This window comes from Apaloderma vittatum, unplaced genomic scaffold (genome assembly GCF_000703405.1).
Source record: "Apaloderma vittatum isolate BGI_N311 unplaced genomic scaffold, ASM70340v1 scaffold5573, whole genome shotgun sequence".
Taxonomy (NCBI): domain Eukaryota; kingdom Metazoa; phylum Chordata; class Aves; order Trogoniformes; family Trogonidae; genus Apaloderma; species Apaloderma vittatum.
Window position 1 is genome coordinate 1,047 of NW_009709707.1, and position 56,182 is coordinate 57,228.

General features: G+C 39.5%; 2 protein-coding genes across 3 annotated transcripts; one reads left to right on the forward strand and one right to left on the reverse strand.

Annotated features, from left to right (window-relative positions):
* Positions 1–2,462: 2,462 nt before the first annotated feature.
* Positions 2,463–7,731, forward strand: CSRP2 (cysteine and glycine-rich protein 2). Of its 2 annotated transcripts, none has more exons than XM_009867020.1 (5): positions 2,463–2,593; positions 4,831–4,999; positions 5,987–6,119; positions 6,755–6,848; positions 7,409–7,731. In XM_009867020.1, exons 1-5 carry the CDS (start codon positions 2,482–2,484, stop codon positions 7,483–7,485), a joined length of 585 nt encoding a protein of 194 aa, XP_009865322.1. In that variant the 5' UTR covers positions 2,463–2,481; the 3' UTR covers positions 7,486–7,731. The 2 variants fall into 2 exon arrangements, with proteins under 2 accessions (XP_009865322.1, XP_009865323.1); XM_009867021.1 differs by having other exon boundaries at positions 5,987–6,101; positions 7,409–7,485.
* A 4,001-nt stretch (positions 7,732–11,732) lies between these two features.
* ZDHHC17 (zinc finger, DHHC-type containing 17) lies at positions 11,733–54,055 on the reverse strand. The gene is made up of 15 exons (XM_009867022.1): positions 53,931–54,055; positions 50,443–50,520; positions 48,311–48,455; positions 42,182–42,246; positions 40,657–40,819; positions 35,648–35,773; positions 34,249–34,391; positions 31,746–31,846; positions 26,094–26,218; positions 22,707–22,769; positions 21,389–21,482; positions 19,661–19,744; positions 19,111–19,268; positions 16,862–16,956; positions 11,733–14,865 (listed from the first exon to the last, which is right to left on the reverse strand). Exons 3-15 carry the CDS (start codon positions 48,437–48,439, stop codon positions 14,727–14,729), a joined length of 1,485 nt encoding a protein of 494 aa, XP_009865324.1. The 5' UTR covers positions 48,440–48,455; positions 50,443–50,520; positions 53,931–54,055; the 3' UTR covers positions 11,733–14,726.
* Between the last annotated feature and the right edge of the window lie 2,127 nt (positions 54,056–56,182).

Genomic DNA, 56,182 nt, shown 5'->3' on the forward strand with positions numbered 1-56,182 from the left:
TGCACTCCTTTTCCAAAGCTTTGTGTAGCCTATATTCCCTTTAACTAAGGACACTCTTTGCCATGATTGATGTCAGCTGCTGTGCGGTAGCACAGCCAAGCACTTGAATAAAAGCAATGGAATCTTAATTTTTAGACTCTACAGTTGTGCCAAGAATGACAAAGGCAAAGTGGGAAATGTCATAAAACTAATTTTATGAGATCGGTCAGGGTATTAGTGCTAAACCATGGAGCAGTAATGGTGCTAATCCTGTGGAAGTATGAAACAAAGGGATATTTCAGTAATTAGTGTCAGTGTGCAAATGGCACTGCTCTCAGCCACTCCAAGGAAGTTTCCTAAGCCTTTGCTTAGGAATGTTCCTAAGATGCCCCGATTTGGGTTAATAAACTAATCTTATTTTCCCACATGCCATGAATGGCTGTCTGCTTGTCTTGGACAAAGGTCTTGTAGCAGCTACTTGGCATCATGTCTTACTTGGGAACCACACAATCTTCCCTGCATCCCTAAAACTGCTGAACTGCCAGTCAGGCTGCTTGGGCAGGAGGCTTCTTTTAGCAGCACTAACAAGATGGGTCACTTAACTCAGGCTTAGCCGAAACTGCTTCTCTGAGATGTGGTTTGCAAGTCTGCTCTGCCTTGCCTGGGGAGCACGAGGCAGCAGCCAGGCACCCACAAGACCCCTTGCTCTGCACCAAGGTCTCTCCCACATGTTGGTAAGAGTCTCTTAGACAGCCCTTGGAATAAAGTGCTCCTCCTCTCTGGCTCCCTGTGCCATGATGGCACTTGCAGTTCCTCTCTGTTGGCCAGGGGGACAACTGGAGACTGGTGGTCCTCTGGCTCAGAGGGATGAGTGGCAAAGCTGTCTGAAGGCAGCAGGGTGTGGGCTCTGTGTGGGGATGCTGTTGTGTGTCTCTTCTCCCTGCGTGGATGAGACAGGAGAGGTAACTGAAGGTGAGTTGTGCCAAGAGAAGTCAGAAGTTCCTGACAAATTCATCTGTGGGGAGCCTGCTGGGAGAGAATGGTGCTGCTCATGTGGTAGGGTGGCAGGAGATGCCCTTAGGACTTCCAGTGGGCAAAAACATAGTCCTATCCCAGAAACCCTGTCTGAAACAAAGGTCAGAAAGGAGCAGGGGGAGGATGATGAGGCCTGAGCAGATCCCCTGCGTTAGACTTGTTGAATCGATAACCCTCTCTCTGGCTGCTGTTGGCCTCTGTGCTTATGAGAGGTGTTCCTCTGGTGGGGACCTGCAGGGGAGCAAACCAGCATTAACCAACAGTTGCAAGTCAAGGGCAGTTCAGCGATAACTGGGAGATGGACCTTCAACAAACACCACTGTGTGAACTCCTGGTGGTGGTGAAGGTGAGAGGAGGAAAGCCCCAGAGAAGCTGAGGGTAGCAGGCAGTGCTCTTATTTGATGCTTTAACCCAGGATGGTTAATGGAAGGAACAGGAGGAACTCCCAGTCGAGCTGTGTGGGAAATGCTGGTGGTGATGGCAGGAGTGCAGGAGAGCTGGGGAGGGGGCCTGCTTAGCTTGAGATGGGGCAGTTGCTGCTTCTGGTTTAATGTAGGAGCCTGTTCCCAAAGCTGTAGTTTGAGGTGATGGGTGGTGGTACCTGTCCCTCCCTGGCAGCCCATCAAGTGTCCCTTGCAAATAATGCATGAAAAGGAGTTTTATTTTAAAGCAGCTGTGCCTCGAGCAATTGGGTTTGTTTCATATACCTGTCTGTTAAAGGAGTAATTCATGTAATAGCGGTGGAGTCCCCAGGGAATAATCCCCCTTACACTTCTTTGAAGTGCAGGCGTGATCTCAAAGAAGTTCATCATGTCCCTACAGCTCTAATAAGTGGTTCTCCGGTGAGGTGAACTTTGGCTTGTACCGCATTCCAAATGACAGGCCCTGCAGTAAAACAAAACGCCGTTGTTGGCACAATTGGTTTGCTTCCACCAGACGAGAGGCCCAGCGTTAATGAAGCATAGAAACTGAAATTATATCCATCTGGGGCAGGGGGGAAGGGGGGCATTCACTCAAGGTACAGTAAAGCCCTTGTACATGAAACTGTAATTTGTGCATATCCAATTTGTGTAACTTTCAAAACCCTGGGCAGGGATGGGAGGACACGTCTTGTGAAGACCGTGTCTCTGTTTTTCTTGCTGTTCAGCAGCAGTCTCTGTTCCCCTTCCCAGTCCATCTGCTTTTACAAATAGCCGTAGAGAGCCTGCCTAAGCCTTTAAGTCTAGTCTGGAATCTGAAGGGCTGAGAAGTTGGTCTGATCCCAAAAACTTCTCACATGGTGGAAAGTCACGTTTTTAAACACTTGGCAAAATCGCAAGCTTGTGCTCTGACACACAAAATTGACAGATCTGGTTTAAAGGAGCCCGTAACCACAACTGTCCTTGAGCCAGAGTCGTGGAGGGCACTGTGGTTCACAAAAATCTCTCCTCTTCTCTCCTCCTGCCCGGCTGGGCGCGCAGAGCCACCATGCCGAACTGGGGAGGAGGCAACAAATGTGGTGCCTGTGGCCGCACCGTCTACCACGCTGAGGAGGTGCAGTGCGATGGGAGGAGCTTCCACAGGTGCTGCTTCCTCTGCAGTAAGTATTCCCCTCCTGCTCTCCTGCAAAACCTCTCCTGGCATAGCTGCAGGGGGTCACAACAGCAATGTGCTGGTCTACAGGAGATCATAGAATCATAGAACAATTCAGGTTGGAAAAGACCCTTGGGATCATCAAGTCCAACCATTAACCCTACACTACAAGTTCACCCCTAAACCATATCACCCAACACCACATCTAAGCGACACTTGAACACATCCAGGGATGACGACTCAACCACCTCCCTAGGCAGTCTGTTCCAGTGTCTGACCACTCTTTCTGTGAAGAATTTCTTCCTAATATCCAGCCTAAACTTGCCCTGTTGCAACTTGCACAAGGGATGGCAGCCACCAGAGATGGCTTTGACCATCTTGAGCTTGATTTCTGCTTCGCCATGTCTTTCCTGGACCTGGTGGTGCCAAAGGGAAAGTGTGTCTCCTGGAGAGATGTTATCCTGCCTGTCCAGCGTGGGAGATCTGGGTTGCACCTCCTAAAGCAGAGCACATCATGGTTTTCTCCTCCATTTGCGCCCCTCACAGCCTTCTCCTCAGGAGTCTAAGGGATCTTCAGGATGGAAACCTGGCTTAAGTGTTGCCCATGCAGAGGAGAAAGCCAAGTGGCAGAGCCCCCTTTGCACTGATGGGAGCTCAGCTGGACTTTTCCTGGTGGTCCCAGGGCTGGCAGCAGCAGGTGAAGGAGCAGTTCTCGGACTCCTGCCCGAAGTCCCGCACAGACCGGGGACATCAGCGTGCCTGAGCGCAGCTGAGTTGTTGATGCTTTACACGGCCAAAAGCCTAGACTTTCCTGGCACAGGGGGCTGTGGTTTATTTCAGATGAAAGGAGTCCAAAGCATTATTTTCCAGTCCAACCAACAAGCCCAGTGAGGCATTGAAAATCGCTTTCTCTGCTGAAAAGACCTCTGCTTAGATGAAGGGAACAAAGGGTTGCTGTGAATTGGAGGCTCCTACTTTTTGCAAACAGACAGCCTGTCTGTCTGAAGTGGAGAATTTTACCTTATTACAAACATGAGGTACTGTTTCATCCCGCTTGCTGGTGTTTAATACCTATGAGCAGAGCGAGGGTTTATCCCTCTCCATGTGAGCCACAGCCACAGCTGATCCTCTCGGACTGATTTGCTCTTAGTCTGAGGCGTCACAACAGCGCTCTGTGCTGGCATGTGAGCCTTGGCACACCTACACACCTTCCCCTTAGCTCTACAGCAGTCACACAAAAAAAAATTAAAAAAAAAAAAAGAAGAAAAAGATTAGATGTCTCAGCTGCCTCATTTTCAGCCTTTTATGGGAGTTGCTATTAAAAGAAACCTGGACCTTGCAGTCAAACAATGGCTCTAGTGTGTCTGAGTATTTGCTTTTCCTTAGTGCATAGTTCTGTTGGGGTTAAAGTCTGTAGACTTTACAGACATGCATTAGTTGATTTACTTATTGGATATTTGTCTTATAAAAAGAACCTGGGAGCTAACGAATGCAATATAAGTGAAGGTCACCCTTATTTTAAAGACCTTAAAATTCTTTTTAAACAAAAAATTTCATTTATCAAATTCTTTATCATGGGCAGAATACTGTTGCAGGCAGGAAGAGTGTGCCAGTTGGGATACAAAAGAAGGTTTAAGAAGGAAATGGTTCTGCTTTCTACTGTAACCTTGAGCAGAGTGCTTGCATTGTGCTGAAGGACAATGTAGGAATGCCAGAAAAACACAGCCCCTCCGGTGACAGCTGTGAAAGAGTCCCAGCTCTGTCCAAACCAGTACCCAGGCAGGGGGAAAGCCATGAAGGTCTTCTTGTTTTGGTTTGGTTTTTCTCCCAGCCCCACCCTGGCCAAAAGGTCAGGACAGGACCACTTTTGCACCGGCAGACTTTTGCTACATGCTGTATGGCATCTGTCGAGGGAAACTGCTGACTGCGCTATCTGGGTTTCTGAGCAGCCTCATTCATCAAACCACAGCAAGTTTCCAGGCTTTAAATGTCACGGTCATGAAGAGGTGGGAAGGAATAGAGCCCTTTATAGGGCTAAGCATAAATCAGTAATTCAAACAACAGCCTACTCCCTCTAATCTCTGGTGGTCCCACAGCCTAATAGGAAGAATTGTGGACAAGGAAACCCATAACATCACTTCTCACTTGATTTTTTTTTTTTTTTTGGCTTCCCACATGTGCTGATGGAAACATCCTTGAAGTCCCTTAAAGCAGTTTAATTTTTTTTATTTTTTTTTCCTCCAGTGGTCTGCCGGAAAAACTTGGACAGCACAACTGTAGCGATTCACGATGCTGAGGTTTACTGCAAATCTTGCTATGGAAAAAAGTATGGCCCAAAAGGTTACGGATACGGCCAAGGGGCAGGCACGCTGAACATGGACAGGGGAGAGCGACTAGGCATCAAGCCTGAGAGGTGAGCGAGTTGAGCTGGGGAGGGGTGTGATCCTTCAGAACTGTTTTCAGAGGGGTCTTTCAGGCTAGGTTTTGTTTGGTTCACACTGCCTGGAATGGAGATGCTGCAGAATACCCCGGTATAACCGAGCACAGAGCATTTGACCACATAAACACGAAGCTTCTGCTGGTGACTGTGAGCGGGCACTGTATGAGCAGGGGTTAGTGCAGCTCGAGATGGGCTAATCCCGTGCACGAGCCCCAGGGGACTGGGTTAGGGAGCTGCTGATGGCTTTGCATGAGCCTGCAGAGGTGACCGCGGGTCTCGAGTCATTCGCCCAAATAAGCTGCAAGTGTAGCAGGTTCTGGCAGGGATGGATTGGGAGAGCTGAGAATCTGGGGCTACAAGACAAATGAATTTTTAAGTGGCTCATGAAGAACCATTTGTGCCTAATTATAGCCAAAACCAAAAGGTCTATTAAAGAGTAAACATTCCTAGTCTGAAGTTCTTGCTGTAAAGCAAATTGTGTGAAAAAGCTGAGATGTGCCTCATGACTTGCTCTGTGCAAGTTCCCAAATTATTATTTGACATTTATGTGATGTATGCTCTCCAGACAGGTTCAGTGGTCAATTCAGATCCCTGATTATGATCAGAGGACAGGAATTTGACAGAACTGTTTGTTGTTTACTGTCTGATAAATCCATGTTAAGATACAGAATTCAGCACTTCTAGAGAAGTGGAAAGGTGAAGGCTCCTCAGAAAACTGGCTTTTACAGTAGCTTCTTTTAAATCCTTTGAAGCATGGCCTTTCTCTTCTTGCTTTTAAATTTATTTATTTATTTTATCTCTACCAAGTATAATTGGATAGCCTTGCAGGTAGTTTCTCCATTTCTGCAAAAGTACTGTATTCTGTGCTGCGTGTTGGGTGCTGCTCTCTTAATGTTGCTGAGAAGAACAAGAAATCATTTACTAAAAGAGTAATGACAACAAATGTCCCGTTTCTTTCAGCACACCCTCTCCCCACCGACCCACAACAAATCCAAACACTTCAAAATTCGCTCAGAAGTTCGGAGGGGCAGAGAAGTGCTCGAGGTGTGGTGATTCTGTTTATGCGGCAGAGAAAGTAATAGGAGCTGGAAAGGTAAGGAACCACATGGGCTGTTTTGTACCTGAGCGAGGTAGGAGACGTGGGTTCCAGCAGAAAACCAACTGCAGGGCGGAGTTTAAAATTGCATTTCTTAGCACTGGGAATAGTCAAATCAATCACCTTGATTGAGCAAAAAGCACTTGAAGTGGAGGGCGATGAGTGCTCATGTTGGATTTTGGGGTTGAAGCTTTAGTATCGTCTCATGCCACAAACTTCAAGCAGACCACAGGAGCTGTCTCCCTGCAGAAGAAGGAACAGTCGTGCAGCCAGTGGTGGAGGCCAAATGTTTCGGCAGAAAGGGGATGTTCTCTGAAAATACCACATAAAACTGTGTGTCAGTCTGCCAGCTGCCTGACTCGCTACACAGAGCCAAATTATGCTCTAAACTGATTAGAACAAGCCTAAACCTTTCAAAATGCTGCCCTGCGCAGGACGCTGTGTGGAATTTGAGGTTTTGGGCCGCTTGCAGAAATGCAGATGCTCTCATCTGCTGCTGGTGCACTGGAACTGTTTTTTATCGCACCAGTCTCATCTACAAACAATACTGATGCAGGCATCTCCAGTTAATGCACTTTTTTACCATCTCAGGCATTCTGTGTATTTAAACTATTTTATTTTTTTTTCCCTAGCCATGGCACAAAAACTGCTTCCGATGTGCCAAGTGTGGAAAAAGCCTAGAATCCACAACCCTAACTGAAAAAGAGGGGGAAATCTATTGTAAAGGTGAGGAAAGAATGGTTCAAGGTAACATGTTACAAAGACAGATGCTGAATTTATTCCTTGTATAAGAAACTGTGAGGCACCTGTCAGGATAGAAGTGCTCTAGAAATCATAGGAGTAGAGCTGAGGAACTAAATATTGCTGCTGTTGCTGTAGGTTACGTCTGCATCCAGCAAAACATGATGTAGTGAGAAATGCAGCAGCAGCCTGTGCCCTCCACCTGGGCCAGTGAGCATCCCGCCATCCCTTCTTGCATGGTGTCACGGATATAAAATTAATCCACAGTGTGGTTTGAGGACGACACGTCTTAACAGATAGCTGGCCACAGAACTGATGTACGATTTGCTCTCAAGGGGTGGGTTGGGAGCGACACAGACCCAGCAGCCATGGCTGTTGAGTTCAGTCATGGCAGTTTCACAGATAAACAGAATGTTTTTAAGCGTTGCTTTCAGTGGGGATGTTCTGGTGGCTAATGGGAAGTGCTGAAGGGCTTAGCCTGGGCAGTGCTGTTCTGAATTAATGATCCAGAAGCCTCATCTACTCCATGTTCTTCTTTCTTGCAGGTTGCTACGCAAAGAACTTTGGCCCCAAGGGATTTGGATATGGCCAGGGAGCGGGTGCCCTCGTTCATGCCCAGTGAGAGGGCACAGCTCAAAACCCCTCACGGCTCTGCTGAGATCCTGCTACAACAAACAAGAGAGTTTCCTAAACGTTACTAACTACTGTGAAACAGATACTAGTTACTGTAGTGCTTGGGCATACCTTCAGCAGATGATTTTTTTTTTTTTAAAAAAAAGCACGCTGCTTTTTTTTCTTGCTTTGTGTATCACACTGTAACAATACTGAGTATCAATTCAATAAAGCTTTGCTTGTTGATATATCCTAAGCCACGTGTTATGCGCTTTGTCAGCGGTAAAAGATAGGTAAGGGGAGTGTTGTTGGGGTGCTTCAAGGGTGGAGATAAGATGCTACAAGGCTTAGTGCAGACCTTCACTGAAAGCCCAAGGTGACTGAAAGCTGGACAGAAAGAGCACTTGGTCAGAGCCTTCAGAGGCAAATGACCGTCCTCCAGTATCACACCATCTATGTATGAGTGCAAGGCAACTGGCTGCTTACTGGACAGAAGTAGTAAATCTCAATATACCACTCCGTGCAGTGATGCAGCTCTGCAAGTGGTAGATGAATAGCTGTGTACCCAAAGGGCTGGCTGGCTCTGCCATAGAGGCTCTACTGAACAGAAAATAAAGCTTTTTCACTCTAATATTTTAGTGGGATTGCACCTGCTTTTGTATCAAGGTGGTGTTCTGCACCGGATTTACTGTGCAGGAGGAGCACTCTACCCAGACAGCTGCAGATTAATAGCAGCTCCACTCAACAGTTGACCAAGCTCTGGACTGTTAACATCAAGCTTAGGTTTTAAAAGCAGATTTTGACCTTTTCTTGCTAGTGCCAGGACCCTTAGTTCTCTGAAGATGGTGGAGGGTTTCAGCCTCTTGAGGACAGCAGCTGACAAGGCAGCTACAGCGCAACAACAGAACAGAATAAAATTCTGTCTTTAAAGGCTCTAGTAGAGAATGTGACTTTTAACCCAAGATGATGGACAAGGAGCGGTAGCAAATGATCTACACATCGAATGCTGTGTAGATCATCTCTGTGCAAACACATCAGTTGGGTGAAAGCCATAATAGTCAGGGGCCTTGACTCTGCTAAGACAACTCTTTAGGGACTGCTCCTAATAAAGGTCTACAATTAGGAGACAACTACTTCTGCCTTAGCCAGATATTGAGTGGAAAGCTCACAGAAGAGCTTGGCTTCTTTTAGAGGCTGGAGCAGCCCTCAACACAAGCCTGCAAGGCCTGAGCTCACAGCACCTGCAATTGCACTTCTTGGGAAGCAAATTAAGAGTTGTCTCCTCAACAGGAGACCCAGGACCCACCTGCCACAAAGGCCTGAGGTGAGAGTGAGGAACTTAAGCCTAAAACAGTTATGCAGATATCATCCAGTTTAAGGCAACTTGCCTTAGTTTTCTGCCAGTAATCAGCATGTAGGATGAGCAGCTTTGTAATTTTTATAGTCTATTTTTTAAAATCTAGTCCTTAAGCTTCTTGAGCACCTGAAGCAGATCTTCACTGGTGTGCTCAGGCTCCTCTGCCAAGCGCCTTTTGCAAAGCTAATGACTTCTGTTGCCTCCTAAAGAGGAAGCACATGAGATCTGGGCATTGAGGCCTCTCAAAAGCACAACCGTTCCGCAGAGGAGCACACCTGAGTTCCAGCAGGTAATGGGGTGGTTGCAGGAGTGTCCTTCCATCCCTTCTAGCAAAGGACATGCTATTGCATGGCAAGAGCTTTATTAGAGGCTGATCACATCTGTGGGGAGGCACAACCTCCATCCTGGTGGCTACAACCCACATGACCTTCTGGAGTGGAGGGGGAGGTTTGGTTTCAATTCTCACCATGACCAACAGAAGTTAAAGATGAAATTTGCAACTCTGTCTGGTTTGGGAAGCAGGCTGCTACTTTTTTTTTTTTTTTTTTTTTGGAAAAAAAGCTTTCACAGAGTGATTTTATGAAAACACATTCAAGACTGGGAATGCTGCAACAAAATAGTAAACAAGCGTGTCAGCACAGTCTAAGACAGCAACATCTACCGCTGCGGTCTGAGGCAGTGAGGCAGTGCAGGCCAAAAGCCTAATTAGAAAAATACGAACTAGTCAAAATAATACACAAAGAGCATTTTGTATGGGTTACAAAGAAATAATGTGGATGTGAAGAACAGCCAGCCAGCTCAACGTGTGAGAGCCAAGAGCTTGTACAGTTCACAGAGAGGGAAAGATTACAACCGAAAGAGACAATAAGGCAGGAGCAGCACATGCTCCAGGTGGGAGACAGCAAGCGGCAGCATAGTTGGGAAACCTGGGCAGAAACCTTTGGTTCTGTAACTCATACTGGCAACCCTAATACTTTTCCCCTAAAAAACCAAACCCCACCCTTTTCTCCTTTGCTAATTTGACAGTTGGCAAGGAAGGGCTGATCCCCTCCAACTCTTCAACCTGAGCAAGGACAGCTCTAACTTAGAAGTGGTATCCAGGCCCCAGCAGCCAAGGGACAGGAAGACAAGGACAGTATTCCCTTTCCATAGCCTTGTTACCTGGTGGAAGCGCTTCTTCTTCTCAGGAGAGGCATTATAAAATGCCCAGTGGCACTGTTTAATAGACAGAAACCAAAAAGCCTGTTCTTGACACATGACTGAGCAGCTGAAACCACTCCCCATTAGTTCATGTAGCTAGTGTGGGGGATCTAAACCCATGGCATTAGCAGAGTTGGCAGGTGCAATTTATGCTGACAAAAGCAGGCATCTCTACACATTGTTCATTTACCTATAAAAAAAAAAAGCTTTCAATTCTTAGAAAAGTGAAATGTAGAAGTGTTTGGAAGTGATTTAAACTACTAAAAATCAAGGGCTTTCCTTTCATTTCCTGGAGGGAGTCAGTGGTAACTCACAGCTCTGTATTGTTCTACATCCCAACAACTTCATTGAATGAGACAGAAAAACAAAGAAATAAAGGAAAAAAAGAAAACTTGTAACCATAAAGGCAATATAACTGTCAAGAGAAATGAGTGCCCTACATTGAATTGTTTTCACATAGTTACTGTCAACTTTTTAGCTGCAACAGAGCGCTGACGAATAAAAGCTCAGCCCAGGCTGGAGTAATGCTTTGGAGCCTCAATTGCAGGAGCGAGTGGTTCTCAAAAGTACATTGACTTCATGACCTGGAAATCTGAAGCAGTATGTAGGATTTAAGGTAACATGAATATGGCACTAAGTTCGTAAGATATCGCAAATAAATTCAAACCGGAATTATCAGGTGCATTTATTACTGATCTCCATTCAGCACTCTAAGGTGGATAAAATCCAAATGCAAGAGTTCACAAGCTGACATTGCTTTTGTAGAAAAAAAAAGTCTGCTTTTACTTAAAGGCAGCTCCTGGGAGGTGCAAGGGAGTGAACTCTAACCAAGCCACAATGAGGGTGTAGAGGGCAGGCTTTTTCCCAAATAAAACAAACCCAGTAACCAACTTTCAAGTCGTCAGGAGCCCACTCGTACCTCCCAAGAGCAGCGACTGCTCTGATGGGGCACTGCAAACCTCCAGCACAGAATGTCTTTTTTTTAAAAAAAAATGAAAGTACCTCCCCGGATCTTTTCCAGACAAGTCAAAGAAAGGGTGGTCAGCAGGGGCAAGCTTGGGCCCAGCCTCACCAGAACCATCACCTGGGGAAGGAGAAAACAGCGCCAACAATTCCCAGTGTCCCCTGAACCAGCATCCAGTAGAAAACATAGAGAAATTTTTCTCCCCATAAGGCATGCTCTTAAGTCCCAGCCTTATACGTGGTAACACCCTGACTAAATTCGTTTGGGTGGTTACCCTTTGTCTACTCAAAATTTAGCACAGACCAGAAGAGTCAAGTGTCACCTAAAAGCACACATTCGGTCACTACCTCTTAGCCCTATGTGGATGTCTTGTCTATCCTTACGATACCTCAAATGTCATTAATAATGTACATCTGGTCACCTGAAATGCTCCCTAAAAGGAATTCTCCCCTAAGAAACATTACCTTGCCAGCGTGCTTCACTTCTAATTAGCGAATGGTAACAAGAACAGGACAACGGTGTATTTTACCAAAAACCCAGTGTGGTATTTCACAGAATTTGACATCGGCACGAACGGGGTGCATGGTATCTTTAAGGCACCCGGAAATCTTTCCAGAAAGACTTTTACTAAACTAAGATGCAAAACGACAGCTGTTTTCTCATTCTGCGGCTTCTGAAATTGGACAGAAACAACACTGGGTGAAATCACATCCCAAGTCAAGACAAACACTGCATCTAAGAGTCAATATTTATTTGATTAATAACTTACAAAATTTAACAGATTTAATTTATGTAAGGAGAGCTAATTTATTAAACATTTTACAGATTTTTTTTTGTTCACAATGTAATACATCAAGATCTCGACAGTATTAAAATAATACTTGGCACAGTTATAAATAAAGAATATACAAAAAAATCCATAGCTTAAATTGTAGTGATGCTGTATTACACATTAATTGAAAAAAAAAAACAAACTCAAACAAAAAAAACCCCAACTCTGGTGGACATCAAAGAATAATACAGAAATCTGCAAAGAAACAGCACATGTTTAGGGCCAAGACAAAATTCCCATTTATTCTACCTATGTCAGATTAAGTCGGCCTGATCTGCTGTTGGTCTGGAGCAGCTTTGTTAAGTTTCAGAAGCAATGCAGTTTTGGTTCAAGTGACTTGTAAGTTTGATAACTCGACAGAAAAAGGCTGCGTAGGTGGCTCCCTCCTGCTTGATTTTACGGTTTCACATCAAACAATTCAGTGTTACTCAAGACAAGTTACATTTTGTACTGGAAACTTCATACATCCCAAGTTAATTTTCACAACTACCTACTATTGCTCAGATTCCGCAGGTCCCAACAAAACTGTCACCAGAGAGCTATTAAGAAGTAAATAGTGCAGAACTCACGACGTACTACCACCAACGATCACCTCTTCTTTTGCAAATGTTTCTGACAGGACTGCGTGACACAACTCACGGCAGTTAACGCTACTGGGCAACTAAACCCAAAACCTGGTACTGAACTGCTCTTCTGGTGCCACGAGATACTGAGTAAAGTGGACTGAAGTTCTTCAAGTCAACCGACCCTCCAAAGAAATGTGAACAAAAATATGAACAAATATGTAGAACATCACCAATGATTAAAATAAACACTGTAAAGTCTTCATGCTTTATTCTGATTAGAAAAAAATATGAATAACCAATGTCAACTGTTTTCACTGAAACAGAACGTGTCTTTGTTAGGATTACAAATTTTGTCTGACAAAAATAGCTAAAGCTTCTTGCCACCCCCCCTACACCCAAACCTCTCCCGTTAAAACTGTGTCCAAGACGATGTTGATTTTTCCAGTATTAAACATTCAAGTACTCTAATGCTGCAACTTCTGTAAATCCTGATATCTGGTACTTGCAGACTAAGTGTGTGTCTTGAGATCAATGAACAACTACAGAAAAAATGTTTACTTGCAAATACTGAACATCAACTATTTACAGTTTCACTGCTCCTCTTACTAAGGCAAGGGCCGGGAATACCACTAGATTGCTTTAGTACCTGTAATCTGCGTATTACAGAAAACGCTACTTTTGCCAAGCATCAAACATGCGGTGAATTTGCAGGGCATTAATGCCTATTAACAGCAATATTGAACATCACTAAAAGCTCATTAGATATCTTCCTACACTTTTTTTGGTTGAATAAAATGAAAATGAGCAGCTTTAAATACACTAAACACACACTCACAGAGAGAAAAGTATTTGATAAATTATTTATATACAGATACACATTCTTTACACTGGTCTCGGACATCTGCTTTCAGGTCCCTCCCCAAACTCCCCTCACAGGTTTCTTGAACCACTGGGTTGCTACAGCACTTAGAAGAGAACTAACCTGATTCTCAGTCTCTCTGTAAACAATAGTTAAGGAAGCAGTGAACAATTCACTATGAGTATATGAAAACCCCATAACAAAAATCAGTGCATCACATTCAAGAAAAGCCCCATTTGGAATGCAATTTCAGATCATTCCTTACCTTCCAAACATATTGGTAGCATGAGAACTTAAAAAAAAAGAAATTAAGGGTGATTTCTATGTGCCATTACACCATCTTCTCCAGAACATTGAGTACATTTTCTGTGTGTGTGTGCGCGCACTATTGTGGGGATTTAAAAAAAAATACTTTTTTTAAAGTTTGGTTTCTGTTATTTTACATCCAAATAAAATAAGCATTTCAGAAAACTCTGGGTTCTTCTTCTGCAGTTGCATTCAATTTAAAATTTTCTTGCCTCTTTATAACTGGGATTTTTGCTTTCACATCTGTGATTTCCTCTATGCAATTTCTCTTCCAGCCTGTACTGCATGAGGACCAAAACCTAGTATCAACACATTGCTCGTAAGTTGCTTATACAATTAATTCAGATATAATGATTACTTTCCCCACATTTTTTCCTGAACATTATATACTGTAATCGTGCATTTAAGCAGGGCTTGAACTTGGACAGAAGAGCCTTCCTTACTCACTCAACTGTTCATTTCAGACTAAATAATCTCAGAAGAGGGTTACTACCAGTATCTCCTTGTACCACTAACTGGTGGCAAAAACAATCATCAAAAACGTGGGCAACATATTTTTTCCTCAACTTTATCTAACGTGCCCTACTGCTATAATTTAACACGTTACTGGGGATTCGCACCACATGATGTTTATAACAGTATTGAAAAGTACATTTTTCAATGTACATAATACTACAGAAAATCTGTATTAAAAAATCACATTACAGGAACTACAACATAGCGATCAGTGAACTCTGCATCATAAAGTTTGGTTTTATATTCTAGATTCTTGTTTCAGTGGAATTATTCATATTGGGAAATAATTTTTTCTGCTCAGCACAACATAACTACTTATGTCAAGACTTCAATAATCTCATGCTCCATTGTGAAAGACCTTAAATAAAAAACCCAACAACAAATACTGTGAATATGCTGTCGCGAATAATTCTCATGTTAAGAACTGTTAAAATCCCTTTTTGATCTTCCTCCTCTTCCTTATCAGGTTTGGCAGTTTGTTCTGTCCATTTTTACTCTTGTTAATAAAATTCTGGTGAAGAGAAGGTACCTTACGATTCATCATCAGCCCTACACATAGCATGCTACTCTTCAAGGGATGCGGATTCGAGAGAGAGAGAAAATTCTTCAGGCACCACTCAGATACGATATGCTCAAAGGACGAAGGTGGTGCTACACTAGCTGGTAGCCTGATCCTGAAGTCTGGTCGTATTCTATTGTGTACTGCCTTGTCCAGTCCACGATAACAGGCCGAAAAAGACCACAGCATCTGAATTCAAAGAAGTCTATAACGTTCCTTATACATCCATGGCTAGAAAAGACAAAACAAAAACACATGTTAGAAAGCAACATCGTAGCTCACAGAATGAATCGTAGAATGTGAGGGGTTGGAAGGGACCTCCACAAATCAACCAGTCCAACCTCACTGCCAAAGCAGGATGAGGTAGGGCAGCCCACACAGCAACTCCTCTAACAAAGTACAAGGTTTTTGGTCTAGGCTACAAATTCGATTCTTCACTCTTTAAGTTCATGACTGCAGAAAACTAGTTTGGTTAAGAGTTATTTTAGTGCTTGCTGATGAGCAAGTTCTGAAATAAGAAGTACGAGACCAGACTGGCGAACGTTTGATCCTTGGACACAACCCAGACACTAAATTCCTTCTACTATCTATCAAAATTGCCCGGAGCAGTGACCTGTTATTGGGAGCGCACCGTCACGCAGCACAGCGTGGTAATTCAGGCCTCTGCCTAAGAGCAATGTTGCACTGTATAGAGGGATGCAAGACAAAACAACATGAAGTGATATAGTCCTAGAATAATTTCCATTTTTATTACTGTCTATTTCAGTCATACACACTGGTTCACCAGCTGCAGGTCTAAGATCAATTAAGTCCCCAGACAACACAAAATTAAGTAAGCATCATCTGGATTAAATGAACTATTCAAGTGCTTTCTGCTGCTGAATCAATTAGTTGTCAAATATTTAAGACACCTACATCAAAATTCCAACGTGCTGGATTTTTTTTTAAATTTAATTGCGCGCAGGATGAATAGATCACATTTTTCTGGAAAAGAAGCTCATGTTATGATATATGCAAGAGCAAGCCTAAGCAATAAGGAGCTAACAACTACTTGATGTCAATGCTTCATCTGACAGGTGATGCCAAGTCAGTTACTTCACACATCTGGTGTTATTTTCAGGAGTCATTCTTATAATAGCAGCTTCTTCAGTGAAAATGGCTTGTGAATGTGACATGAATTTGGGGAAAAAATCAGTATTTTTTTCCTATGCTGTGCACCACCCTGTGTTCTTCAGGCAAGATAATTATCTGGTTTTTACAATTGTAGGAAGACTGCAGCCATAGACATGCTTGTCTGCTTCTCACTAGAAGTTTTGTATGGAGAGATATTAGAGAAAACACACAAATTTCTCTTCTAGAACAAAAATCAAACTGCAACAGTAACTCCCATCTTCTGCTCCCTTCAGTATCACCTGAAAGAACAGCAGCTCCCAGAGGAGACAGCAAATGCAGCAGGATGAGTCCTGCTTGCGTCCTTTCACAGCTGCTTTTGTAATGTGCCCTAAGCCCACCCTACACTAGCCTTCACTTATTTCCAGCTTTGGCTCCAAAGTGGCTCCACGCTGCCGTACTCCCACCTCAGCGCCGTTTCATCCCCAGGCCCCCCTCTTCCAGTACTACAGAAACCAGAATCCCAACCTACCCTCTACACATCAATACCCAAAAGCCTGTGTGCGTGTGTCACCCACTGCAGTTCCTGGGACAACCTACTCCCTTCCCCACAAAAAGCTCTGCCTGTGCTCCTCCTCCCAGGCAGGAGGAAAGCCCTGCCTCTTTTCTCACAGCAAAGAGGGCAAGGGGAGGCACTTCACAGAGCAAATTCAACAGCACTTTAAATATCAATCAGGAGAAAGTGCCTGATGTGGAAGTGAACATCCATGTCAACACTGACACTATGCAATAAGCAACTACTTCTGGTTTGGGCATCTGATTTATAAAGAGGATATTTTATTTTTTTTCCCCCATAAATGCTACAGTAAAATATGACCACTGCTGGAAAGCATTCCTTTCTGTGTCTATGCACCCCGGTCTAGAGTCACTACAAAATGTTTATCACTTCCTTTAACTGGACAGAATGTGTTAATGTAAAAATAGCTGACAGATACAGCGTTCCAAGTAGTGGAAATACTTTAAAAGTATTTAGCAATGTTCTGTTTCAACAAGCTGCACAATTCAAATATGTGTGAGGCTGCACAACTAAGAAATGTGTTTACAATTTAGAGCTTACTTGAATGGGCTTTCAATAGACGTGGTTGTAACTTTAAAGTGCTTGTATCTTCTTGCATTCATTCTTTCATTTGTTGTGATACCCAAGCAAGATATCTGAAGACGAAAAAGAGAATAAGCAATTTAGCTCATGTAAAACCATGCAAACAAGCTCTGCATGAGCCAGATTGAAAAAGGAGGACCAAATTTACTGTTTTATACTCCTTGCTTTGAAGAAGAAATTTCTGTCTGGGGAAATTCTGGGGTCCCAACATAAAACACTATGCAACAGCTGTACCAGACCGTGCCAAAGGTTGAACTTGGAAAGCAATCAGAAATAAATCATGATCACTGAACAAACTGCAGCTTCTAGTCCATAAGAAAAAAGATGCTTTACTATATTTTCAGCTGAAGTGTACTGTAAATAACAGATTCAAGAGTTGCTTTACAAAGCATTAGAATGATTTTTGTTTCCTCCAGAGACTCTGGCTATAGCTCCAGTAATATATATTCCCTCATTTTTAAATTGCAGTAACATAACTTTTCTGTCTGAAAGACAAAAAGATCCCCAGAAAAAAAGTGGGTTTTTTGTTGTTACTGCTTGCTTTCTTTCCTTTTTACAGAATTGCTTGGCCCAAAGGCTACGACTTTCTCTAACGGCTTTCTAACTACACTTGCCTAGAATGGTATCTTACATAAAACTAGAGTGTACTGTAAGGTGATGTAATTGGGGGATAAAAATGAGAGAATTCCTTTAGCAGCCTTATACTACAGGAAGATAAATCCTTGTAATTCCTGGTGAAATATAAAGTCAACTCTGCTGCATGTTATAAAAGCAAGAACATTTAAAAAGTTACATTTGGGCTGGCTTGCCTCATTTAGGTGTAGTTAATATTTCAAACATTTTCTCTGCTTCAATGAAATCCAAAGAATTTTCATGTCTATGTAGAGAAAGGGGCTCTCAACGGCCAACTTCTGAAGTAAGAAGTAAAGGTTTTTAATTATTTTTCTAAGATAGCAGGTAGCGTTTTGGCAATAACTATGGCCAGTTCAATAAGTAAGATAAGTCTAAACTTTATGATGCTTTCTGAAAAAAAAAGAAAAAGTAGCAAGAGGAGGGGCTGTGCAGCTGCAAATTAAAAGATGCAATTTAGAGAATATCTTTATCAATTTCATCACTATGGCAATCTCCAAAGAGATTTGCCACACACAATCCTAAGTTTTCTATGCGTGAAGCTCTTACGAAATCTAGTAATGCGATTGTGTGTTCGGCTGCCATTTTTCCAGAATTATTTAAGGAGCCAAATGTCGGAATTATTTTGCTTAATTACACTTATGACACAAAATATTAGATGTATTTTTCCAAGTGATGTAACTCAAAGATTTGTCTGTACGCAGACTGCACTAACAGAAATCCTCAATGGGGAACTTAATGGATCATGAGAAAACTATGATGGAAGACTCTCTGGTAAGCTACGTGCTCGTTCTGCTGTAAGTCTGGTGGGTTAAACTGCTTTGAAAGCCACCTGAAATACATGTAGTTACATCTGCTCATTTGTCTCAGGCAGGAAAGAGCTCTAAAAGACTGAACTCACTCACACATGTATGATTTTTAAATTGATATGGGTTGTAAAAGATTAATATTGTGGAGAAAGAAGGGCAAAACTTCAATTTCCTGAGAAGTTCTATCCTAGAGCATTACTTTTACTTCCAGGATCTGTGGAAAGAATCAATCACTGTCTCATCGTTTGTTAATGACAAGTCATAGTGAAAGATTTTGAAGTCATACTTAAAGGCTTTCAGTATGAGTTGTCTTTCCTTAGAAAGAATAAAAGAAAAACTTAGCTTTAGTCAGATCTCAAATCACACCGAAGCAGTGCAAGAAATCATTGCACCTCCTTTGAAGTCACCACCCTCTTTCTGCTAATAACATAGCGAATTATTCCAAGTTCAACCAACAGATCTTATCCTCCATTAGTCTTTATTGTCTTTTCCTGGTCTATTTTGCTTTTTTAGCTTTTGGAAAGCAGGAGGTAGGTATTTTAACCTCTTGCAAAAAAAAAAGAAAAAAAAAAAAGAAAAAAAAAAAAGAAAAAAGCACAAGTTCAAGAAAAGTGAGTGATGCCTAATATCCAGAGACAGCTGCCTCCAGTGTGGCTGAGAGCCTAAATATTTGCTCTTGCATAATGAACATAAAAATACAAATGACAGAACCATTTGATATTCTTACGTCACTCTCAAGACTCAGCATTACAAAATACTCTTGCGTACCTGATACATCTGACACATGAGTAACACAGCCACCCACATGAAGTGAAAAACACTGTTCAGAAACATCCAGAACATCCATGGAGAACAGGTAGCAATCTGTGTAATATAGGTCCAAAATCCATCCTTTGCATAACTTGTCTCACAGTGGAAACCCCAGTCTAGAGAAAAAACAAGTATCAAAGCCGTACAGAAGATATGAGGTATATTTACTGTACATCAACATAATGCCCACATTAGAATGTAATACATTAAATAAGAAAACAACAATGTGCCAAAATAAGTTTTTACTTGCTGCCTCTTCCTTTCCCAACTCCTTGAATACATGACATATGTACATACTTGGCTGTGATGAAGAAAAAAAAAATCTAAGGCAAGAAAAACATCGTATTCTAACCTAGAATACCCAATATGGTCAATTATTAAAATGCAGTTCAATTCCAGAATAAAAATATCCAAAACTCTAATAAGGCAGAAATCTTTAAAAATCCATACCAGGAGATAAAATATTTATTAACAATTAAATAAAAGCCAAAAAACCACATTTACTCACAAGAGATACATCCATAAATCATCCAGCAGATCATAAAAAGCAGGAAGAACAGGTATCCCATAAAATAGCGGTGGTTCCCTGCTCCTAAAGTTGCACAACAACAGGGTCCAAATTACTCGACTTTCAGGAGAAAGACAACACTACAGCAGAGGGACTGTTAGTATTTTATTTATATGGTATTCAAAGAAGGTTCAATTGCTTCCTTAGAAGCACTACTTCTAATTGCATACAGAAACATTACTCTCAAGTATCAAGCAGATATGACTTGAAGACAGTGAAATTAACTGGTTTACTTCTGATTTGTTTTTTCAGCTCCCAGACAACAAAGCAATGCTTTTTCTTCAACTTCTGTCACATTACAGTTGCAATTCACACAAATGCATCTCGTTTACTTTCAAGCATCCTCATGTTTTCTTTTACCTCCACTTATCACAGTCTGTACAAAACCACTAGTATGAGAATGCTTTTACACCACTATTATTTTTTTTTAAAAAATATTTTCTCCACCTAACTTAATCTCACTAGTCACATACTCTCGTTACACACAAACTATCGTCTTTCTTCTCCCATCTGTTTTATATGCTTTTCCAGTTACTGATCAAAATACTGGATCTTTCTGTCTCATTAATGAGCACTCCTCAGCACTATTGCAAAACAAACAGTCACTGAATCCTCTCTGAAACCTGAGCCCATGCTCCTCTGTCTTTTTAATTAAAATGTTTTAATTAAAAATGTCTTAGCTCTTCACTGCCAAATATATAAAAAATCCAAAGTAGCTCGGGTACAAACATTGGTAGGAAATATAAAACAGAAGAGAGTGATAAAAGTCCATCTCAGTGAGACTTCAGTGATATTCTATTAAAATTCAAATCCCAGCATTGACCATTTTACTCCAGATCATAAGACTGAACTACTGTGTGACTATCCATCTATATATCTATATATAGAGATATATTTGGAAGGACTACAATGAAATTTCTACCGCCTGTCAGCTGCCCAGGAATCCAGGTCCTAATTCCTCCCCAAGATTAAAGTTACCTCTGCTTGTGTCCTAAAAAATAAACCAGTGAAGTAAGCTGCACTCATTTCCTAGCTGTGAAGTCTCCAGTGCTCCCTGCATAATAACGGCTCTCAAATAAGATTTTCAAAAAAAAGTATGACAGGGAAGAGTAGCGTTTAGAGACTTTATTCCTGTTCTGCATCTGTTCCTTTCATCCTAACTGGGGAGAATAAATGACTACCTGGGGGGTCAAAAAGAGGAGAATACCTCAATAGGAAGTAATTCTGTAGCTAACTGCTATAAGAATGACATTTTTGAGTATGTCTATTTTCCCATTAAATTACTGAAAAGTAGTGGTAGTGATGACAATTTTTATCTTATGCAATGGCTAACAGTCAGATGCAGAATTGGTATGTGCTTTTTCTGCAGACATTAAAAAGCAGTTAAGCTTTGAAACTATATACATAGAAAACAGAACAATTCTGAGGATGGCAATGCCAGTAAGAATAATGCAGAGAATTGCATGTAGGAAAAAAAATTATGCTCAATATTGAATACATTTTTTCCTTCTACCAAAAGTCCTCAACGTTTTCTTCTCAGACTTTGGCAGAAGCCAAGTGACTTTCACTGTGAAATGAGGACAAATCCCTGCACAAAACCCAGTATCGATTTCAGAAGCTCTTCCCTTCTTCACCTGTTAAGACATTGTATTTTAGCAAAGTACTCACCTACACAGTTACCCACCCATGGGCAGTGGTGATCGAACTTCGCTATACATCGATTGCAAACACCACAGTGTTTGGACCTCACTGGCTTTCGTATCTGTAACGGTTATTAATATTTATTTAGGAAAGCAAAATCTCTGACCTATTTTAAATGGAAAAAAACCCTCTCAATTTAAATGTAAGTTGATTTTTCTATTGTTAACCACTTAGACAACTTTGAATTTGATGCTCATTTTCAAAGCACTCAGCTATTAAGCTTAATCTCTACATTATTTAACCTAAACATCTAAACAATCACACTGAAATGATTTTCACAGTATTTTTTTATATAAAGGATGGGTTTTTTCATACAAAGTTCTCCTAGCCCCTCCAGCTATCGAGCTTTGCATAACAACCAGTTACATTTCAGCTTTTTAACAATGAAGATAAAGAATAAGTTTGAGTTCCACGATTCTGTCAGTATCATTTGTGACTGAGCTCTACTGGCTTATTTTCTAAAGAATACAACTCAACAAGTGGAACTTATTTCCAATAGCTTTGTAAAATGTTTTGAAAGAAATATAAAAATGGCAATAAATAATGAACTGATATTAAAATGTTCTGAGATATGTATGTATATACATATACACAATTTTTAAGGTGGCACAACTGTACATTATTTTCCAGATTCAATTTTGGGAACATGAAGATCATTCATGCTCTGCATAGGTCACAGCATTATAATGTAACACTGATAACCTTGATAATTTTATATTTAGTAGTTAACTTTCTAGAAAAAAAACTAACTGCATTACATTTTACTACGGTTAATTTTTTTTTCCTTAAGAAGTTATTTCCTTGTAATGTTTCTGTGGTTAAACTAAGTATTGACTAGTCAGAGAAATGTATTGCTTGCAATTTGTCAAAGTTCACAAAAATCAGTGCCAGACTGAGAAATATAGTTTAAAAAATATTTTACTAGAAGCATCAATTAATTTTCCTGTGAGTTACAGAGGTGGCAGTGTCACCTGTGATTTTCACAACTGCTTAGGTATACAGCCAAGCATTTTGACAGATATATCATACTTGGAAGTTCAACACCATCAAGTTATTTCCCCAACTATTGTTTTTTTTCCTGTTATTGTTGCAGGTTGTTTCATGTACAGATATATTATTTATTGAAAATACTGCCTAAATTAAAGACTTCAAATAAGACTTGCACTTAAAATTGCGTTATTAAGGCCAAAAATGCATTTAGTATAGAAACATCTAACTTTGGCCTGGCATTTAAAAACAAAACAAAACAGAAATCAGTGCTGCAATTGATTAAAAAAGACACTACCAAGCAGGTACTGCAGAATATACTGAGGTCCAGACTTCCTGTCTCTGCAAGTTCTACTATTGTCTGCAGAAAAAAAGAGGAAAAAAAATAATCAGAATTTAGCATATAAACAAATGCTGACAACCATTTGAATTGCTATTACAGTTTTCAGGCCCAGGGTTGTGAACTCTATTATATTTTCAAGTGCTTTCTACAGATGTGAACAAATGAAATTCAGCTGAAACTGATTTAAAACTTAGGTTATTAAACTACCACGCACATTTACTTCCAAATTAATTCTAGGTTACACTTATTCCTAGCATATATAGGTTTAATTAGAGAAAAAGCAAGCTTATATTAACTTTGATATATCCACACAGTGATTAACACCAGTTTCACTAACCTGTTGTTAAACCTATTAAAATGAATGCAGCTGAATTTCCAAACTGGAATATGAACAGAACTAGCTAGCAGGATCAGCCAGTGCAAAACCCAGACTTTCTTTCTAGAGATAGCCCAACAAAACCTTTTTAAATCTATATTCGCCTCCTTCCTGAGATGCTGAAGCATCAAGAAAGAAAAGAAATAATGCAATCCAAACCTTCTCTTACAGGTACTACTACACTTTTGGGTCAAGTGATACCCATAAGTAAATTAAGGTCTGCCTATCCCTTCCCATTACATGATAGCTTCTTTTTCATTTTGTACCCTCCTTCAGTACTCACTTCATTGTTGGAATAGAAGGAATCTATTATTCCATTTAACGGTTTCCAATGATTTTTAAAACCCAGCAGTTGAATTCATGCCATGTGAGACTTCAATGATATTTGCAATGTGTGGAAAATACTCTGGAAATATTTTGCCAGAATTGTCTTACTTGAACCAGAAGGAATTCGCTCAGCATAAACAGTCTAATGGCAAGTAGGGTCCCTTTCAAACCACACCTATCATACACATCAAGGTGGTTTCTAACTGCAGAAGCAATAAAACAGTCCTTACAACTACATTCTCATCACAGCAATAAAAACACAACTTTCTTATTCACATGATAACTACTACGGTGGGTACCTTGCCTGAAGCCACAGAAGTTCTCCTCCAAAATACGATATTCAATAACTGGTTAGGAAAAATTTATGGAAGCTTTTCCTCAAAGTAACCAGTAAAAGCTACAGTCAACAGTCAGGGAGTAAATCAGTGTCTTAACGCTTTCCCTGCTGATCTCAGGCAAATGAGGAACAATCCTTACAGTTTTCTAACACCTGTAAGCTCCGAAAGTTGGACTATATTTCTCTTCACTTGTTGTACTTCCATCTGCCCAGTATTCTTGCCTCCACCAGTGGTGCCTTTGAGATCCCTTCTCCAACCAAGCCCTGCCACTCACAAGCCCTTCCACATCCCTCCTGCAGTTTGCCAGCGTTGGGACTCTGCAGCCCTTCCTCTTCCACCGCCACCATCCCTCGCTGCTCTAACTTTTCCCACTACCAGACCTGAAACGAGGGGCCTCCCTTCACAGTAACTTCGTAAATAGACCAGATGAACAGAAGTAAAAAAAAACAAAAAACAATCAGATGTATCTAGCATGATTTCAACGTTGCTGGTGTGCTATTTGATACCTTGGACAATTTCCTGCAATACATTTTTGACAATTACATAAATAGTTCTGCTGATCTGAGTGGGAATATACACCACACTACAGACTAATGAAAGAACGCTCAAAGGAACGTACACGGGGCGGTGCGTAAGTCAGTTCAGTCAACAAGCAAGACCCCAAAGCTCAGGAGAACCGAACTGAAGAAGAGCAGATAAAGCACTTACATGTAACTCTCCTTAGAGATTACAGGACAGAGACCCAGGAGTACTCAAGTCAGAGACACATCATTTTTGTTTTTAAGCACTAGGTCTATTTTTTGTGCTTTTGAACTATTAATATTTGATTTTGAAAACTTGGAACTGTTTATTTATTATTCATTTACTTATTTTAAGAATCACTTGGGCTATTTTGTAACACAGAAGGAAGGACATGACATATCAATAGAACAAACATTTGAAGTTGTTGCTTACTACACATTTCCAAACATACTTAACTTGGTCATTTGCAATTAAAAGAATTTTTTGGTTGCTTATTCCAAGGCTAAAGGCTAACTCAGCATAAAACATCTGGAAACAAATTACAAGAACATGAGAAAGCAGTACACTACACAAAGGTAAGACAAGTACCCTACAGTAGTTAATGTCCCTGATAATAGATCATTTTGCAACTTGCTTAACTGCAATGTAAGACATCCAAAACATTACTAGCCATCTGCATCTGATAGAAGAAGTTGAATTTTACAATTTCTATCCATTTCAGCAAAGCTTTTGCAACCACACTTAACTACTTAAACAAGTAGATCAAATGAATTGCTTATTTGTGCAATTTGCTGAATCCAAACCAAAGTGCAGTTGCTGACTCTTCTATTTAATTTAGCCCAGCTGAAGGAAAAGAAATTAGTTTGGACCTTACGTCAGCAAAGCTGCAATAACGGGAAGGGGATTTGCAAAAGTAAATCAACCCAGTAATAATCTATCAGAGAAACCAAACATCACTTAGTTATTACAACCATCTTTTACAGGCTAATATGTTTATCCCTACATAAGGCCATAATTCCAATGTCAATCCACAGAGGTGTTTTTGCAAAAGAGCATGAAGTAGAAGTACAACACCTCTGCTGGTGAGATGTGAGCTTCTAGAAAACTTGCCCCAAATGAAACAAACAAAATGTTTTTGCTGCTTGTATGATTTTGCAATATTCAGCACTGAGTTTGGCTGCTGGGGACACAGTACTTCAACAACAACAAAAAAAATCAGAAATGCTAAAAACAGTGTTTTAATATCTTAGAAAGATATTGTTGGACTATGCATATTTTCTCAAATACTTAAACCAAAAGAAAAAAAAATTCACCACAGACTGCCTGGGGTTTTGATTATTTTTATCCACAGTCAGTCTAATACTTTTAGACACAAAGTTAAAGAAAAGTAGAGGTGCTTATAGTCTGGAAACTTTTTTATAATCAAATTAACTAACACTTATCCCATAATGGGTCATTTGTTTCAGTAAGGCAAAACTCTGAAACTTCTTGTTTTCATTTTCACTCAACTGCTTTATAACTTTTTTACCTTGGAAATCTAAGTTGTGATTCTGTTACTCAAAATGACCTAGAAGTAACTTTGGAGCAGTAAGCACTTGAATATATATTCCAAATGTAAAAAAAAGAAACCTGGATAACAAGTGTAAGAAAAACTTTTAACATTTTAGACCTTTTGTTATACATCAATTTATTGCAATTTCATGTACAGAGCAGCGAACTACACTGATCAACTGGTGGCAGGCTGCTGAAGCTCAGGTTTCACGTAGCTCACAGCTTTACCTTTTTCTTTTGCTCTTCCGTGGCTTTGATGATTCCTGGATCAGATTTCCAGGATTTCCCAAAATTGTAGAAAAGTGCAACACTATTAGCGAGGAATGGAAGATGTATAAAGAAAAAATTGAGATGTGTTTGAAGTCAAGGAATCTAAAGTTTAAAACTAATTTTCCTCTCAAAAATATATAAAAAAAATAAAAAACCCTTAACTTTTTACAAATACCCTTGAGTCACTCACCGTCTTCCAAATCAACAAAATTCAGTGCTGCTCTAAGAACTAGTTCCGTACTCAGTATTTTCTATTGCTCAAACTTGAAAACTTAAGTTTTTAAAATGCTCTTCTCCATGAGGCATTTCTAAAGCACTTACCCTTTTAAAGAATGAGTAACGATGGTTCAGTTTTTGTAATTATTTTCCCTTTCAAATAAACTGAATTCCGTTAAATTTATCTTCTCAAAAGAATTTCCTGTTTTCACAACAAACATTGCAGAGCTCTATTTATAAGATAGCCATTTGACTGACTATGTTTTCAGTGGCTTTAAATTCCCGTTGGCTCACAGAAAGGACTGCTCCGAGCCACAGAAGGAGCTCTGCTGAAATGACCACTGTTGCACGGCGGCCGCATCCCAACACCACCCACCTCCAAGAAAGGTACTGTCTGAAACCACGTCCTGGTGTAAAGGGACAGTCATACTTTACATCAACAAAAGCTATTTTTAACATACTAATACAGCTAATACTTACAAAACCACAAGATTCAGCGTTGTCTGGAAGTGTTCATATAAATCAATTACCATATAAAGACAGAAAGTAACGGCTAGTTCTACAACGTATTTCCTGTGCTGAATGACTTGCTGTATACCATGCCCAGTCTTACAACACTTGACATTTCTTCACAGAATTAAAACATTTCTTAGCCATGATGCTGAAAAGCCAAATGCTTTAGACGTGCCACTTCCACAAAAGGTGGAAAATTACTTGTTCTGATAGACGTACAAAAGACCTGACCAGCCTGAGTAAAGATAACGGCCAGTTATCAGTCATAACTGCAAGGAGATGCCATATTTAACAAAGCTGTGGGGGTAGGAGCCTCTACAGCACTATCCAGGCAAAAAGGACATTTATTACTCAGGCACAAATCACAGCACATCCAAATTACACTACATTCTGAGTAACCTAGGTGAGTTATTTCCCTATACTGCAGTAGTCAGTAGAACTTCTACTGTAATTAAAGGTTAATATATTGTGTGTTTGCATTATAACACAGGCATGTGGCAATCTGTCCTGAACTGGTATGTAACACTTTAAAGACGATAATGAAAAAAAATTTTTGCATGCTTTCAAAAAAAATCAGATTATGAAGTTAGAATAGATACTCAAATATATTCTACCATATACTTACAAGTGTATTCTATTCTGTTTGATTATTCTTGGAAAACCATGTTTATTGAAGGCATTAAGCAGTATGAAGAAAAAAAATTACATAAACCATTAATAAACAAATCTACATGGTAAATATAAGCAAATATTAAACAAAAAAACCCCAGAATTTCTATAGGATACCAGTAAGTATCTCAAATTTTTCTACACTGCTCTTGTGTATGAAAGAATCTTGAAATATGAAGGTCTCTTTTCAACTTGTGAAACACTAACAAAGTCACATTGTTCATGTGAAGAGTATCCCAAATAACTTTTGTTTTCCTTTCGCTGGGTGGAAGAACTGGCTGTGAATTCCTAATAATAAAACAGTGGCAAGTGAAGTTAAAACTTTAATCATGTACCTTATATAGTAGAGATAGCCCAAGCAAGCTTGGGTTTTGCACTTTTGAGGTCTTTGGCTCCTCTAGAAACGTGGCTCCCGGCTTCTTTCATTCTGAAAGCAAGGTGCTTTTTTGCCATCTTCCTGAAGCTAATTTTGGTGGTATGAATGGGTTGGGGTTTATCTTTGTTTTAACTGCTTAACTGCATCAGTTGGCTTGTTACAGCTTTTAAAACATTATGCTATCATAAAAGCTTTGCGAAAGCATGGAAGTCATCATGAATCCTCTAACAGTCAGTTTTCAAAATCATCCCTAATTGAAAGTGTGCAGTGCTTGTTTTCTTTCACCTAAAACTCAACAACACATGATGCATATCTGAAATAAGATAATCAATACCGTATTAGTCAATCATAAATTATTTTTAAAATTACAAACTGGCTTATATCATCTCATTATCTCAGCACTGCACATAGCACGCCCTACCAAAAAGGCTTACTTAATGAAAAGTGCACACTCCCATTTGCATCAACTGGAAGGGGTAGAACCAAAGAAAATATTGTCAGGATTCTGGGTTACAGCAAACCCTGATATCTTAGAAAAACAGAGCAATATAAGAATCTTCTGACATAATAGACACTATTTTTTCAGCTGGAAGCAAAAAGACTGCACGAACAACTGAGATATGAACCAGTACATGTGCCCTGAACTTCTACAGGACACGACTGAAGAGTCTCACTATAAATGAAATGAAAAAGAACAAAACGTGAAATTCTAATTTCACATTATTAAAATTATACACTTACATGCTTTTTTTTTTTTTCCTTTAAAAATTCAACTAAATTATAGTGATTTAGTGTGAAGGATTTTTGAGGGTATTTTCCTTCTACTCTGCAAACAGTAGGAAATTGGAAGACACAAACAGAGAAAGACGTAACTATCCTTTGCTATGGACAAAATACAGTTAAAGGGAAGCAGCAAAACAGCAACACAAAGCAGGGGACCATAGACTCATATATCCATAAATACACAAATTGTAACTTCCTCATTCCCGGCAAGAATAGGATTTCTATTCTAACTGATATACCAGACTCAGAAGCTGCTGAGACAAATCCAGTGGAATGGAAACATTTACAAAAATTCAGTACACTACATTAATTTGTTTGAAGTTATGTTCAAGATTGGTCTTTCAGAAGATGTATCATTAAGCCTTAGAATTTACCGTCTTGTCGTTCAAGATTGGTCTTTTAGAAGACGTATCATTAAGCCTTAGAATTTACCGTCTTGTTTTTCATGTATCCAACCCTGAAATTCAAGAAAATTAACTGCTAATCTTTGGGTTGGTTTGTTCTTTACGATCCATTGTTTTGACTGCCCTTTTCTGTCTCATTACAATCAAATCAAGAAGACCAGATGATCTTCCAGACACCTCGGACATATCTACAACAAAACAAAAATTCTACCAAGCATCTGAATATTAATGTAACACTTGCAGCAATTAAGACCTTTATTTTACTTATAATACAAAGTTCTGGTAATGAAATTTGTCATAGCTGTTTAAGGTTACAATTTCTTTTTTTCCTGAGCAAAAGACAGTCAGAATTTGTGAAAACTACCAGATCAGGTTTTTTCACTTGAACATTACCAACTATGAAGTAGTACTCTGGTCTGCTGTAAGTAATAATATAAAGCTGTAAAAATACAAGAATCCTTTCTCCAACCACAATGCTGTGCCTCATGCTATAAAAATAGAGCAGGCATGCAACTTCTTTTTTTCCAATAAAGCTACAGGGCAATTTTCCAGAAGAAGAAGAATGAATTTGGAATCTTATTTACAAAGACTTCCAATTAAAAATCGCCAATTAAAGGAAGAAGGCCTCAAGCACTAAGTCTCTAAAACTGCTTGTCAGAGAATTGTGTCAGCTCTAATGAAAGCAATTAGTAGCTGATGTTTTTAGACTACTACTTCTCTGTACAAAAAAGACGGTTGCAAAGGTTTTGAGGCACCTACCTTAAATTACAGAAGCAGTACAGTATTTTATTGACGTTCTGAAGTCAGACTCTATTAGGGCAATCAATTGTCTATGGCTATTACCTTTAGTGGACAATTAATGTTATTCTGTGACCAAAAAAAAACAACTCTCCAAACTTGAAGTTACGCTGATCATGAATGGTGAACACAAATAAAAAATCTAAGCAAGTTGGTGCAAACATGAGGCTTCAGGATAAAAGCCTCACAATTTGCCAACCTTAAGTGATGGCTTTCTACATCAAGACAGAGGCCACCATCAGGTTGTGTTTGCTGTGCAACTGATTATGGTCATGAACCTCCTTTGATTTATTTGCACACAGCCTTAGATTTGGTCCAAGCTGATAGCAGGTCAGCACAAGGAAGGAGCTCAACAGTACCTCAACATTTGTAAATCCAAACCATGTAGTAGCTATTCGCGAACCTGAGTTTCTAAAGAAAACCTGTGAGGTATGGAGAACTGAGATTCAGAACTGAGATGGTGCCGTTGTTATAACTGACTCAGAAACTTGTACTTTACTCTTTGCCAAAAATCAAGGTTTTTAACAAAAAGAACAGAAAAGCAACTTCAGTCTCGAGGCCTGACATATTTAGACAGTTCTACCCCACTCCACAAAAACTGGAAAAGTATATCTTCATTTTCAACTACTGCTTTTTAAAACGTGTCTCATAGTCATTTTGTACTCACTTTGCTCATTCTGCACTTATTAGCTAATTAAGAGTAAAAAAACCAGGCAGGGAGACTGGTAACAGGACCAGCATTTCTAAATACTTATTTCAAGACATACTCATGCTGATACTGGTAGAATTTTCTTTTTTTATATACTTAACAAATACTCGATTTTTATTGTTAGAGTTTACATGTTTACATGAAATAGGAATCATCTCCAATCACACGGGGCTGCTATTCTTCATAGCAGCACCTTTCTGAAGACTGTCAGCACAGAAGCCTGGATGCAGGATTTCTTCTGTTCCCAACCCAAAACTGTGAGGCTCATTTAGCTAAGGCTGGATAAAAACTTAACATGTTGATAAAACGGTTGCACTGCTACTATCCTATTTCATGGTAATTCTTTGAGGATGAAAAGAAAATCAGCTTCTAGAAAAGTCAACTCAACATCCACCATAAATACTAAATTCACTTCAACATTTTACAAGAACTGTATTAATTTAGTAAAACATTAAATCTCTGAGGTTTTTTTGTTACTGTAATTATAATACCCAAGAAAGTTGTTCAAAAAGTTGCATCTATTTCCTTAAGGTGGATAACTGACATTCTTTAGTGAACTCTGAATTAATTTCTACTCCTGTGTGCATGCAAAGTCCATATCTAGGCAGACAGTCAAAACCATAAAAAGATGGGCATAGGCTGAATCTTCATAATCTAGTGTTATCAAAACGCGCATCTTCAAAAGTAAAAATACAGTTAACAAACATATCTAAAGTTTGTATGAAATTGAATTTTCAAATTATTTAGGAAGATAACAACAATGGAATAAATATATATCATGAAATTACCTCCTGCTTTTCAGAAAAGCAGTCAACTACACCTTGTCACTTCAAAGCCAGAGCATCTTTTATAGAGTTGCTTACGTTTCTCCCACTTAAGAAACTGGTAAAGCACAGGAAATTTTTGCAAACTGCTTACTGTAAGCTAATTTTGAGAAAATGCTTTCACTTACTGAAGCAAAGCAATAGCATGCACATTTTTAAAGCAATAAAATAATTGCCATCAATATAGAAAGCAATTTTTAACAGAGATAGCCATTTAAAAAACTTAATAAGTTTACTGCTCTTGTATGTAGGATGTATCTACGTATTAGCTCATACTATTAATAATTAAAAAATAACACTGTACACAAAAAAGGATATCATTCCAAAACCAGAAGAACCACGTCACATACATCCAGAATTTCGTTGCCAAGTATATTCCAAGAGGCAGTGCACTGTGCATGGAGTGATCAAAGAATGACCTGTAAAGCAGGAGCAATGTCACGTAAGTTTTGACTTATAAAACATAAATCCTGAACTACTGCTTCCAAGAAACATTTCCTGTTAAAACATGCTATATGGGATATTGCAAAATACATCATAAAAACATTTTCTTCACTTTTATCTTCAAAGTTCATGAGAAATTCTCATTTTCAACCTGTCCACATGAAGGGTCGTGACTGAAAGTTATTTAATTAAAATTTATATATTCACTTTTGAAGTGAATGTCAAGAACTGGACAAGAAAGGGAAAGTGAGTAAATACTCATGTTAAAACTACACTGAGAAAACAGTTAGAAATCTGTGAGATTCCTAGCCTACAGCATGGACACTGGTTGTGAACTACACTTACTTATGAGATTTCACTGCTTTCAGTATCGAAAGATGCTTTTGAAATTCATACCATGAAAACTGCACTTTGAAAGTACTTCAGCAAGAAAAAAGCTTAAGAGATCTTGGTGTCACCAGCTTACACACTTGAAATATTTCAAACTCTTGAATCTTTTGCTTCTGTTGCAGTTGCCAATAGAAAGTAGGAAAAAACACCCAGGTTAATTCATTTCCCCATATCAATAGATTTGTCAAGTTCTAAGACAGAATGCTGTGACTTGAATAAAAAATAAAACATGAAGCCATTGGATTTTTTTTTCCTTCTAATACTCCTGCATTTTAAAGAATATTCTGAAATTGTTTTTTTAATTTAGTTGACACAAACTAGGTCAGTGATTAGGTAACCGCACATTCAAGAAAAATTTGCTAAATTTATCAAAAGTCACACTCTTAACTCCAACCTCCTTGAAATAAAACTTCCATCATCTGCCTAAATATCCTTAAACTGATGCATTTTTCTCTCTGTCCTGGTGGTGCCTTCAGGGCTGCCAAGGACAAATGTGTGCATGGAGCAGTTTCCATTTTACTCCTTTACTCCCTTTTCGTAACTGTCTTTCCTCATATGAAGGTCTTCTCAGGTCTTTTGAGAAAATCATATAAGGAAGAAGAGCTAAGATGGCAAATAATAAGCAAATATACATTTGGATGTACAGTAGCTACTCAGCAGTAATCTCTCGGTGATTTCTGTGCCTTCTCTCCTGTGAAAGGAGGAGGAAGGAAAAGGCAGCTAAGCAGATTAGCTAAGATTCAACAAGGAAAGGAAAAACTACTAGATTAACAGCAAAAGTTTCATTCAAATCTGGGCTTTGTGAAAAACACTTTGAAAAAGCACTTACACTAAACATTAAGCAAAGGATAAGAGAAAGTAAAAATGTTAATCCTGAATGTGCACTAGGTAGGTCAAAAATATAAAGCTTGACAAAACATAGATTTTGAGAAACTTGAGGAAATCTTGTCCTTGCCTGCAGGAGGCATGGCTGAGGATTTGCCTTGCCGAGTAAACTACCCGTGGAGGAGGTCAGCAGATGGCACAGCCTCAGAGACGGCAAAAAGACTAAAGAGATCATCTCCAAGATCCTGGAGAGACAAAAGCTTGATGCTCCCTCAACCCCCTCCTAGTGTACTAAGTTCGCTAAGATTCTATGAATTTGGGTTAAGGAACAGATATATTTTATGTTTCTCTTTAAATGAAAAGGAAGGAGAAGCAAGTGGTTCTAATAAACATGACATTCAATGTCAGAAAAGCAGAAAGCTCACAAGTATGAACATATAACTGCTTCTATACATGCCACACATGACAATGAAAAGCAAAGCATAGATGTAGTCTACAAATCTTGAAAATCTGTTGGAGCATGCCTGAGTGCGTGTGTGCGTGCATATGCAAGTGCATTTACAGATAATTAATCACAAACACAACCAAAATTCTTTGTGTTTACACAGCAAATGAAAAACATTATTAAAAGGCAGACTTTTTCTTGTGTCACCGTTTTCCACAACAACAGAAGCTACAAAATCTGACACTGACTTATTTTCTCTATACAAATCTTATGAAATGCTTTTGGGCATTTAAACTGTAAAAAATTGGATTTTAAAAGCAAATGTGCACAGACATTTTTTTTCTATTTCTCTCTAATAACTTCTCCCTTGACTGTTTCTTCACAATTCATGCTCTTTGTAGACAGATACTTAGCACCCTCCTCTGGAGAATGATTGAATTTCTGTTCTGCTGTTAACTTCCATTATCTCAGTGCTTGGTATTCACCCAAAGTAATTCCATGGCTATTTGCAAGACAACAGAGCATTACAAGAGCTAAAGCTACACAAAAGCTTTCCCAGAAAAAGCAATAAAACAAAATTCCAGCAGAGAAATAAATGTAGCATGTTGAAAAAAACATATATAAAATAGTAAGTTAAGATGAATTATCCAATAAAGATACCAGCAAAATACTTCTCGTGTGCACTCTAAACAGACAATTGCCTGGTAAGACACTTACTTTGAAAGAAACTGCACCATAGCCCAAACGCCACCATACATCAGCCCTTTAATGAGCCAAGAATCAATGTCTAGGTCTGCTATAAACCCAACCAGCCAAATTACTAGGAAAGGAGTTCCCAGCATCACCTTCTGACGGAATTCCTACATAGAAACAAATATCAGTAAGTAATTCTCTTTCTAGGAACAGGTTGTATAATAATATTCTGCAATAAACAGGACAGTCACGAAACCTTAAATTTTCAGGAAGCATGGCATACGGGGAAGAACCTTCATAAATTGTTGTCATTTCCTGTATTTACATATCTCCAGTGGATGGGGAAGAAAAATCTTCCTAACATTTTACAGTAAGTCAATAATTTTATGTATTTATTTATTTTAGAAGAACCACCTTTTAGACCCTTTACTGTTGATTCAGAATAAAGGCAACAGTAGCTCTTTGTTAGTAGTTTATATACTTTGACGGATTCTTACAGAGCACATGGTAATCTTACCGAACTTTAAAGACGGAAGTCATGTAAGCAATAGATAAGTCATACTGAATCATCTGTGAAAAAAGATAGGGCCTTTTTTGTCTTGTACTGTGTGGATGCAGCTCCTGATGCAGGCACTGAAGTTCTTCCAGCTATTCAAAGTGCAGTCCCAATGCACATGTGCACACAACGCAATGCAATGATCAAAGTCAATAATTGCTGCACTGTTATATTACCAAAGGGTTAAAGCAGAGGCTGTAGCCAGTGCTTTAATCATCAAGATCCAATGCATCTTCATGTTAAGAACTTGGAACAAGTCAGTGATAGCAAGACTTAACACCCAGGACAACACTCTGCCTGCTAAGAAAATAGTAACTCTACATAGAATATCAAACTATAAGCAGGTAAACAGTTCTTCATGCTAGAGCAATATGTTTACCCTTTATACCTTCATTTCTTGCCTACTCCTATCTGCAGTATTAAATAATAACCTGAGAAGAAAAAGGCCTCCACATTAGAGATTCATATATTAATTATACCCCTAAGACCAACTGCTTCTTTCATTCAACACACAGCAGAAAGGAGATCAGAGTTCAGGACATCTAAAACGCTTCTTTCCTTAGATACTTGAGAGTCAACTTTGTGAAAGTCTTGGCTATCCCCACCCGTACGAGGCCATCTCGTACTTTCCTAACATTTAGTTAGCACAAAAACTTAAAGGTAACTGCAAGGATGTGCAGGGCTTTATCTCCTCCTGCTAAATACATTTTTTTTGTTGGTTTTTTTTTTTACAATTACTTGGGTCATAACAAAACTGAAATACAGGGAGACCACAGTACTGAACTGCTTACCTTAAATATACACATACGCCCTCAAACCAACAGCAGCAGTAATACTGCTTTACCTAAGTGCTGCACTACTACCTACCTTATCAGCTTTTAATTTTCTCAGAAAAGATGGACTGTCATATCCCTTTGCTTGTCTTGCTTCCTGTAGGTGATTGATCATCCAAACATTTTTCCTTTGTTTTGCTAGATCGAGTGGCGATTCTCCCTGCCAGGAGTATAAAAGTAGGAAACATCCAATTTAAAAATAAAATGTATTCAAAACACCTCTGAAAAGAAAATTGGCAGGTAAAAATAATGTATTTTGTATCAGTTTAAGCTACATTCTGGCATTCTCTTTGCTCTGTAGCTTATTTTACACCAAACACCATTCATTCCTTTTGGTCTTTTTCTGGTACCTGTACATGTGTGGACAAGCAGAATATTAAATGTGTGATCCTGACAATACATACGTCCTGACATAGCAATAATTGTTGCCTTTGACATAACACAGCTCTGTTTCGCTGTTCTATACACAGTCTACTAGTCTGTAAATGAAAGACTGTGCTTCCCCCTCAGCTATTGACAGGCAGCAGAAATCAAGCAAAGAGTAAGAACTTGTGACCCACTGGATCATAGAAACTCTCCCAGTCCAAAGCCTGACTTCTCAGGTAACTCTCTGCCTTTTTGGCAGTGTGAAGTTACTAATACGACGGAATGTTTCTATAAGGACTTTTTTTTTCAACAAACATAACGTTCTTATATTGATCTAGGCTAACTGAAGTCCTAGGAAGAAAATGGGAAAGAATAAACTGATTGCTCATGTCCAACACCTTCTGAAACTCTGAGCTTTTATGCTTGGCTTGTGTTTCACGTACTTTGAGCGCTAAGCCAGCAGCGGTCCAGGCTTTAAAGAGAAGACTGACAGACAAAGCAAAAGAGAGACACAGGGAGAGATACAGGGGCCAAAGGTGCCTACCAAACGGATTTATTTTATTGCTTTTTAAACATTTAGGAAGAGAGCTAAATGAAAGTTATTGACTGGGTCTAAAATTATAGAGGAGGCAAGAGACAACCAACTGCAGGTACCTCCAGCTTCAGTTTTGCATTTGACTCCTCCTCTCTTCTACTGGAGTTAACTCCCCTCCTAAACAAATCATTCATGGAGGCTTGAAAAATGGCTGAATCCTCCATCGCTCGGCCCCCTCCTAAAAAAAAAGTGAGACAGGTACCAGAAACTGAAATTACCCAGAAAGGGCAATAATTACTATAGACAGAAGAGATTTCAAAGATTAAAATGGACAGTTAGCTACCTATCTCCCATAGAAAGACAATGGGAATTGAGTACTTAACTGTCATTTTTGCCTTTGAAATCTTGCTCCAAATCTCTAAAAGGAGAGCAAATAGCACAGACCACAGATTAGGAGCTGAAGCAGCCTCCTTCTGTGTGAGAAGTTTAACTAGCAAAATCAGTTAGAAAAGAGTTAACTTTTGACTTAACCTGGCTTCAAAGGTGTTTAAGAAACAGATTAACTCCATCCTCAACAGAAATGCCTGAAATCAAACTGGGGTGCCTGTTTCATCACGAATTTAATAGCACCTTGAATTGCTCATATCTGGAAAACTCCAGAAATGCCGTTGTTTCAATACCACCTTATATATCCAAACTGTAGAGATTACCTGTGGACAAGCAATTCCCTCTGGGAGTTGATCTCCCAAGTAAATCCTGCAGTTGTCTTGGGGTCCAGCTGAGCATCCCTTCCACTAGAGGGCCATGAGACACCTAGGAACTGCCTAGATAAAAAGATTGAGGGAGCTTTAAAGAAATCTTTCTTTGACTATGCTTCTCATCACTGGCCATTTTAATATTTTCTTCATTTTCACAGGGGTGGTGAATGGTTGACTTGCTTAGAAAGCAAAAAATGAAACCTAAAAATAACAATATGAGGGAACTTAATCTAGAAATACACTTGGCTTGCCAGCAAGCAATAAGCTTCAATAGTATATATTTAAAGTGTTTAAATAGAAAGAATAATCTGAAATGTCATTACTATAGGGAACTTTACATGTAGACTTCCACAGACAAGTCTACATATACACAGCATAACCAAGAAACTACATCTAAAGTCCATTCAGTGATTCATTAACCAATTTTAAAAACAAACAAAACCAAACAAAAACCACCACCCAAAACTTCCTTACACAAAAAAAGTTTTCTTAGGTCTCTATCACTCTATAGTGAAAAATGGAGCTTCTGCTTATATTTAAATAAAAACTTCAAAGGCTTCCCTCCAACCTATAGTGATAAGCTGACTCCCTGTAAAATTCTGTCCTCATCTGGCCAATCTGGTGTTGCAAGTTAATTTCCTTAACAAAATGAACCAAATAAAAAAAACATTCTGATTTCACTACTGAAAAACAACTTTCAACTCCAAGTGCAATCCAGTTCTCAAAAAGGAAAAAGAAAATATTTTACTGCTGAAAGAAAAGTATTATTTTCTTGTACAGCATAACATAAAGAGTGTAACTAACACAAACGAAACAAATCCACCGCTTGCATCAAGCTTTATTCTAGGATAAAACTGCTGTTTGTATACTTCTCAAACTGCCATGAAAAGTGAAAAGAGGACCTTATCGAGATGACTGGTTCCAATTTGTTGCAAACTTAGGTGGTCCAGCAGCAAGGACCTTGCTAACACAGGCTGCTTACACCTCATAACAGCAAGATCAAAGCTTGCACCTAATATTTCAGCCACTTCATAATTTGAAAAAGACGAACGGCTCTCAGTCAATGTATTTCTTTAACCTCAGCTGTCTTACTAACATTCTTGGTCAATTCCATGGGCTACCCGAGAAAAGGACAGTGCTGCAGAAATATGAAAGTGACTGCATCAGAAAAAGCCTGTCACGATTCCTTTTGTGTCTAGGTAAATACCAGCCAGACACTTAACAACCAGTTGCTGGCTCAGAGGAAACTTTTTTTTTCTTAACAAAGCAGAAGCACAAAACTGAGTTTCTATATACCCACAAAACCTTACATTTCCTCTATGTTTACTGTCACCTGAATCAGCATCTGTTATAAAGCCACTGGCAGGATGGCACAACTGCCACTGTTCGAATGATTTTCATCCGCTAGAAATCCTAGAAAACCTGGGAAGGCATGCAAGAAACCCAGATTCCACTGCAGAAGGCAGGCAGTGGTTAATGAAACCAGACACATATCTTCTGGCATGACTGGCAAGATATCATGATCCAGCAGGTTTAAAAACCTATTTTTCTACTGACTGCTGCTGTCTGTCAATAAAGAAGGAGAGTCCATAAACTGCCTCAGGTTAACAGATACGTTTTCATTTGGCCAAACATAGGAATTTTTCTTATGGATTTCATAGGAGTCCAGCAACATAGGTCAGGCAATGACTTTATAACTAATCACACTGATCAGTCTGCCAAGGGAAGCAAGGTATGGCACACTGGTGGTTAGTTTTTCCACAAAAATACCTTAATTTTTACTATTAGGTGGTATAGCAGAAAAAGCTTTTCAACAGTTTACAAGAAGTGAGACTAGAAGTGTAACTCACACAACTGACCTTACAGACCAGGAATAAACATCATATAGTCACATCAGTACATGCAAGAAGTTAGTTGATTTGCTGTAAACATGTGAAAAACCATATGTAATGAGTCGTCAGTCATGATCACCAGTATTTCTAATATTCTAAAGTGGACGTGGGACCTAGCAAGATACTAGTAGAGCATGACTATACCCTTAAAAAGACTTCCATGATGTTCAAGAAAGTGGATGTGTGTATCTATATATTTTAGCATATTTCTATCACTTGCAAAATAGACCCTGGCCATCTTAATCAGTAGAGAAAATGTTGAAAGATCAAATAAAATTAATGTTTATAAATACTTAAAGAGTGGGTGTCAGGAAGACAGGACCAGCCTCTTTTCAGCAGTGCCCAGTGACACAAGAGGCAACAGTCACAATCTTGGACACAGGAAGTTTCATCTAAACGTAAGGAGGAACTTCTCTGAGCATGACAGAGCACTGGCACAGGCTGCTCAGAGAGGTTGTGGAGTCTCCTTCTCTGGAGACATTCAAAACCCACCTGGATGCCTTCCTGTGTGGCTGCCCTAGGGGATCCTGCTCTGGCAGGGGGGTTGGACTAGATGATCTTTTGAGGTCCCTTCCAATCCCTAATATTCTATGATTCTGTGATTACTTAAAATTTAATAAATTTAGATTTACAGGTGTATTTGCCAGTGTAACCACTCCATCTGTAGCACAGATTAAACTGAAAATACAAATATTTGAAGAGAAATCAAGTAGAGAATTCTTTTTCTAAAAGTGAATTCTTCTCTGACACCACAGAAGAAACAGCTTGTGTGGTGAAGCGCACTTTCTTTCATATGTAGAATAGTCTGGAGGCAATGGACAAAACCATGTTCAGTAGACACACCTTCCACTGCTGGACAAGCTCTTACAAACTCTGAGCCTATGTCATGAGTTCTAACAGCTGTTTAGCTGGTCTAACACATCTAGGGAGGGGCTCCGATAGTGCTGAGTGTACCTTTATCATGATGAAGTTCTGGCAGAGTAATCATGCAACTTTAAAGTTCTGAGGTAAAAAAAGAGCCTGTGTTCTTATTTTCCTCCAACTGATATTTTTAGACCTTCAACTTCCTTATTGCCACTGGGATCGACTAGAGCATTTGTCACCTCTCTGGAAGAGGATGGAGCTGTCTTACATCTTACTCCAATAAACAGTCAGTCATCCCAGAATTTCATGAGAAGACATTCAATCAGATTTCCACTTCTGCATCCAAGTGAATCGGTCTTCACACCTCCAGTCTAACTGCACAGCCCACTCCAATATATTTGCACATAACCACTGGTAAGTTATTCACATGAGTACTTTTGAAGGCAGACTCAGTGGTTATGCATCACTTAGGAAAAATGGATCCCCAAATTAAACACTGGTGGCATGATTTTTGCTCCATCTTCACGATCCCACCGTACCCACAATAATAACCTTCTCTTGAGATTTATCATAGGTTCTGTTATTTCAGCCTCAAATCACTTACAGTAAAAACAGACCAAGTGTTTACCTTTATATTTTGGGCATCAACATTAGCTCCAGCTTCTAAGAGAAGACTAATAACTGTAGTATTTCCTGCTAGCACAGCCCAGTGCAACGCTGTGTTTTTGTGATATTTGTCTCCAAGATTAACAGAAACATTAAATGTAAGTAGTAATCGGGTTGGATCCACACTAGAAAAGAAAATTCTTGTTAGAGCTACAGAAGATGAACTCAAATACAAACCAACTTATTGTTAATCAGTTCAACTTCTATAAAAAGAACACTGACCAGGTACACTATGTAATAGCAAAGTGACATTTTTTGCTGATGATTATGAATGACCAAAATTCCCTTCCAAGCAAAGAGCAATCGCAATTCTTTTGACTAATTTTAAAGGAGCTCAGTAAGACAGTTTGCTCCAGGACTCCATGAAACACATTTATTACACAATTCTGTTTTCACATTTACCAAAACCTAACAGTATCAAGAGATTTATAAAAGCATGCACAATTACATACTTGGAAGACAATAACTAAAGTTCAAAACATGTTATATTTCTACTTCACTTTCCAGAAGATGAAAATAAAATAGGATGATAATGCCAGCAACAGCAGGTATTTGTAACAGCTAGCCTCTGTTCCTCTCAACAGTCGATGGAGATAGGCCCTTGAAAGTAGGATTCTAATTCAGAAAAATCTTTGGAGAAGTGTTGTTTTACACTAACTTTTTCTAATCACCTCCACAAGAAGATTTACTTTGTAAACAAAAATCTCATACTAGTAAGTACTTCTGCATAGTATCCTCTCTCTTGAATAGGCCATTATACTAGTTTGGGACAGGATCAAATTTATCTTCTTCACAGTGGCTCCTATGGTGCTGTGGTTTGGATTTGTGACAAAACTGGTGTCGGTAACACTCCTGCTGCAGCAGCTGTTGCTGAGCAATGCTTACACAGCATCAAGGTCTTTTCTGTTTCTCATGCTGCCCCACCAGCAAGCAGGCTGGGGGTGCACAAGAAGCTGGGACCAATAGGAAATTTCACAGGATATAATGTCATGCTCAGCAAAACCTGAGAAAAGAAGAAGGAAGGGGGAATATTCAGAGCGACAGTGTTTGTCTTCCCAAGTCACCATTACAGGTGATGGAGCCCTACTGTCCCAGAGATGGCTGAACACCTGCCTGCCCAAGGGAAGTGGTGAAAGAAATCCTTGCTTCACTTTGCTTGGGTGTGCAGTTTTTGCTTTACCTATTAAACTGTCTTTATCTCAACCCATGAGTTTTCTCACTTTAAACTTTTTGATTATCCTCCTCATCCCGCTGGGCAGGAGCGAGCAAGTGGCTGCGTGGGGCTGAGCTGTCTACTGGGGTTAACTTACAACAATCATAAATGAAGAGAGATGGTGGCAATTGTGGAAAGAACATTGATTAGTTTAAAAAAAACCCACAAAAACAAAAACCCAAAACCCCAAACTCTCCAAACAACCAAAATCAGTCACTACTATAAACTACCTAGTTAACATCAAGATAAAGTCAAAACTGCAGTGAGATATTACCTATGTGTTCTGTAAGCTGCCCACATTAAAGGTGTCATTCCATTTTGATCCATCATATCTACATCCTAAAAAGGAAAAGAAAAAAAAATGGTGAGATAAGTAAGCATACTTAAGATCCAGTACATACAAAGGTTTGTAACAAGAAGGAGTATTTTAAGACTAACCAAGTGAACTGGAGAAAAAAACTGGCAAGCTTTCAGTAATAAAATAGTACTTAAAAAATGGAAATAGACATTAATACCACCGTTGCCAAAATACTGACATTCCAATCTATTTTGGAAACTAAGGAACATCATGACGTATATGACTAGTAATTTCTATCTTATTATTAATCTTCAACATAGAAGATATCTATAGATGGTATACTATTGCACTCAAAAGCAGGAGAAAACCAAAATAATGCACCAATATTTAATAAAATACTTGATAAATTAACATAAATGCCATGGCCTGAATCCTACATCTTCCTGAATGCTAGCTGTATCTATTTTTCCACTTGGAAATCGATTTTCCTTACTTCACTCAGTTTCAAAGGTATTTACATATCTGGATATGAAGTTAATGGATGCCAAAAAATGTTTAAACAAAAGTTATTAATAAGAGCAACCTATCCAGAAATAAAACTGATCTATAAGCAAGTGAGGACTGAACCACAAGCTCCAGGCTATTTTCTGCACCTAAGTTACCTAAGCAGGCCACAGCTCTTTCCTATTAAGCTACAATGTGGGCTGGGGCAGATCCCTTTTCAAGGGAGCTCTAGCAAGAGGCAAAGCAATGAAGACTGACTCACATGCTGTCGTACAGGCGTAACAAAGATGACACAGCTATGGACAGCAGATGCATGCTCTACAAACCTATGTTCAAGAACTCCTTTTTTTATTTCACCAGATCATCACCACAACCACACAAGTGGGATGTTTCAGAAAGGAAGCTGTGTTGCTGCTTTTTACCAAAACGCTGAGGCTAAAAAGCAAAACCTTCAGCAGCAGGTTACGTATTAGGAGACTTGTTCTGCTCTGGTGCGTAGCAATAAGGGTTTTCGCATCAATTTCTCATTTAACTCTCAGTGACACGTTAATCTGATGATGCTGATGGGTCGTATCACAAGCACTGCAAAACCCAAACATTTCAGCGCAATGACCAAAAAGCACACATACTGCTGCCCTCTGTAGGTATTCCAAGCATAAACTCTGTGGACCACAACTGGCAAATTTTTCCTTTGTTCCTGAACAACTCTGCTTATACAAGGACAACCAGACTTAATCCTAGGAAACTAATACCAAATTCTACAAAAAAGTCTTTGGAGAGGTAAAAATATATGATAGAAAGAGGTTCCTGCATGGCAAGGAGCTGTAGCAGCTATTCTGCTGCTTAACACTACTTTCTGAAAGCAATATAGCTCACAAGGTAGGATTCTGAACAGCAGCTAGAGATCAGAGTGGCATTTAGGCTTGTCAGGACATTTAATGGTCAAATCAGAACTGTGACACAATGTGGCCTTTTCAAAAGCACAAAGAACATCAAGAGATTACACTTATAAATGCATTAAATTAAACAGAAAGAGACCAGAAACGTCAGCCTCTTTAGAACTGGTTATTTCACAAAACACAGACCTCAGAGAATCATACACTGGTTCAGGTTGGAAGGGGCCTTGAAGATCATCTAGTTCCAATCCCCCCTGCTGTGGGCAGGGACACCTCTCCCCCATTAGATCAGGTTGTTAAAGTGCCATCCAGCCTGGCCTTGGACACTTCCAGGGATGGGGTATTCACAACTTCTCTGGGCAATCTGTCCCAGTGCTTCACTATCCTCATGGTGAAGAATTTCTTCCTAATATCTAATCTAAATCTACCCTCTTGCAGTTTCAGGCTATTGTCCCTTGTCCTATCACTACAGGTCCCCATAAAAAGCCCTTCTCCAGCTTCCCTGCAGGCCCCCTTCAGGTACTGGAAGGCTGCTATGAGGTCACCCCAGAGCCACCTCTTCTCCAGGCTGAATAACCCCAGCTCCCTCAGCCTGTCTTCATAGCTGAGGTGCTCCAACCCTCTGATCATCTTCGTGCCCCTCCTGGGCTCAGTCCAGTAGATCCACATCCTTCTTGTGCTGTGGGCTCCAGAACTGGATGCAATACTCCAGGTGGGGCCTCACCAAAGCAGAGTAGAGGGGCAGAATCACCTCTCTCGACCCGCTGGTCACGCACCTCTTGATGCAGCCCACGACACGGTTTGCTTTTTGGGCACACTGCCAGCTCTTGTTGAGCCTCTCATCAACTAACATGGCCAAGTCCTTCTCCTCAGGACTGCTCCCAATCTGTTTTCCCCTCATCCTGTATTTGTGCTTGAGACTGGCTTGACCCAAGTTCAGGACTTTACACTTGGCCTTGCTGAACTTCATGAGGTTGGCATGGACCCACGCCTCAAAGTCTCTCTGGATGGCCTCCCTTCTCTCCAGCGTGTCAACCACTCCACAGAGTTTGGTGTTGTCAGCAAACGTGCTGAGGGTGCACTCTATCCCACTGTCCATGTCACTGACAAAGATGTTAAATAGCACCGGTCCCAGTATTGATCCTTAAGCTGCACGCTCCCCACGAGCCCCTCTTTGTTGGTGAGAACAAGGCCCAGCAAAGCACCTCTTCTCGTAGGCTCCTGTACCACTTGGAGAAGAAAATTGTCATCGATGCATTCCAGGAACCTCCTGGTTTGCTTGTGCCTTGCTATGCTGTCACTTAGACAGATATCAGGGTGGCTGAAGTTTCCCATTAGGACCAGGGCTGGCGAACGTGAGGCTGCTTCTATCTGTAGATAGGGAGCCTCATCCAACTGGTCATGCTGGTCAGGTGGCCTGTAGGAGATGCCAATCACAATGTCACGTGCCCATGCTTTCCCTTTAATCCTTCATAGAAAAATTCATCGCACCCTTGTTCAGAATCCTATGCTCCATAGGGAAAAGACCTCTGTCACACGGACTCTTGCCCAGGGAAAGGCAAACAGAGTTCTAAAGAGATTTTTTAAACACATATAGTAAAGATTTATTGTGAAAGGAGATGTAAGGCTAAAAACATTTCCTAATTTAGGAAAGACACATGCTAACTACTCACTAGAAGGAGAGATTTTGTAGGATTCTTGTAATCTCAAATATGCCACAGGATGAGATGCATTACTCAACCATCTGACATACCATATTCACATCTTAACTTACTCTGGAATGTCACGTTTGTATACATTGGGCCCTGATATGACTTCGGCATTTTAAGTAGCGTAAGCAGTGTCAAGCAGTCAAGTAGTACGAGCATCCATTTTGAACATTTTTCAGTGGCTTCAAGCTCTTTTCAGCTTTTCTTTCTTACATTTTTTTGGGAATAACAATCTTACCTAAGCTTGAACTGCGCTACGGATTCTGTGACCTGCTATCTGATTCTATTTATGTCATGTACTTGCCTCAGGCTTGATTTTGACCCAGGTAACCTGTTGACACACACAACATTAACAAATTTTGATCCAGCCAGGTAGACACGACTAAATAAAAAGCAACAGCTATCAGCTACTGCTGCCTCTTGGCTGAGCAGTACTTGCTGGCATGAAAGTGGGTTCACTGCCAACCAAGGCAAGAGGGCGTCTGACCATGAGTTCTTCCCCTGTGCTCCACTCCACAAGCCAGAGGACTGGACTCGAGCCTCAGATTGGAAAGTTCACCGCCAGCTGCTGCAGCCCAGGAAAAATGAAACAGTGACACTAAAGTTGGCTCCAGCTCTGTCTCCAAAAGGGACTTCTTAATCCACCTGTCAGTTCTCTCCACAGTTATAAAAGCTCACTCTCCTCTGGTCATGCAGGTGCACAAAAGCATCAGGATCAGAACTGACAAAAGCACAATGACCTACACCGATCTTTATTTTGACTTTTACTTTGTTGTCATTTACCACACAGGTACTGCAATTAAGTTCAGAACAAGTGCAAGTCTACTCTTTGGATATAAGAGAACCCAGTCACTGTAAAAACATGAGGTAAAAAAAGTTGCAAGTAGTATATAGGGTAAGGTCACTTAAGCAAAAGCAGTCTAAGTTTCCAAACTCAAATCATGGCATCATGAAGGGATTAATGATCTCATATGTACTTATTAAAGAAGAATAAAATGTAGAATTATGCATTTCCCATAGCTTCCACAAAAAGCACATAGCTTCTGTAGTTGTACAGAGTATAGCTACAGAGCTATGAGTTTAAGGATTGTTTTAACAATGATATTGATACTACTGTATTTTAAACACAAAACCCAACAAATAATTTTGAAGTTGAAATTCTTGGAAGTGCTTCTAGAGGTTATTGTTAGAATTACTTCAAACTTATGGCATGGAAATTATACGAAAAATCACACTTTATAACATTTTTTCACTATGAGGGTGACGGAGCACTGGCACAGGCTGCCCAGAGACGTTGTGGAATCTCCTCTGGGAGACATTCAAAACCCGTCTAGATGCGTTCCTGTGTGACCTACTGTAGGTGATCCTGCTCTGCCAGGGGGGCTGGACTAGATGATCTTTTGAGGTCACTTCCAACCCCTGACATTCTGTGATTCTGTGATTTGGGGGATTTAACAAGAAATCATCCTTTTAAAAGCTATTGATAGAGAGCTCCTTCCAAGATAATAGGTTTTAAATTTTAAAGCAATTTTGTGCACTTAAAAATGTACACATGTAAAGACACACAGCTCCTTTTGAAATGAAGACTTATATGCTCAAATAAGACAAGTCTTTATACAAACATGTATACACATGTATACAAACCTTTACAGGGAGATTTCATAACCACAGCAGAACATTTTTAAAGGTTGTTTATACCTCATTAATGTTATGTTTTAAACAAGTTCGCATATGTACCACATCTACAAGATTTTTCTGGTAACATAAAACCCACATACCATTACACATAGTTCGTGAACAACATACAAACCTTGTTCCTGATGAAAAAGCATTTCTCTCTAATCATTATTTCTTACAAAACAGAAATTAATGGTTAGCTCAGTCAGTTGAGCGTTGCACTAAGAACGCCAAGGTCGCGGGTTCGATTCCCGCTCGGTCCCCATGTGTTGCCTGGTCTAGTCGAGAGGTGGCGTCCCTGCCCATAACAGGGAGGTTGGACTAGATGATCTCTAAGGTCCCTTCCAGCTTAGGCCACTCCATGATTCTATGATGATCATCTGCTTCTAACGCCTAGCTTACTCTCTATCATACACTAAATACTATTTGACCAAATAGTTTCCAGGTACACATGTCCAGAAACAAATAATTTTCTGCAGGAATTTCAGTATTTGTTTTACACAGACCAAACCCACCAATTTCACAGTCAGATTCTACCTGACTCATTGTATCATGTCTCGTTATTTGAAAGAATAAGCAGAATACAGAAGAGAGAACAGCAATACTAAAATGATAGGAGGATTTTGACTTTCCTATATGTTTTACAAAACAAATCAAATTTGTGCTTCAGGTACATATCTGTGGGTGAGTAAATCTACAAATTAGAACACAGGGAGAGTAGCAAAAACGTGAACTTGCTTTTGAGCATACATGCTCAGGATCAGAAGCAACAAGAACAGTAATGAACACGTTATATACACAACTTCACAGATCTAGCATTAATATAAGCAGTTTGGGGTTCTTTCGGAGGTTTTTTTTATTTACATACATGCAATGAGAAACATAAATAAATAAAAATTGTGGGCTGAGGTGTAAAAAAAAAAATTACCTACAACAACTGTTTGTCATTAGATTTTTTTAACCGTGTATAACCTGATGATTCTGTGAATTCTAAAATACTTGCTACCATTGTCACTGTTATCATTTAAAGATCAAATTCATTAGAAATAAAGAACAGTAAAAGAATAACTGCCAGAATTTCCATATATTACACTAGACAGGCATAAACTAAAGCCAAAGCACTCAGACCACTGTTAGAGGAAATTAAGTTAGCAGGTGGCACATCAATATTATAGTCTACAATAAATGGCATTGAATTATTTTTATGTTTATTCAGGCAAGTATTTTGCATTTCCTGAATGACAGGTATGGATTTCAATTATTTTCCTACTCGAGTTTTGAGTAGATTCTATTTAAATTTGGTATTACTTAAAACTTACCTGTCCCTTTGCTATCAGGTAAGCAACAATCGAAGTATGGCCAAACTGGGCAGCCAAATGAATACAGCTACATCCCTCTCCATCAATTAGTGACGGATCTGCTCCATATTTCATCAGCTGTACAACCATGGATAAGTGACCCTGCCTAAATGTAACAAAACACACAAAAGCCACAAATGAATAACCATATACAGAAAAACTACTAAAATTTGAACATTTGAATACAACAAACGTGTTTAGCAGTTAATTGCATTACCAGAGCTTCTGCACTTTGACTCATACTTTGAAAATAACAACTGTCATGATCTGATTCTACAACTGAGTAAGCAAATTCATTCATATAAGAAAATTTTATGGAGCCGATGCATTCATCCTGTGCAATTTGGTTACGCGTGTTGTATAGGAAAAAGTCAGTCAACAAAATCCCCCAAAATATTAGTTTAGAAATCTAGCCTATTGTGACTTCTTCCAAATCACATTTGAGACCTGCTATTTTAAGAGATGTCAGACTGGCTACATAATCTCACTTTCTGTGAAGCATATGGTTTATCTTTCTATAATATACAAACAGTAGTGAAATAAAAATAGGAAGAAAAGGTAAACTGGAGGCCTATACTTCCTCCATATGATGTTAAAAACTTAAGCATCTTTTCTGGCATAGGAAGCATGGGCATATTCTTCTTGCAGGCGCAGTGCCTATCTGCCACTACACAGCTTCTGACATGAGCATAAAGTTCTTTTCACAGAAGCCAGTTCAGACAGTGCTTCACAGAACAACAGTTTACATCTGTGTGCACCAGGAAACTCAACCAACTTTTTGTGTTATTAACACAGAACCTGAAGTGTGATCTGTACCAAAAAGAAATATATGAGCTAAAATCTTTAAGAGAGGCTAACAAGCAAGTCATCATCTTTGGTAAACAGACTATTTCGACAGATTACATGTTCTAAAAGTCATTTTTCTAAGTCTCCTTTTGCAGTCTACAGTTAAAAATATTAATATGGACAGTGTTCTTTCATGCCTATTTCTAGGTGACTGTCTGAAGAAGCAACTACTACATGAAGGTTGTCTTAAATTTTCCCAGCCATTTATTATTCTCAGATCATCTTTTACATCGTAATTCCAATTTTAAGTGCATCTTTAAAAAAATCCAAGCACATAACAGAACACTACAAGGACAATGTCATACATAATCATCTCATACAAAATTGTCCCAAGTGCTGCTAAACTTGAGAAGACTGACAAAAATGAAATCTCCAAAGTAAGAGCAAACAAATGTGACTAAAGACTCTAATTTTACTTTGCTCCATTTCCTATTATTGCAATCATCTTTCTCTACAGCAGAAAGAAATAAGTCGAAAAACTCAACTATATGCTTAGAGCTCCTTGTCCCGGTTTTGGCTACGGTAGGGCTAATTTTCTTCCTAGCAGTTGGTACAGCGTTGTGGTTTGGATTTTGTATGAGGATAATGTTGATAACACACTGACATTTTTAGTTGTCGCTAAGTAGTGTTAATACTAAGTCTAGGACTTCTCAGCTTCTCATGCTCAGCAAGAAGGCTGGAGGGGCACAACAAATTGGGAGGGGCCACAGCTGGGACAGCTGACCCCAGGTGACCACAGGAGTATTCCATACCACATGACGTCATGCCCAATATATAAAAACAAGGGAAAGGTGGCCGGAGGCCACTGCTCAGGAACTGACTGAGTATCAGTCAGCAAGTGCTGAGCAACTGCATTGTGCATCACTTGTTTTGTAGATTATTTTATTATTATATTTATCATTATAGTCATTGTTATTATTTTCTTCATTTCTTATCGTATAGTCCTGTCGCATAGAGCAGAGTGTCTCTGCTCACGAGTTTTACATTTTATTTTTGATTCCCTCCTCAATCCCTCTGGATGGGGAGAGCGAGAGGCTATGTGGTGCCTCATTGCTGACTGGGGTTAAACCAGCAGCAGCAGCAGCTCAAACACATCACATTCACAGTGTGCCCAGTTATCAATGACTGAATTAACTCCCGTACAAAGTACTCCCATAAAATACAGTAATTTTATAAATCAATGCATAGCAGATTCCAAGTTAAGCAAAGACCCAGGAAAAGAAAATTCCAGAAGACTTTTTCCACACCTCGTTGCCCAGTGAAGTGGGGTAGAATTTAAATCTCCTCCAAGCTGATCAACGATAGCACCTTTAGATATATAGTATCTGGAATAACAGAACAAGTAAACATTACTGCTTGTCTTGGTCAAGTGTAAAGGACACACAGTAAGTACATGTGATATTATGTAAAACAGACAGAGATCATGCCTTCATATAACCTTGCTTGTTATAGGTTGTGCATCTACATTCAAATTTTTGCCTTTTTGATGCGGGTTGTGAGAGTAGGGATGTTTCCTACTGTATTTTAAATATGCTGCTATTTCTCAGTTTGGTTCTAAGGTAAAACAGAGTAACTGCCATATATATTAGTAAAAACTATACTACCACAAAAGTATTTAATAAAATTGATTCTCTAAAGTATTTAGGAGTTGCTACATTAAAAGGCATTCTGAATTACTAGTAAAATAATATGACGCTAGAAGACTAGTGTATTTAGAGAATTTTGGCTAAATGGCAAAATTATATACAATTCAACTTACCGCATGCGTCATCACAGGAATAGCCCTGCTGAAGTAACTGTTCCAAGAGCTCACACTTAAGTTACACGTTTAGCCAAGTACTAACATTTTTACATACTTCTCAACTGACGTTCATCAAAGGATAAAAACACCTGAGCATTAAAAAAATACTTCTAGAAATTATTCTTCCCTCAAGAACACTTACAAAAATACAAAGTACCTGTAGGAACAAAACACATTACCCATACTGAACTGTGCCCTCTCTGTGAACCGTTTTTGTTTGCTGTTTTTTATGGGATGCTAAACTGGCAATATTATTTTTCCTTTGTGAAAGAAAATGCACACCTTGCAAAGGAACTCCTGTTTTAAAAAGAACAGGCTTTCCCTGTAGGCTTGCAGGTCTTCATTCACTATCATATAAGTCAATGGGAAAAAACCACATTACTAACAGACCTTTGAAATGTACAATCTGGCTATGGATTCCTAAGTGCTTGCTTATTTTAAGTACCTATACCTGCAGACTTGTTTACAAAACACATGCCTGGTAAACGTGAATGTTGCTCTCCTGCTCATACAAACTGTCCTTCAAATCCTCAGCATTAAGTTTCAGGCACCTCTCTTTCCTGTAAGTAATTCAAGCAAGAAGAAGAGTAACAAACAGAACAATTTGAAAAGCACTGCTCTAAGAAACTACCTTCTTCTTTAGCGTTCACTGATTCAGAGAGCGCAACTTCAAAAAGTGCCCGCACTAAAAATATCTAAAGGAAAAGTTCTTTTATGCGGCTGCTTTAGAGCTACCAGACACAATGAAGTACTTGAGCTGACTTGCCAAAGTCATACAAACTCAGGTTCGGATGATGAACAAAATCTGCTCTGATCGATGCAGGACAGTCTACTCCGCTGGGCTCCAACACCAAAGGAACAGAACGGTAACATATCTCTGCTGAAGTTAAGCTTTTGGATTTCTCAGTGAGAACAACCAAAGGTGTGAAAATCTTGGTACCATGCAGGTGAAAAGACAAGGCATACATATAAGGTAAAGAGACAATGTAATTTTTTTATTGTGAAGCATTAGCTAGCAAAGAAAAAATTCAAATAAGACACTAAGAAGCTATTTAGCCCCCTTGGGAAGGAGTTCCCAAGGAAATCTTGTGTAGATAAAAGACAGCACGGAGAAATTCACAGTCAAAGCTTGGATCCCTCTCACTGATGTGACAGCCACTCATGAGGAGGTGAACACGAAACAGATTGTCTTCATTCAAACACTGATCCCTGCAGAAACACAGAATATGTTCAGATTCTGCTGAGCTGCAGCACTGCTTACTGGTTAGTTCGTTTTATTTAGAAGGAAGAACTTGCAGTTTGACAACTGGGAAAAGACAAGGCAGCGATCTCCTGCCAGATGGTGCGTTGAAATAATATTGTATGTTTCCTTAAGGCTGTTCTTAGTCTAAACTGAGATTTATCACTGCACTTCAGTTCCAGCATACATGAACAGTGAGATTTTTCTGCAAAACCAGACTGAGAACTTAATCTCTTTGTCTAGGTAGATATTGCAGACAGAATTTTGTGCTTGGTGAGAATGTCCCTGGAGAAAGGAAGAACTGGGCAATTCTACTCTCAGGGAGTCATCTAAGTTTCCAAGCTGGAAGATACCAGTCTTCCAGTGCAAGTCCTGTCTGCACACAAAGCAAGCAGATCTGATGTTACCTTAAGAAGAAAATACTTCCACTGATCTCCACCTTAGGATCACTAAGTCTTTGCCAGGCATTTAAAAACTGTTATCAATGCTGAATCTCAAGTCTCACAATAGACAGGATGAGGAAACACTAAAAATAAGAGAAGTCTAATTTTGAGCTTGCACTCTCCACAGATGACTTTCTGAGCTATTTCACTGAGAAGACCTTATATAGCCAATATCCGGTAAGCAAGGTCCTTCTCATCAGATCTAAACCTTTATCTATTTACCTATCTGTATCTATTTAACCTTAAGAAAACTGCATCAGGACATTGAAAGTCCCTTAAAAACAAGATGAGAAATGTGAACTTGAGATTATTCAGAAACTCAAGATCTGGTCTGATGAAGCTGCTGGTGATGGACATGCATGGAGAGAGTGTGCTTAAATTAAGATGATTTGCATTTGTTTTTATGTGTAAGTACACACATGCATAAATAAGAACCGTTTTGAAAAGTGGACTGATTGAAGATGTGTAGTTCATGTCACATAGTCTAGAAACCTGCTGGTTCAGTAATATTTTGTGTATTTAGATTTAACTGCATGTACTTAATTCATTTGTTCTGTTACTTGCAGAGAGAAAAAACCACAACACATTCTAGACCAGCAAGTACTAAGAACTACCCCTTCTGAATTTAAGCTTTCTATCTTCTGAAACATAATAATAGGTCTTAAAACATAGCCTTGAATATTATGTTCCAGACTTTACAAACTGAAAAGCAAAAAACCACCCTAAATCTCACAGCTTTCACTATTAAAGATTTTGCTATTACTTGCAAGGAGAGGTGCTGCAATGTTAACCTTTTGCAACAGGTGGGGTTTTAAGATGCAGTCACTTAAGTAAGAACTTCTTGAAGTGCTGAATGAAGTAGGAATTGAACTTTACATTCTATTACTCTTACTTATTCAAAAACATTCACTACCTTCTAGCATCAAACTTCCCCATCTAAAAAAAAAATTTAGTATTTCAACAAGTATACCATAGTGTAAAGAAACTGCATGTACAGCTGAACAGCTGTTCCAGAGGTTTAACGCATCCGAGAACAGTCTGAGCTTGACTTCTGGACATGGAATAGCTTTTACTTTGGTTCACTTTATGATCAAAACATGGCTGCCAAAATGCAAATTCAGTTTTCTAACTTTTCCCCTCTGCCTCAAATTTCAGTTGACATTTTACAAGGCTTAAGATTACTTAAAACCTTACAAACAGAAATCAGCATTTTTAAGGACATGATTAGTTTAACATAAGTGCGATACATACTTCACCAGATCTATCCTGTTGTTGATTGCGGCCCAGTGGAGAAGCGTTACATTTTCTTTGTCTGGCTGTCGGACATCATAACCTGCTTCCACCAACTCTCTACATCGTTCATATATTCCATACCTTGAAGAAGAAAACGAGATTTTTGAAAGTGGTTACCTTAGACAAAAATGCACTAGGCAAACACTATACTTAGGGTCACAACACAAGGGCTTCAATGGAAGAGAAATGAAGAAGAAATTTTACTCTGTTTCTATATGATTACAGATCTCTTGCAACAAGGAGCTTCCACTGGCAGAAGTTCTATTAATCAATTCAAGATTTTATAGCAAACCTGTCTCCACAACAACCTATAAAGCAGATATTGGTAAGCAGTATAAAAAAAGTATAAATAATGAAAGCAAGTATAGATAGAACTATTCTCTTCCCAAGGACTCTTACTACATTCATTTCTCCCACCTCTGTTCTCTTTCCTTTGCATCTCTTGAAGACCAAAAGAGCTTCATCCAACCAATTTGACAGTGTATTTCTAAAATTCAGCAGATGACAAGACCATCACGTTAATTACAAACACCAACACAGGTCAAACACTTCCCAATTTTCTTCTCAGATAACAATCTTCCTGATAAACATTAGTATCATTTTCTTCTTGGCATCACTTCAAAATTCTATACTTTGATATGAAATTAATTCTTTCACTCAAGATGACTACTAAATGTGAGCTACCTTAATTTGAAAAGTGAAATCTACATATATTTTGAAAGGTGAAACAAATCAGGAAGCATAAACATCACTTAGGCATCTAAGGTAGGACTAACTCCAACATTAAACATTGTCTTGATGCTCATACAGTGTTATCATCCATTTTTAGTGGAAATAAAAGCAAGGCAGAAAGACAAGTAGAGATTACATTTCAACGTCTGCACAATCCACAAGGATTTCTCCAGGCTCAAGGAGGAGACTGATGCGTGGGCACACCTTGAAATCGAGATCACTGCCTCGTCACATCCAACTTCTGCTATAGCAGAAATTTAGTAGTCTCTTAAAGTTGGAATTTCCTTATGCTACTTATATTTTTCTAAGTTGTGCAGAAGAGACAGCACAAACACAGGCTGGACAACGAGTAGATTGAGCGTGGCCCTGCAGAGAAAGACTTGGAGGTGAATGAAAAACTGAACATGAGCCAGCAATGTGCACTCATAGCCCAGAAGGCCAATCGCACCCTGGGCTGCATCAAAAGCAGTGCGACCAGTAGGTCAAGGGAGGCGATTCTGCCCCTCTGCTCTGCTCTCATGAGACCCCACCTGCAGTGCTGGGTTCAGCTCTGGGATCCCCAACACAAGAAGGACATGCTTCTGTTGGAGCGAGTCCAGAGACGGGCCATGAAGATGATCAGAGGGCTGGAGCACCTCACCTATGAGAACAGGCTGAGAGAGTTGGGGTTGTTCAGCCTGGAGAAGACAAGACTCCAGGCAGACTTTACTGCAGCTTTCCAGTACCCAGAGGGGGCCTACAGGAAATAAAGGGAGGGACTTTTTATCAGGGATGAGTGGTAACTGTTTTAAACTGAGAGTACATTTAGATGAGATTTTATTGCAAGGGTGATGAGAGACTGAAGCACACAGCCCTGGCAAGGTGTTGAAACAAGGCAACATTTGAGGTCCCTGTGAACCCAACTCATTCTACGATTCCATGATTTTATGAACTGAGGGCTCTTTTGCTCCACTCACTCAGATTGCATAACCGATGCAGAGACCCTTTTTTCCAAGGTGTAGTGGTTTGACCCTGGCTGGCAACCAGGTACCCACACAGCCGCTCTCTCACCCTCGCTTCTTTGCTAGACCAGGGGAGAAGATATTTCAAAGGGCTCAAGGTTTGAGATAAGGACAGGGAGATCACTTTCATTTACTGTCTCAGGCAAAACAGACTCGATTTTGGGGAAATTAATTACACTTACTAAGAGAACAAATCAGAGAGGAGTAGTGAGAAATAAGAAAAAGCAAACAGATCTCAAAATCAAAAACACCTTTCCCCCATCCCTCCCTTCTTCCCCGGCTTAACATCAATCCTGGTTTCTCCACCTCCTCCTCCTGAGCGGCACAGGGGGACAGGGAATGGGGGTTACAGTCAGTTCGTATTGGTTCCCCCGCTTCTGCACTCCGGATGAGGACTCTTCACTCTTCCCCAGGGCCATTGTGGGGTCCCTCTGACAGGAGACATACTTCACGCTCTCTTCTCTGGCGTGAGTTGTC

Bases quoted from the DNA above. Each gene is read 5' to 3' on its own strand.
- CSRP2 (XM_009867020.1), top strand. From the start codon at position 2,482: ATGCCGAACTGGGGAGGAGGCAACAAATGTGGTGCCTGTGGCCGCACC. The intron at 6,120-6,754 runs GTAAGGAACCAC...TTTTTTCCCTAG, and splicing joins AAGTAATAGGAGCTGGAAAG to CCATGGCACAAAAACTGCTT. The intron at 6,849-7,408 runs GTGAGGAAAGAA...TCTTTCTTGCAG, and splicing joins GGGGGAAATCTATTGTAAAG to GTTGCTACGCAAAGAACTTT.
- ZDHHC17 (XM_009867022.1), bottom strand. From the start codon at position 48,439: ATGGTTGTACAGCTGATGAAATATGGAGCAGATCCGTCACTAATTGAT. The intron at 26,219-31,745 runs ATATCCTTTTTT...GACTTCAAACAC, and splicing joins GTTCTTCTGGTTTTGGAATG to ATCTCAATTTTTTCTTTATA. The intron at 19,745-21,388 runs GTGAGTACTTTG...GTGCAACTTTAG, and splicing joins ATGGGTGGGTAACTGTGTAG to GAGCAGGGAACCACCGCTAT.